At 34.5% G+C, this 72089-nt stretch overlaps 2 protein-coding genes across 3 annotated transcripts; both read left to right on the top strand.

The window, feature by feature from the left end:
• The first annotated feature begins 37385 nt into the window (after positions 1 to 37385).
• Positions 37386 to 52479, top strand: ABCB19 (ATP binding cassette subfamily B19). 2 transcript variants are annotated; one of them, XM_006827105.4, is made up of 12 exons: positions 37386 to 38072; positions 39631 to 39685; positions 40075 to 40250; positions 40351 to 40551; positions 40655 to 40914; positions 41009 to 41325; positions 41406 to 41629; positions 41965 to 42326; positions 43380 to 43840; positions 44587 to 44828; positions 49578 to 49880; positions 51325 to 52479. In XM_006827105.4, the coding sequence occupies exons 1-12, from the start codon at positions 37827 to 37829 to the stop codon at positions 52234 to 52236; spliced, it is 3759 nt and encodes a 1252-aa protein (XP_006827168.1). In that variant the 5' UTR covers positions 37386 to 37826; the 3' UTR covers positions 52237 to 52479. The 2 variants fall into 2 exon arrangements, with proteins under 2 accessions (XP_006827168.1, XP_088722116.1); XM_088865990.1 differs by lacking the exons at positions 49578 to 49880; positions 51325 to 52479 and adding an exon at positions 45770 to 46240.
• An 11411-nt stretch (positions 52480 to 63890) lies between these two features.
• LOC18422432 (transcription factor ILI6) lies at positions 63891 to 64890 on the top strand. Its single transcript, XM_006827104.3, has 2 exons — positions 63891 to 64328; positions 64491 to 64890. The coding sequence occupies exons 1-2, from the start codon at positions 64203 to 64205 to the stop codon at positions 64641 to 64643; spliced, it is 279 nt and encodes a 92-aa protein (XP_006827167.1). The 5' UTR covers positions 63891 to 64202; the 3' UTR covers positions 64644 to 64890.
• Positions 64891 to 72089: the final 7199 nt, after the last annotated feature.

The raw sequence follows: 72089 nt of genomic DNA, 5'->3' as shown, positions 1-72089 counted from the left end.
AAAATTGTGAATGAGACTCTACAAGAAGAGAGGTTGGTGTCAAGATTTATATATAACCATTCTAAAATTTTCTTTTTGTTCAGAGAACAGTCTAAGAAAAAAGAGATAATCAGACCTGCCATAACCCGCTTTGCGACAGATTACTTGGTTGTGGACTCCATTCGAGAATCTGAAGGTGCAATAAAGAGATTGTTTACCAGTAAAGAGTGGTTAAACGACCGCCTCTTGAAATCCAGTATCGAGCTAAAAGTGGACGACATAGTCTCAAATAGGAGGTTCTAGTCTCGACGTTCCAGTATCGTAGAGGCCATTGCCCTTTTGGTCACGGTATTAAGAATGGTGGATGCTGGTAAAAAAGCTACCATGGGTATCCTTTATGAAGGTATTGAAAGAACCAAATCAGCTATTGGGGAGAAGTATAGTTTTTCTATTAAAGTGATCGGGATTATAGAAAGAAGTTGGAACACTAAATTTGGATATCCAATTCATTATGCAGGTAAATATATATTCATATCATTATAATATTTCATTCTAAATTATTTTTTTATGAAATTTTAAATGACATTTCTCTAGCTATATATTTTCTAGGTTACTACTTCAACCCAAAATTTTCTTATTGGACACCTGAACATCCCCGTAAGATTATGGAAATGGTCAGATACATTATTGTCAGGTTGGAGAGAAGCCATCGAAACCAGGTAGGAGCAATACAAGATGTATTATTTAATATTTGGATAAGAACTTGATTGAGTTGTTATATTTGTGAGGAATAATGCACTAAAACGAAATATTTTGTTTTAGCTTGCTATGTGTAGGGATACTATAGGATCCTTCGGAATTAGACTTGCCAAGAATTCTCGAACTAAGATGGATCCAGGTTATCCCCTAATTAATATTTTGTTCATTTATATATTTAATCTTATGAATTGTTCTTGCCCTTACAATGCTTTTTACATTTTAATCCAGCTGAATGATGGGAGATATATGGTAGTAATGCACCTCACCTAAAGAGGATAGCAACTCTCCCAGACATGTTCTGCTACTGGCTATGAGCGAAACTGGAGTACGTTCCAATGGTTGCACACTACTAGGAGGAATCGACTTGCTTCGAAGAAGCTTCATGAACTAGTCTACGTTCATTACAACTTAAACCTCCTAGAGCGACAAATAAGAAAGAAGCTTGAAGACTATGGGCCGATAGACTTGGACACAATATTTGTCACATACACAGCAGAACAATGGATAGTAGAAGAAGATGAGCTAGTGTTGCATAAGAGAGCGTTCCTTGAGGCTATCGGTGAGAAAGATCTCGAAGAAGGTGATGAGCAGCATGAAAGAGGAAGCAGCCCGCCAACATATCCACAGTTCGTCGGAGATATCGGTGATATTGCACCTAATGAGGGAGAGTGGGAATGGGGTCTAAGGGAAAATAAGAGAGGTGATAATTCTGAGGCCACTCAATCCTAGCCAAATTATTCACATATCGAGCCCCAACAACAAGAGAGTAGGGATGAACACGATAGTGTAGGTGAGCATGAAGGATAGACAAGCTTCGGGGATTTTGGATTAGGACCACAACAAAACACTAACACTCAGGGATTTGGGTATAGTCAGGTACCCATTAATTTGGATGATTAGTTTTTAGAAATAGTCAATGAATTGTCACGCGAATTTAATCAATGGCACCAGCGTGACCAAGATGAAGAATGACGTCGTCTGTCATTTTATTTTTAGATCGTATGTTACGAATTGTATGCTTTGCTGTAGTCCATGTATGATGAAATACTTAATTCATGATAATTCTATGTTTATCCTTTTGTGTGATGTAAATTAAATGGTAAATAGTAGTTTATGCAGGGAAAAAACATATCAATATTCGCATATTCATGCAAAGAAATGAAAATTCTTAATGGAGTACCCTCATTTTTTATTGAATTCATAAAAAACAACATTTATAATGAATTTTAATAATTTTTTTGGATTTTTTTTAAGGTTTAATCCGACCGATTCAGCTGATTCCCGATCCGTATCGTCAATTCGCTGATCCGAATGGGTTTTTGAGATGCCCGATCCGAGTCACCAATCCACTTTTTAAACCACTGGTTTAAACATAGATTAAGGCGGAGGGTATCTCGCGTCACTCGACTCAAATTCAGCATCCAAATAAGTCAATTTTTTAAGGAAAAAGTTTATATAGAGCTGAAGCTCTAAACAATGAAATTGGAGCCCACTTTAAAAATTTCGTTGTTTTGATGTCTAAATGTCCTCAAATTGATCATCAAGATGCATGAACATGAGAAAAAAATAGATTTCAAGTTTTGAAAATAATGCTTCTTGTAATGTATATTTGGACCGTTAATTTTCAAGATTTCATAGATCTACTCGATCTATACTATTTTTTAAGCTTTAAAATTATAATTAGAGATGAAAATATGTTTTAAGGTTATCACAAAGATTTTCAGTATTAAAATCACAATTCTCAATGCAATTTGAAGGTGGGCTCTACTTTGATTGTTTAGAGCCTCGGCTCTGGCTCTATACAAACCGCACCCATTTTTCAAGAATGTATAACTAAAGATGTACCTCAAAAATCCATTATAAAAAATGGTTTGGATATTGGAAAACCTTTTAATTGATCATCTCGGCATCGAGATGTATGAATATGAAAAAAAAAAAGATTTCAAAACTGCGAAATAGTGTATCTTGCAACACAGTTTTTGGATCATCCATTTCCAAAATTTTCATTTGTTTATAGATCGACTTGATTTGAACCATTTTTAAAGTTTAAAATTTTATAATTAAATATGAAAATAGATTCTCAAGCCAACCTAAAAATCTTTTATGTCAAAATTACCTTTATGATAAAATTTAGAGCTGCGCCTTTATTGGATTGTTTAGGGTTGCAACCTTATGCAAACTTGCCTTAAAAGATCCAAATAAGCCTAAAAGGAAAGAAAGACGGTACTCTACTTCCTTTTTTACAAAGAAGATATACAATTTTTAAAATATTCAATAATTCTATAAAAAGAAGAGATAAATCATTATATATATATATATATATATATATATATATATATATATATATATATATATATATATAGAGTAGGTAGCACGTCGCATTGTGGCTTTGCCACCCTAACCATTTGGACTCAAGTCCAATCCTATTCATAAAAATATCCTAGAGCATAAAATATTTATAATGAAAATATATGAATTTCTCAACAATAATAAAAAAAATAATATAGGTTTCCCATTTTTGTGGTAATAATAATTAGTTTACTAAAAAAATCAATTTAATAATTAATCATTTAAAAATAGTTATAAGCATGTCTTAAAACATGGAAATTTATTATCTATCCAAAAAAATAGGAAATGATTACTAAAAATATAAAGTCACTTAAAAATTAAAAGAAACCAAAGTTTGTTGCCTTTTCCTAATAAATATGTCATATATACACATTTTAAGGAAAGTAGTAAATGGTTCCATAAAAAAAAAGAAAATTACTCATAAACAAATTTTTAAATATACATTTTATAACTAAGAAAACAAAAATCCTATTTTTAAAAAGAGAACATTTATGTAAAAATTACCAAGAAAATTGTTATCAAAATTCTAAACAAAAAAAGCCATTGGCAAGTTTTATAATCATGAAAAGGCATTAAAAAATTATTGAAGTTCTTAAAATAAAAATGAAACAAATCTGCTAATCAAAAATCTCCATCATTTTGGGTGGGAATGCCATTATTTTGTACAAAAGCAATAATTAAAAACCTTCAACATGTATAAAGAAAGATGATATCATATTTTTTATTTTTACAAAAATAAAAATAATTTTAAAAATATTTAATAAATTTGTATAAAAAAATTCACAACCCTTGCTCATAATAAATTATAAGCCACAATAATTGTGATTCAAAGCATATGGATTTCTTGAAAATAGAATAAAAAACAAAGGTGATTTCCGTTTCTATTAAAAAGTGACATTTTTGTAGAAAAAATAAAATATAATAATATATAAACTAAAGAGCTAATCATTAAATTAAAAAAGCCTAAGCAAGGGATTAATAACTAATAATATAGGTATGGTGTTAAAAGCTAAAAATAAAACAAAGGTTATTTCCCTTTGGGTGCGGTTTGTTTAGAGCCTGGGCTCTAAACAATCAAATTAGAGCCTACATTAGTGTCGAAAAATGTGGTTTAATCTTTGTGACAGCCTTAAAATATATTTTTATATTATTTATAAAGTTTAAATTTTAAAAAATAATGTAGATCGATAGATTTATGAAAACTTGAAAATCTTGAAAATTGACGGTCCAAAAATGCATTACAAAATACACTATTTTTAAAACTTGAAATCCATTTTTTTCTCGTGTTCATGCTTCTCGATGTCGAGATGACCAATTTGAAGATACTTGAACATCAAAACAACCTCTTCTAGTAAAATTTTTGATGTAGGCTCAAATTTGATTGTTTAGAGCCTCGGCTCTATATAAACGTTTCCCTTTCCTTTTTGTACTAAAGAAACATGTACAAAAGCCATAGTTAAAAACCTTCAACATGTATAACTAAAAATGATATCGTATTTTCTATTTTTACAAAATAAAATTTTTTTAGTAAATTCGTAACAATAAATTCACAACCCTTGCGCATAATAAATTTTAAATCATAATAGTTTGTGATTCAAAGCATATGAATTTCTTGAAAATGGAATAAGAAACAAAGGTGATTTCCCTTTCTTTTCAAAGGTGACATTTTTTTTTTAGAAAAAATAAACTATTATAATAAAAACTAAAGAGCTAATCATTTTAAAAAAGCTAGAGCAAAAGATTAATAACTAATAATATAGATATGGTGTTAAAAACTAAAAATAAAACAAAGGTAGATTCCCTTTTTGTACTAAAGAAACTTGTAAATTCACAATTAAGAACTGAAAACTAAACATAAATAAATTTATAATATTTATTTGTCGTTAAAATTATTTTTTTAAAAAATGGGTATCCTATTTTAGTGGTGACATAATTTTAAAAAAGTATATATTTGGAATTCCAATGCTAATAAAATAATAAATAATTTGCAGTTTCAAATCATCAAAAATCAATTAAAAGTTATAGTAGTCCTTAAAATCTTTTAAAAACAATCAGTTAGTGAAAATATCTTCCTAATTCGCTACTTTATGGTTGGAGAATTACTATTTTGTGCAACGATGCAGGTAAATATGTGTATATGTTATATTGGTAATAGAAGTATCTTACAAATTTGTAGTTATATAATGTCTTTAGTACTTTTTAATGCCCAAAATTAATTTTGCCAAATTTATTTTCTAAAAAATCTAAATCAGATTTATAGAGTAAGGAATCATATTTTAATATTTTTCTTGAAATAAAAAATTGATAAAATCAATAAATTAGAAACTGATTTTAGTGTAATTAGCTTGTCTAAAAAAGAATATGTAGAACAATACGACATTATAGTTTCGCACTATACCAGTGTTTTCGCACTATACCAGTGTTTTAAAAAACGCCGAGTCGAACCGGACTCGCTCGGTTCGACTCGAAAATCGTGAAAAGGGAACCGGATCGCTCAAAAAATCGAAAAATCGTCCGGTTCTAGAGAGAACTGGACGATTCTGTACAGTGAATCTCCGATTCACTGTACGGAATCGGCGAGTCCGAACAGTGAATCGGCGAGTCCGTACGGAATTTTTTTTTTTTGTTTGTAAATCCATGATAGATTTTTTTGTAATACTTGATCGATTTTTTTGTAATCCATGATCGAATTGTTTTTGTTTTTTTGTAATCCATGATCGAATTTTTTTGTTTTTTGTAACCCATAATAGAATTTTTTGTAATCCATGATCGAAATGTTTGTTTTCTTTTCTTGTAATCCATGATCGATTTTTTTTTTTTTTTTTTTTTTTTTGTAACCCATGATAGAATTTTTTGTAATCCATGATCGAATGTTTTGTAATACATGATCGAAATGTTTGTTTTTTGTTTGTAATCCATGATCGAAATGTTTGTTTTTTTTTTTGTAATCCATGATTGAATTTTTTGTTTTTTGCTTTTTTTGTAACCCATGATAGAGTTTTTTGTAATCCATGATTGAATTTTTTGTAATCCATGATCGAACTGTTTTTTTCTTTTTTTGTAATCCACGATTGAATTTTTTGTTTTTTTTTGTTTGTTTAATCCATGATCGAATTTTATGTAATCCATAATCGAATTTTATGTAATCCATGTTTGAATTTTTTGAAAATTTGTGATTTTTTTTTTTTAATCCATGATCAAATTTTTTTTTTGTAATCCATGATAGAATTTTTTGAAAATTTGTGATTTTTTTTTTAATCCATGATCGATTTTTTTGAAATTTTGTTATTTTTTTTTTTAATCCATATTATTCAAAGAGAAAATGAGAGAGATGATGATTATGAGGCCACCCTATCCCAGCCATATTATTCACATATCGAGTCCCAACAGCAACAGTGTAGGGATGAACACGAAATACTGTAAATTAAATGCTAAATGGCGGTTCATGCAGAGAAAGAACATATCAATATTCGCATATTCATTCAAAAACATGAAAGTTCTTAATGGAGTACCCTCATTTTTTATTGAATTCCTAAAAAACAATATTTATAATGAATTTTAATAGTTTTTTCGAATTTTTTTTAAGCTTTATTCTGACCGATTCACCCGATTCCCAATCCGAATCGCCGATTCGCCAATCCGGATCGGTTTTTTGGAAGCCTGATCCGGATCACCGATCCGTTTTTTAAACCATTGCACTATACTAAGAAAATGAACCATGATGTGGACATAGAGCAAAACCCGATAACTCAAATACAAAAGTCTTTCTATCCTATTTGTTCTAGTAAAATACTCAATCAAAAGTAATTCGAAAATCACAGTAAAACTAATAAAGTGTGTGGTATGCAGAAAACCCTAATAACTTATATGTAAAAATTCTTCTAACTTGCATGATATAATAAATCCTTCATTTTTTCTTAAAGAAGCCTAATAGAACCAACTTCTAATTAAAGAGATTCAACACATTTGACATAAAAGAAAAGGGACCAGTTCGCATACGGATGCATCCGTAGCTGTAGAGGTAAGATGCACCTTCAAATTTTGTCATGGTATATAATTTTGGTATAAAATGTTCTTAGGATTGTCTCATAATCTATTTTTATATCTAATTATAAAATTTAAAATTTAAAAAATGGTCAAAATCAAGGAGATCTATAAACATATGAAAATCTTGAAAATAGACTGTATAAATAATATGTTGTAAAATACACTATTTTTGAGAATTAAAATCTCTTTATTTTTCATGGTCATACATCTCAATGTCGAGACGATCAATCAAAAGATTTTTTAATATTAAAACTACCTTTTCTGATGGATTTTTGAGGTGCATCCATAGTTCTACGTTATAAGGTTGCATCCTTATATAAACTTTTTCCAAAAGAAAAAAGACATTGGAGTTTGATAAGAATGAACAACAGTAAAATGTTACACTTTACTTCCTCAAAAGCCCAAGGTAAGATACGCGATGGGCTTTTAAATTTATTAAACAAATAAAATAATAACTAAAATATGTAATATCTGAAAATTTGTAATAAATTCCTCTTTTTAATGTCAAAATAGATAAATCTAGTTTTATACAAACATATGTTCTAGACATAGGATTTACATAAAGCGGTTAGATAAGCGATGGGCTTTTAAATTTATTAAACAAATAAAATAATAACTAAAATATGTAATATCTGAAAATTTGTAATAAATTCCTCTTTTTAATGTCAAAATAGATAAATCTAGTTTTATACAAACATATGTTCTAGACATAGGATTTACATAAAGTGGGTTTTGTCCAAAAACCATGTAGCAATAGCTAACTAGGTTTTGGCATTTTTTAGTTATATTCAAAACCTCACTTTTTTTTTGGGTAATTCAACGGTGATGACGAGCTCCTACCCAGTTTTAAAAATTGCTAGTGGTTTTAGATATTCTAGACTTTAGCTGAGGTACAAGTGATGGTACCACCACAACTCTAATTATTACATAAATATAAAATTAGTAAGGTAATTTTTATCATTAAAAAATGTATAGCGATTTTTTTATTAACATATAACGGGTGCTTTTTTCATTATGAGGATATTTTTGAATTTTTGCTAAAAGATGGAAACATTTACATTAATAAAATAATGAGATTTTCATTCCCTGCTACTCTTGACTTTTAATAAAATTATAAAATATACGCTTTTGAATGACAAAAATACTCATGATTATTTTATAAGAAAAAGAGATAAAAAAAAAAAGAAAAGGAAAAATTGGGGGATAAAAATAGCAAAAAAGGAAAGGAAAAACACTAAGAAATGAGATTAAAACGAAACATATAGTTTTTATTAAAACAATATAGACTTCGATCATAATAAAAAAGCATGCTCACAATAAATTTAGAAAAATAACTTTTCAAAATTTGTTTTTATCTTAGAGCATAGATCCAAAATTAATTTTGATACCATGGACTAGTTGAAAAAAGAACAAAATCATGTTTTTTCTAGAGAAATAGATAAAAGAATAATAGAATTGAAAAAATCATGAAAAACTAGAAAATTAAAATCAACATTTATTTTGATATTTCTGGTTTGCTTTAAAAAATTGTTAGGGCTTTTGTAAGATAGGAATAATTGGGATAAATTTGATAGACTTGGTGAAACAATGAGAGAGAAATTGAAGATGTTTTAGTTGTAAAAAGCTTTCGAACTTTGAACTCTTAGTTTGTTCTTTTAGTTTTAGACTAAATAAAGTGGTTATATAGATAGGAAATTGGTGTTAAAAACTAACAATTTTTAACACTAGTTTTGTGTGATTTTTGGTGAAGAAATGAAGGAGAAAGATTGAAATTGTTGGATTGGAGGTCTTCATAAAAGAAAAGAGGACATTTTTTTTTTTTGGTAAAATCAAGCGGTTCTTATATGGCGAGGAAATTGGACCAGTAACCCACCATTGTTTATAATTATTAGTGGATTATACCTACAGTGAACACAATACGTTATGATGAACAAAATAATTAAATAATGCATTATGAGCAATCTCATACAATAAATATGTAATGGGCAACAATTGTATTAAATATAATGAAACAATCTTACAAAACTAAGTTAGGGCAATTGTTTGACCTAAAAAATTATACTCTCTAAATTCCAATGAATAATTACAAAAAAGACAAATTTGAAAACACGGTTTAAGAAGTATTTTTTTTTAGCTTAATTAACATGGGCCGTTTATTTCGGCGAGACACTTAGATCAAGGTCTTGAAAGGATTTATTCCCTTTCTACATATTTCAGATTTACTTTATTGTCATCAGATGAAGAATGCTAAAAAGAAAAGGTTGATTTTGAGTTTTTAAAGGCCAAGACTTTGAAATTCACCAAATGGATGGTCTAGATTCTTTGCCGGAAGGGGACTCATTTTGAGTATATCGTGGGTGCAAATCGAATTTTATTTTGTTTGAGAATTGATTATTAGGATGAAGAGGGAACATGTGCAATTTTTTTTTGTCATACAAATGCCACAAATAAGGTTTTTTAGAAGTGTAATTCATTATGTTACAATGACATGGTGACATGAAATCCCTCCCAATATGACATTGGTGACATGATATCATTGTTAATGTTATTTTCATGATGAACCCTTGAAAGAATAAAAATTATTATAAAAATAATGAATTTAAATTTAAATTAATAAATAAATATATTTTTTAGAAAAATTTGAAAACCGTAATTAAACATTATGAAAATTGGTAATAAAACAGTTAAAGTTCTTAAAAGATCAAAAGTAAAAAATGAAAAAAGAAAAAAGAAAAAAAAAGACAGAAGTGATCATTTCCTTTTCCACAAAAAGACATCAAACAAAGAGATATCTATAATTCAAAAGGAAAGCTAGAAAAAAGGGCAAAAAAAGTAATAATGGACACATCACAAATTTTTTTTTTTTTAAAATCATCATAGTCTTATAACTTTAATGGAAAAGGTGAATATTAAAGATATTTCTTATTGAAAAACTAATTATAAATACAATTTATCATAATAAATCATATAAAAAATAAAGTCAATTTAGAAGTTTTATGGAAGGAAGCAAACACCAAACGAAAAATAAAAATATTTAATCTTTTAGATATTTCAAATAAAAATATAAAAAATAGTTACAAACTTTTAAAGCTCAAACATCCTTGCCATAAGCTATAAATATCTTAAAGATTCATAAAAGAAACAATGTTTAGTTTTTATCTTATTAGTAAAGACAACACAATTGCTTTCAATTATTTTGTAATTAAAAATAAGCTATATTTAATTTTGGAAGCATAATGATTCATAAGAGTTTAAAATACTTGTAAGTTAGCTTTTTTACGGGTTGTGGTTTGTATAGAGCCAATGCTCTAAACAATCAAAGTAAAGCGCAACTTCAAATAGTATTAAGAAATGTGATTTTAATATTGAAAATCTTTGTGATAGCCTTAAAATACGTTTTCATATGTAATTATAAAATTTTAAAGCTTCAAAATTAGTGTAGATCAAGCAGATCTACGAGAACTTGAAAATCTTGAAAATTGACGATCCAAAGATGTATTGCAAGATGCACTATTTCCAAACCTTGAAATCCATTTTTTTTCTTATGTCTGTGCATCTTGAGGTGGAGATGATCAATTTAAGGATATTTGGGTGTCAAAACAACCTCTTCTAGTGAAATTTTTGAGGTGTGCTCTAATTCAATTGTTTAGAGCCTTGAACTTATATGAACGTTTTTCATTTTTTATCTATTAGTTGAAAGGAACAATTTTAAGAAGCATGAAAACTCGTAAATAAAATTATAAAAGTTTAAATCCCAAAAAAAGAAGGAATGCTATTTGTTTAAAATCTCATTTTGATTTTATTTTAAAAATTGATATATTTTTTTAGTACAACAACATATTTTTACAAAACATTTAGAAGCTTATTCCTGAAAGCTTTTAAAGATCGTTGGTCTTCAACATAGATGACTACCCAGTAAAGCAATGATCATATATCAATATTAAAAGTATAAATTATGAATTTATATGAACAAGGAGAGGTATAATGAGGACCATAATGCATGTGAATAACCTCAGCCAATACTATGTCCTTTTCGAAACTAACAAAGTATGATAACTAAGTACATGTGCAAGCATTATTATAATAATGAATTGATGCAACAATAGCTATGCAAATTTGAAAGCTAAGTTAAGTATAAAATCATACCTAGCAAAACAGAAAAATATAAAATCATAATGAGCCAAAAAAAAGAAAATAAAAATAAAAATTATGATACCTTCTAACCAAAAAAAAGCTATGATCGGTGTAGGGGCAGGGGAAGAGAGATTTTTTTTTTTTTGGGAGGGGGTGTTGGAAAAAAGTAACGAATTTTGAGACCCACCATGAATTTTTTTAATAAATCTTTGTATGTGTGGGCGCATGGGAGAGAGACAATAACCCACGCAGGAGATGTAGGAAAATGGAGGTTTGGATTGGGGGGGGGGAGAGAGAGACTTTCTATATTTATATTTCTTCCTATTGTTTTTAGATATATAAATTCTTTCTCTATCCCAGCAAAATGGAGTTTGCTTTATTTAAAAGGTGTGGTTTGTGTAAGGCCAAGGTCCCACACAATCAAAGTAAGGCGCACCTTTAAATAGTGCGGAAATATGTTGTTTCAGTATCTGAAATCTTTATGATTTATTTTCATATCTAATATAAAATTTAAAGTTAAAAAATAGTGTAGATCGAGCACATCAATGAATATTTGAAAATCTTAAAAATTGATGGTCTAGATTAGACATTACAAGATGTACTATTTCTAAAACTTGAAATCTATTTTTTCTCATGTTCATATCTTGAGGTCAAGACGATTGAATTTTAGGGCTTTTCGGCATCGAAACAAAGTTTTCTAATAAATTTTTGAGGTGTGCCTTAATTTGATTGTTTAGGTCCTCACCTTTATATAAATATTTTCCTTATTTAAATAAATAAGGGTGCGGGTTGTTGCAACCTTAAACAATCCAATTAAGGCACATCTCTAAATTTATCATAACATATAATTTTGTTGTAGAACATTTCTAGGATTATCTTAAAACCTATTTTCATATCTAATTAGAAAATTTTAAACTCTAAAAAAGGTTAAAATCAAGTAGATCTATAAACATATGAAATTCATGAAAATGGATGGTCTAGACGATGTGTTGCAAGATGCACTACTTTTGGGACTCAAAAACTTTTTTTTAAAAATATTCATACATTTCGATATTGAGATGATCAATTAGAGGGTTTTTCAACAATAAAACAACCTTTCCGGTAGATTTTTGAGATGCATATGTGATTCTACATTTTAAGGTTGCAATCTTGTATAAACTTTTCCCTTTAAATAATATAAGGGTGTGGTTTATATAAGGCTGATTTAAATAATATAAAAAAAGATTAAAGCTTAAATAATATCAATAAATATTTTCATATCTAATTATAAAATTTAAACCTTAAAAAATAATGTAGATCAATCAGATCTATAAACACTTGAAACTATTGAAACTTGACAGCTCAAAAAATGCATTTTAAGATGCACTATTTCCCCAACTTGAAATCCATATTTTGCATGTCTATATATCTTGATGTCGAGATGATCAATTTGAAGGTTTTTTGACATTGAAACAACATCTTCTAGTGAATTTTTGAGATGCAACTTACTTTAATTGTTTAGAGCCTCAACCATATTTAAACTTTTTCCATAATATTAAACCCTAAAATACTTTTAAGAGACTTATATCACATCGAGGATCTTCTTCTATCATTGCCTCACACATCGACCCTTTTATCTGTGGCTTAATGTTATTGTAGAAATTAGATAAAGCAAAAATAATTTTTCCCACGCAAGTTGGGTTTCAATACGTGGTCCCAAAAAAGTAGTGGTGATATTCACACACAAGTAGAGAAAGAGTAGCATAGAACCTACTTGCTGCTGCATTCAAATAGGCCAGTGCGGTTCATAGCGATCTGGATCTTCTACGGTGGAATGACTGCTATATGTGCATGTGCACATGCATCTTGCATCGCTGAACCGTCCATTCTCTTATATGGTCCAACACTACGATGTGACTCCCACCATTTCCAAAACATGGCCCTTACTCCATTCATTGCTTGATTTCTTCATCCACACTTATGAACGGTCCCGATGAGCCATGTGCCAAGGAACTGGAAATCCCTACTATGTGCCTTCCATAGAGACTATGGCCTCATTTCCTTTATCAATATCTCTCATGGAGCTCTTAAAATCAGGTTCCTCACATCTTTCTGTTTAGTAGCTAAATGATCGGAATTGAACTTGAGATTTAGTGATGCTAACATCAACTACTAACCAATCAAGCACAAACCCACTTCCTAAGATTCCCACGTCTTCTCCGAAATGCAAAAAAGTCTTTAATTTTTTAAAAATGAAAAATTATTTTCGGAAAATTTATCAGATGAATTTTCAACATTTTACCCAATGGTTTAAAAAACGGATCGGTGACCCGGATCTGGCTTCCAAAAAACCGATCCAGATCGGCGAATCGACGATCCGGATCGAGAATCGGGTGAATCGGTCAGAATAAAGCTTAAAAAAAATTCAAAAAAATTATTAAAATTCATTATAAATATTGTTTTTTAGGAATTCAATAAAAAATGAGGGTACTCCATTAAGAATTTTCATGTTTTTGAATGAATATGCGAATATTGATATGTTCTTTCCCTGCATGAACCGCCATTCAGCATTTAATTTACAGTATTTCGTGCTCATCCCTACATTGTTGCTGTTGGGACTCGATATGTGAATAATATGGCTGGGATAGGGTGGCCTCAGAATCATCATCTCTCTCGTTTTCTCTTTGAATAATATGGATTAAAAAAAAAAAAACAAATTTTCAAAAAAATCTATCATGGATTAAAAAAAAATCACAAATTTTCAAAAAATTCTATCATGGATTACAAAAAAAAATTCAATCATGGATTAAACAAAAAAAATCACAAATTTTCAAAAAATTCAATCATGGATTACATAAAATTCGATCATGGATTACATAAAATTCGATCATGGATTACAAAAAAAAACAAACAAAAAAAAACAAACAAAAAAAAACAAAAAATTCAATCGTGGATTACAAAAAAAGAAAAAAATAGTTCAATCATGGATTACAAAAAATTCAATCATGAATTACAAAAAACTCTATCATGGGTTACAAAAAAAGCAAAAAACAAAAAATTCAATCATGGATTACAAAAAAAAAACAAACATTTCGATCATGGATTACAAAAAAAAAACAAACATTTCGATCATGTATTACAAAACATTCGATCATGGATTACAAAAAATTCTATCATGGGTTACAAAAAAAAAAAAAAAAAAAAAAAAAATCGATCATGGATTACAAGAAAAGAAAACAAACATTTCAATCATGGATTACAAAAAATTCTATTATGGGTTACAAAAAACCAAAAAATTCGATCATGGATTACAAAAAAACAAAAAAAATTCGATCATGGATTACAAAAAAATCGATCAAGTATTACAAAAAAATCTATCATGGATTACAAAAAAAAAAAAATTCCGTACGGGACTCGCCGATTCACTGTTCGGACTCGGCGATTCCGTACAGTGAATCGCCGATTCACTGTACAGAATCGTCCCGTTCTCTCTAGAACCGGACGATTTCCGATTTTTTGGGCGATCCGGTCCCTTTTCACTATTTCCGAGTCGAACCGGGCGAGTCCGGTTCGACTCGACGTTTTTTAAAACGCTGATTTTACCTATTTACAATTATTTAAACTCATGGTCACATTACTTTTTATAATATTTAAAAATTAATAAAAGCTACAGATAAAAATGTTAAGTAGTTCCGATCTACTAGATATTTTGCTACATTTCCATATTTTAGTTTGCTCATTTATCCTCGAAATGGTAAATTGTACCCCTCAATAGCATGTCGATTAGAAAAAGGGCTCGGTCATGGTTGCTATCTAGTTAACAGTTTTCAATATTGTTGACACCACCCACCAACACTTTTAAAAACAAAAAAAACTAACTCCCTAATCTATCTGAAAAAATGAGTAGGGCTCTTCCCCATTAAATTATCAATATATATATATATATATATATATATATATATATATATATATATTTGTTATGTGTGCCACCACGTGTGACAAGTATTATACATATATTTGCCAAAAAAAAAAAAAAAAAAAGCGAACAAAGTCATAATCATTATATGTATCTTTAGACCTGCATCCTTTCCATAAAGCTGTAGACCCTCACACCTTTTCCCTTTCCTCTTTAGTCCCACGCTCTCTCAAATTTTTCTCAATAAGAATACACAAATCACGTAGCCCATTGGCCCATAATGTGGAGTGTACCTTTCTCTTTTTCATATATCAAGACATCACAAACTAACAAGATATCATTTTCAATTCAATGGATCCAAAAGGAAGAATATTGAGGGTTAGGATCAATGATGGTGATGCGTGGCCTTGTGTAACATGGGATGTCATGTCCTAAAAGCATGTTTGGAGAGTTGAGGAAAGCCATGTTAAAGTTGTTGGAAGATTCTTCTCCAGTGAGAAATACGAATTTGCCTCTTTCTCCAAGGTATAAAATAGAAGAAAAACAATAAAATAAAATTTGGACACCTCTTTTTTTGTGTGATTAATCTCCTCAATCCGTCTAAGGGAATAGGCAATTTACGTATCCTTGGTGTAGACAATATCTAGAAAATTGTCGGCCTGGTCCGGGGCTCGGCTAGCAGTGGCCTTGTCTGGGTCTGGAAAAAAAAAGTTCAAATTATATATTGCACATAATAAAAATTTCTCCTTACATTCATATAAGGCCCAAAATTTTCTGGGATCGAGCCTAGCTTGGGCCCTTCCATCATGAATTCGAGCATGGCCTGGCCTACCCTACCTTGCATAGTTTCGGGTGGGCCCTGGTCTAGGCTAGCCCGGCTCTACCAAAAGGCAAGTGGTTCGAGGCTTAAAAAAACACAATAATTGCATGTTTTTTTCGATTTTTAATTATATATTAATGCTTTTTTGAAGAACTATCAAATATACCTAACTTGTCCGGTATTTAACATTTCACCATTTCCAATTATGGATTTAATTATATATTAATGATTTTCATGATCATGTGTATTTTATGGGATTTTTATTATCTAATCAAAAGAAATAGGAAAGTGTGAAATAGTTTCTTTTGATATATTTTAATAAATTTCTCATATTTTTATTACAACACGTCCCGTTCTAACTTGGACAAGCCTAAGTCAGACCAAGGACTCAAGCAAGGGCATTTGGCGAGTCGGAACCGTGTCTAACTTAGTCAAACATTGGGTGTACCATACACCATACATCATTGGCGTATGGTGTGTGGCGTAACCTGAAATTGCTAACTAGTCCATGCACATCACAATCAACGAAATCAAATGAGCCACTGTTCTTTTTAGGCTGGTAAGGGAGCCAATATCGATATGATAGTTGAAAGCTAAGTCCATGCGCATGTACATACCTTTAATGTCCTTGAAAGTGGACACCCATGCTTAATGTGGTTTCGTTCCTAAACTGTTATGGTGGATTTGCTCTAGCGCATGTGCAAACTTGTGGCATACAATATTTTTTTTGTAGCTTAGTGCGATGGGTGCTTTATTCATAATAGGAATAAAATTCAAGACGTCATTTTATGACATTTCCCTAGTCGACCACCTAACCATGTGCTAATTCTTGCTAATGGGGCATGCACTAGTACAGTAGCATGTACATTCTTTTAATGTGCATGCAAATGGACCCTTGCTCAAGTACATCTACTCAATGCATTTATATGGTTACAATTATGTGAAATGCATAGGCACGTTTTTTTTTTATGTGTAGGCATGTAAGGCACACCCTTAACGTACATGCATTCCCATGTGTAGTATATATGTGGTGAATATAAATGATGAGCCAAAAGATTATATGGTCTTGCAAAAGCATATCTTACATTTACTTCCCTCGGATAAAATCATGAGTGTTTTTAGGACCCTAAAGTTTGGGATGTCACCTCTCAACCCAGTGACCAACCTAAAAAAATGCATTTTATGTGTTAGGGAAAAAATTTGCTAAGATTGAACAAAGAAGATCCAATTTTTCGGTTAGTTTAAATTTAGGATCTTGATTGTCTCATACTTACAATATGCAAATGATATGTTAATGTTTTGTGATGTGGAAGTTAATTAGATCATTAACATTAGGAGATTGTTACTATGTTGTGAAATAGCGTTAGCATTAAAGGTTAATTTTGATAAAACGTTGATTGTTAGGGTGGGTTGTAAAGAAGGGCAACAAAGCTTGCATTTAATTTGGGATGCGTAATAGAATAATTCCCAATTAAATATATTGGATTGCGAATTTCGAATTTGAGATATCCTAAGTTTGTGTCGGACCCAGTGTTGAAAAGGGTACATATAAAAATTGGATTTATGAAGTCAAAGTATCTTTCTTTGAAAGGAAAGGCTACATATGTTAAAGCTTCACTTTCGAACCTGCCTATTTATCAAATGTCTCTACTTGTCATGCCTACTTCCATTTCTAAGCGTATTGAGCAGTTAATGCGCAATTTTCTTTACGATTCTGGTGATTTTGGGAAGAAATATCATTTCGTGAGTTAGAAAAAGGTTTGTATACCTAAAAGAGAAGGAGGTCGGGGAATTAAGAAGCTAAGGTATGCCAATCAAGCAATTCTTACAAAGTAGTGGTAGAGAATAATGAGTGATGATGGGATCCTATGGAAAGATATATTGATTGAGAAATATGGGGTGGAACTATTGGTAGTTTGGAAAGGAATTTTACAAGGCAAAGACTTCGTGATGAGATATTCTAGATGGATTGTGGGAAGACGGAATAAAGTCTCTTTTTGGCACAACAAATGGCTGGGGGAATCTCTATTGAGAGTAGTTTATCCTTTGGTATACAGTGTAGCTGTCCAGCCCATTGATAATAGTGTCTCAAACATTTGATAAGAAAATGCTAGTTTAGAGTGTGAACTGTAAATATAATATAGTAACAAATAGTATTACTCCTTCCGTCACTGGGTCCGGGGATGTTTTCTCAGAATTGAAAATCTCTGTTTAGACTCAAGCCGATGAGGGAGTGGAGGTAGGCATGTTTTTTCCCGAAAGGCGTGGCGTTCTTCATGACTCCCATCTGAGAGAGAGACGGCTTTTCTTGAATATTCTTCTATTTCCGAGGCGAACACCTTCCTCTCCTTTCAGTCGAATACCTGAACAAGTTCAAAACTAATGGCACTGGCATCTCATCTGGTGGCAATACACGGAGTTACGTAAGGAACTTCAATGCTTGAGACATGTTCAAGGAAAGTTTGGAGTGTGAGTAGTCACATGAATGTAGTTAACCATCTAATCCTTGGTGGTTTGCCAAAGGTTGGAAGTGTGATTTGGCAAATAGCCAGGGCAGCAGTGTTATGAGAAATTTGGTTAAGAGAGACCATTTATGCAGTGAACCCTCGATGTAATAAGAGACCTTGGGCTTTTCCAAATTTCTTAGGGTGCTATGTACTTCTACACCATATTTCTCCCATAAAGAATGTTCTGACAACCACGGATCAGCCCAAAAGTGGATCCATTTTCCATCGGATAGTCACATTATTTTGAAATCTATTTAACCCCAAGGTTACCCCTCTCCATGCATGATAGAAACTTCGGGGCTCGGTGAACTAAACTTAAGAATGTCGAAAGTATCTATGCTTGAAAATTCTGAACAATAGGGAGGAGGGTTTGAGGCAATTCTCCATGCTAGCTTCATCATTCCAGCCATGTTGAAGTCGTGAATATGACGAATGCCAATCACTCCTTCTCCATCCTTCTGGCATACAATACCCCAATTTACTAGGTGCAGTCCCTTGTTATCTGAACTCCTTGCCCAAAGAAAATTCTGCTGGAGTCGTTCGAGAATATTGCATGTGTGGCTCACAAGAGAGAATGAAAGCATCCAATATATTGCAGAACCATTGAGGACCGATTTTAAAAGTTGTAGCCGCCCTGCAAAATATAGAGAAAGACCTTGCCAATAGCCAATCCGAGATATGGTCTTTCCAATTAGGCTATGACTAGGTGAGTACCTCAGGGTTCCATGAAAAAGAGATAGCCCAAGATATTTAGAAGGAAGGTCACCTATCCCAAACTGGAGGATATGAAGCACCTGAACTCTCAAACTGGTGCTGAGCCCAAAAAATATAGCTTTGCTTTTGTTGTAATTTAGTTGTTGCCCCATCACCATACAAAAGACATCAATTATGTATTTGATAATCGTTGCTGCCATAAAAGAGGACTCACAGAAAATAAGGACATCGTCTGCATAGAGAAGATGATTTACCCTGTAGTTACATCTCGACAAGAAAGCAGGAGGGAGGTGCTTATTTGCAATAGTCACATCAAGCATCCTTCTGAGATAGTCTATGACAAGGAGGAAGAGGTATGGGGATAGAGGATCACTCTATCTAAGGCCCCTTTTTCTTTTAAAAAATCCCACTGGAAATCCGTTGTGCAGGATAGAGAATGAGGGGGTAGAGATGCAATGTTGAACCCATGTTATAAACATATCTGAAAAGCCCATGGCATATAGTCTGGCTAATATGAATTTCCATGAGACCCTATCATATGCACTGCTAAGTTCCAATTGAAGGCACATTTTTGGTCTGACTGAGTTCTTTTGGCATAAAGAAATTAACTCATTGGCCATGAGAATATTATCCGTAATTGGCCTTCCCCTCAGAAATGCTGCTTGGCATGGATGAATTAGCCCATCAAGAACCATCCTTAGTTTATTGGCCACTATCTTGCTGATAATCTTGTAAAAGACATTGCACAGGCCCATGGGTCTAAAATCCTTCATTGTGGTAGGGCAGTGCACTTTAGGAATTAGGCATATGAAAGTTGAGTTTACCTCCTTCAAGAACTTGCCTTTCCCAAAGAAGTCCAGGATAGCATTGAAGAGATCCCCTTTGATGACATGCTAACAGAACTCATAGAATTCCACCCCAAAACCATCAAGATCCGGAGCACTCTCTGACCTCATATCCACACACACATTTCTTCATTTCTTCCAAAGAGATGTTTTTTGTCAATTCAGCTGGTCCGGTGTACGCCACCCTTTTGGTAGGAAATCCTCAACAGTTGGCCCCATTAAGGACCCGACTTTTGGCTCTGAGGTTATGAGATCCTCAAAAAAGGGAATCATATGACTTTCAATAGCCTTGGAGTCTAAAATTGGATTACCTGTCGAGTCCTTTAGATGAAGGATTTTGTCATTTCACCTTCTAATTATGGTGGACATATGGAAGAATTTCGTATTGAAGTCCCCCTCTTTTAACCAAGCCTTACGTGATTTCTACCTCCACATGTTCTCTTCCTAGGCGAAAAAGTTCTGCAATTTGGATGTGAGTTGGGCTTCTTCTGATATCAGGGATAGGTCACTAGGGTTGATATTTATCATATCATGTAGCACTGAAAGTATTTTTCTTACTTCCGTTATCCTTGCACCAATTAGACCAAAAGACATTTTGTTCCATCTACATATATCTCTACATAGTCTTTTGAGTTTAGAAATGAACCTATACATTGAAGTGCCCCCAATCTTCCCCTGCTATGATCGTTAAATAAGCTCCATGAAGTCTGGGCCATCATGCCACATGGTGAAATATTTGAAAGGCTTGGGGCCTGATGCTGTGGTAGGAGAAGGAGACACCAGTAAAGGAGAATGATCTAAGGTAACTTTTGGCAGTAATTCCACTTTGATATCAGACATAACCAACATCCCCTCTATATTAGCCAAGACTCTGTCAAGTCATTCACGAATGCACCGATGCCCAATACTATTATTCGACCTTCAGAACCAACCTCTCAAGGAGCCTAAATCAACCAGAGCACAGCTAATTAATATCTTAGCAAAACTCTATGTATCTGCAATGATTTCATTCTTGCCGACATACTTTTCAGTTCAGTTCAATATAGAATTGAAGTCTCCTAACACCAGCCATGCCATGGTCCTAGGCACCTTATCCGGATGTTTGTGAAGATGGTCCCATAGCATCTCTCTCTAACACCGAGTTTCAACCATAAACACCTGTTATAACAAAAGACACCCCTATACTGGGTTGAGAGACCTCTGCAGTAATAGCTTGATCTTGAATGTCAATAAAATTGAGAGAATATACATTTGGGTTCCAAAGTAGCATAATTCTGGATTTGCCATCTAATTCATTGATTATAAATGAATTGTAAAACCTCAACCTATTAGACCATTTTCGAGCTAATTGTACTTTCATTTTTGTTTCAAGAAAGAAACACAATCCGATGTCATGATTAAGAATCAAGTTCCTAATATCGGATGCCCTTTCAGCAGTATTAATTCCCCTAATATTCCATGATAAAATAGACATGATAAGATTAAGAAGAAAATGAGGACGTACCTGGGTATTGAGCAACCCCATTCCTTTGAACAGTAATAGATTTGTTTTTTCGAGTTCGTTGTGGCCTCGATGTTTCGATCGCTTGCAGCTGTTGTTCCTTGGTTTCGCCTAATTTAAATGTAGCCGTCAGCATATGGTTTGCACGTACAACCTCACATGGACAAGCCGATGCTTTAAGTGGTTGGCGATAGTCATCTTTATCCGTCTGTTGGGTTTCTCCTAATGTTGGGGTTACTATGTTATGACCATCAATGTCAATATTGAGTTTGCCACCTTTAGTGACCAAAATGTCTTTATTCCCATCTTTTCTACCCACCGTAGTGATTTCAAAGTCATCTTTGCAACCATGCACAGGTGGATGCTGAAATTTTATCCCTGTGGCTTGAGGAGGTGTATTGCCATAAAAAAATTCATTTGTTTTTGGTGGAATCATCTGTATTGAGGTTTTCGACCAATGTTTCATGGCCCTCATGAATGGTTTCCATAGGAAGACCACCGACTACAGATTTTGTCTCGCAAGAGGCAACCGGCCGCAGTACGCTATTCCCCAACCGGTTCGTTCTCCTCCAATAGTAGCATCTCACGTACGTTTCAGTAGTGGCAATGGTACCTTCACCCAAGGAAATAGGCCCCCTGACCAACATTGTCACCTCCTTTAAGCTATTCAACAATTCAAGATTCTCAGGAACCGTAACACCCTCACTAGCAGTCTCTATGGTGGCATCATTGTCACCCTTCCTTCATCTGAGGGCTTGGCGAGCGTTATGCCATCATCGTTTGGGAAAATGATCAACACTTTAGGATCTGACTAGACACTCAGTTCTTCAGCATCGCATCCATGCAACGGTCTAGGCGAGCTTATGTTAGCCACATCAACAACCATTCTCTGGGGTCTCGGCACACCCTGAACATTCGACGCATCCATCCTATCTAGTAGGAGCTCTGCTTCTCCATCGTCCATGCCTGCAAGAGCCTCAAACGTACCTCCAACTACTATGTGATTCTCTCTACGAAATGTTACATTTTCACACTAGTCCTTGGGATCTCCATATTGGCCAACATCATATTTTCATCATCCTCCAGGCCCGCTTGACCTCTAGAAACTGCTCCATTCCCTTGGGCGGATTTCTTGCGATGCTCATTCCCCCCCTTCTTAACTTTCCATACCTCCTCACCCTTAGGGCGTGTTTGATATCAAGAAGTTGCTTACCAGAAGTTGAAACTTACCTCTTACTCGTGTTGGATAAGAAAATGTAAGATTTTAAAAAAACTTATTTGTATTGTAGTTCTTCCCTCTTTTACACGTGGAACTTTTTTTTAAAAAAAGGAAGTTTGTAATGGACGTTCGTGCGATAAAAACGCTTCACCTCAAAAAAACATTTCCTCACGTTGCCCACCTCTCTTCTTCGCAACTCAGCTAGGCTCTCACCAAGGCTCTACCGGCCTCTCTTCTTGGCACCTTAGCCTCTCTGCAGCTCAGCTAGGCGCTCACCAAGGCTCTAGAACCCTCTGCAAGAGAGGTACATATTCTTCACAATCAAAGCTCTGGAATCCTCTGCAACTTTCAGCGTAAGATTTGAAGTCCTCAATTCCATGTCCGTCTCTTTGGGCAATCCAATGATGAAGTTCCTAAAGATCACCTACTTGTTCTGAACCTCTTCCATGGCTTCCAAAACTCTAATTTACAAAAATTGGGGAAAACCTACTAAATCAACCCTAGTTATAGAGGGGCAAAAACACTGAGCAAAAGCTAGGTTTTGTAAGGCCTTATGGTTTTATGGTTTTTTGAAATTCTTTGACAAGCTTGTGGGAAGTGGCCATGAAGAAGCTTTTGCTCATTTCAATCACTTGCCTCCTAGGTATTTCTGTTCATTTTTTGACTCCATGAATATTTCAGTTTCTGAATCTTCAAAGACAGATCTATTTTTTGCTTTTTTTTCTCTGAGATTTTGAGATTGATAGTGTTGCTGAAGATTGCTCAAATTTTTGGTTCGTTGTTCTTGTTTGGTTTATGTTGAATTTGGGACTTTCTTGTGCTTTTGAAACATAAAAGAAGAGGAAAAACCAATTCAAAGGAAAAAGAATTAAAAAAAAATTCCTTGGTAAAATCTCCACTTAGTTGAGCTTGTGGCTTATTGAACAGTGTATTGGAAGTATTGCACAATGTTATTGTGTGTTTGCCAGATTGAGAATGTATATGGGAAATTATGTGAGAAATGAACTACTTGCTTAAGATGGCATTGCCATAAATACATTGGAATAAAACACGATGTCTAAGCATTTCTAGAGCTAAGGGTAACCCAGTATTTCTGCAAATATTTGATAATTTTTTTTTTAGATTGGCATTCTCCTTTTAGATATATATATATATATATATATATATATATATATATATATATATATATATATATATATATATAAATTTTCTTGGTCCCTGTTTGTAGTAAATTTATTCATCGTCTTATTCATATTGTTGTTCATTATGCCATCATTGAGTTGATTTTGTTGTTGCGCGTGGAACTTACTGAGAATGCAATACAATTACAAACAATCCTCGAGAAGGTAGTACAAGAAATTGCTTTGTTTAAGAGCAACTAGGAATCATCATCCGAGTGCACAAATTTTATGTATACTCACATTTTCTGATACCAATGTTGCTGCCTATTTTCTTATTATTTAGGGATTATTAAAATGATTTAGAAACTAAAAGGTGATGGTACACTTACTGATAAGAAAAGAAAAACGATCTTATGCTTTGAAACACACATTTACGTACTAAATGGAAATGTTAGATAAGTGTCCACTTGTATTGGTAGAATATTGGTAGAGACTGTCTTATCAAGTATCATAACACTATCCTGAATTTGATTGACTTTGGGCTTGAAGAAATTGGATTTGAAAAATTGACCCTAGTATTATTAATTTATTATTTAGATGGGTAATGCATTTTGAAATAGAAATGAAAGATATGTCGGCATGTTGCCTAGTGCAAACCCTAGGAGGTTATCAAAAACAAAAACCACAAACTCTTTAACTTCTCAGGAGGTTATCAAACACAAAACCAGAAACTTCTTTAACTTTACAGGAGATTATCAAACAAAGAAACCAAGAACTTCTTACAGTAACTTCTATCTTCCCAGCAAGGAGTAAGTTTCAATTTACAGTTCATGAACTTGCTTCCAGTTATCAAACAGGCCCTTAAGGTTTCTTGGTTTTGAGGCTTCCTCGAAAGAAGAACGGTCTCTTGGGTAGCTCTTGGTAAGGGTTCTCGAGTGCTTTCTGCATAGTTCATTACTATGCCTCATCATCCTACAATTCGGACAAAAAACATGAATGAACTCATACGCGACCTTTTGGGACATTAGACTCCCATCCAGGTTGATTAGTAACTCGTTTGGGCATTCACCATTGATTTTCATCTCAATGCACACTCTAGCTTCAGTCCGTGTTTTAAGATGTGTGGGCTTGTCCATGAAGATAGGCTTGCCTATCAGAGTCGCCACTTTGAAAAGGATTTCTGGCTTCCAACGGGGTAATGGGAGGCTAGGAAATTTGATCCAAACAGGGACAATACGGAGAACCTTCCTCGATGGCAATCCATTCGGGATCCATTTTTGAAGAACGAGACATTTTTTGTTGATGAACCATGGGCCTCCAGTCATTGCGACTTCCATTTCCTAAGCCGATTTGAATCTAAATAATAAGAAACCATCGTTAAATGAAACCACCTCCAAATCGAACACTATACGCCACATCTTTACTAACATGTATGTCATATAAGTCCATTGAGGCCTACTCCCAAGAAATACCTGAGCAGTGTGTGGCTCCATCTTGTCGCACATTGCTTGTAGAGTTTGTTGTCACATCTCTGCCCTTCGACATCTTGTGGGGACTCCATGGACATATTGTCGAAATATACAAACCCGTTTTGCACTCCATGTTGTCAGAGCAGGAATATCGCAGATGAAGAATTTGTGAGCCAAGCATGGCTCATGTTGCCCTGGCCTAGAGAGGAGGGATCATCATTCACCGCATCTCCCTTCATAATATCATGTGTAGCAAGGCCCTTAGGTTTGTGCGTGGGAGGAGCAATAACATATTGCTGTTTGGGAGGGTAGATGGCAGTCATCCCGGAAGTGCTGGTTGCACCAATATCGTTAGCAGGAAGAGGTGGCAAGTTGCTTGGGGCCAGTAATGAGGGACAAGATATGTCAGCAGTGTAGTCGGGTTTGCAGCCATTGAAAGAGGGTGATTGCTAGAGCACAACCGTCTCAGCCTCAGCCATAACCAATATCTTGCTTTCAAGAGAGGAAGAGACAAAAGAGAGGGAAGGGATCCAGAGGCTTAGGGTCAGCTTTCAAAGTCGGAAGCATCCTACTGCTACATTCTCTTCGTGCGCGCGCACGGTTGATTTCGAGTTCTATTCATCCTCGTCCACTGTATCACTATTATATATATATATATTGAAAGAACCACCACAATGTTTATGTAGGGCACAATTATTTTCTCAAAAAATTCCTCTCTCTCTCTCAAATTATTTACAAGTAGTGTAGCCTTAGAGTGGTTATTTATAAAATCCTTCATATATCTGAGTCGATAGATATGTCTTCTATGTATAGCCATAGAGGAAGTATATGGGGGAGGCAGATAAACAGGCCAGAGACACTAGACCGGATCTTCATTGAGAAGATATCACGGTATAGCCATAGAGGAAGTAAATGGGGGAGGCAGATAAACAGGCCAGAGACACTAGACAGGATCTTCATTGAGAAGATATCACGGTGATGAACTGCTAATTTTTTGTTGGCTACATGGTAGACTTTGGTCATTTAAAATTGATAATATTAAGCAACTTTAAATAAAAAACAAGAAGAAATGAAAATCTATAATAGTGTGCTCACCTGAGAATATGTTGTACACCCTTGCTAAATGTTTAAAAATGTATGTGAAAAGTTTGTACAATGACATATTGGTCGATTGCAATAACAAAGAGATGTTTGTTCTCGGATGAGCTTAAATGTTTGGAATTTCTTTGAAAGAAACCCATGTAATTCCATTACTTCAAATTTGAAAAATTCGGGAGATTTTTGCTCTGGGTATACACCATGAGGACATCTACCATCCATTCCCAGTGAGGGAGGGTGGAGATCTATTGAGGTTCTTAATAACAAATATTTATTCAAGAAATAAATATAAAAATAAAATTAAAGAGGGAGAAAGAGAGAATGTGTATTTAAAACTTTTTTGCTAATCAATAGATTTTACGTGCACAAATATTGGGAATGGGGTTGAGGTTGAGGTGGTAGCACCACTTGGCCCCTACTATCGGTTTAGATTTCCATTCCTACTGACACATTTGAAAGCCACATAAATTTTACTTATCGAAAAAATTTTGTATGGACCCCTAAAAATTTTTTAATTCATAATAACCTATTCCTTATATCTAGAATTAATTTTTATTTTATCATCCCACCCCTTCCTCACATCTCTCATATTCCTTCCTAATTTTTACCCCACTAACTACCCCAAGGAAAGACTTTTACCTCAATAACTCCTTTTTGCTTTTTCGTTGGATGAAAGAGAGAGTGGAAGAGTTATTGGGGCAAATATAACAAAGGAAGTGAGGAGGGGGTCAAATGATATATATTTATTAAAAAGGGGTCTAGGTACTCGCACTATAGAGTATTTTATAATTGTACTCAATAAATTTTAGACATTTATATGCTATTGTTTTGTTATATAATATTTATTAATAGAGGTATTTTTAATCATTAGGAAGGGTGTGACATTATTCACATGAAATATGACATTACCCATATGAAGCATTAAACTTTTTCTTTAGATAAATCACATACATTTATTACTCCTCTAAACAAGTAGACTTCGAATGCCCCTGTGCTATAAAATAAACTATATAAGGTTGAAACCCTTCGCCAAAATGGGCACATGTATGATAGTGAGAGAAAAATGTACATTTGTTTTCTCAAGAAACTAGGAGGACCTATTTGATCTGAAATTTTGGGAATTTCTTTAGAATATTATATTGGTGAATGAATTTTGTTCAAGAATTTTCAAAGTTCATAGTTAACTCTTTAATCCCCAGGTTGATAGTTGGGTTGAGAAAGTTACATCCTAAAATTTGAGATTAACAAAGTAGGATTAACTAGGTTTTTGCGAGAGGAAATGAGTGTACAATTTTGCTCATGTGAGAACCTGTGATCTTTTTACCCCAAAAAATTTCAGCCTTCATGATTCTCAGGAGGTTACAATAGTAATGCACTAATTTCTTGTGGAAATCTTATTCATCAGTTTGGGAAAATTTTACAAATCTCCAATTAAACCGCGAAGGACACAACAAGTAGGCAAGTACACAATATAAAAGTCACATATTGCTAAGCTGTAAATTCAAATGCGCTTTCATCAAAACGAAAAGGGAACAATGTCAATTAAGGGGGTTAAATAATAAAACCCATGCAATGTCACGAAAGGTGTCAATGATCACAATTTAAATTTAAAGGTTTTTTTTAAAATTATTATTTCAACCAAATACCTCTTAAAAAATAACTTTAAAATTTTTCACATGGCTCTCATTCGGGGTGAGAAAGCACTAAAATTTAGTGGCATTTTGATAGTTTTACCCCCCAAATAGGTCCTCAATAGAATGACAGAAGTGCCCCTTTATATGTAGATTTACCAAGAAGCCCCCAATGATTAGGACTTCCCAGCCTGACCATGGGTAATTTTGAGATTTTTCAATGTTCTTTATGATGTACCTGATAGACATAGAATTTTTAAAGTAAACCTTTAAATAGTGTTGGCAACCGTTCGGGCCAGCCCTAGTCCACATAGGGCGGGGCCAGGCCTGACTCGGCCCAATCCTAGCCCTAGCTTGGCCTTGGTCCACATATAGAAGGGCCAGGCCTGCCTCGGCCCACCCAAATAGGGTAAAAAAGGCCCAGGTCCCGCCTTGGCCCTATCAAGGCCAGGGTAGGCTAGGCTTGGCCAAATAAAATAGAAAAAAAAACAAAAAAAAAAAAAAAGAGAAAAGAGGGCCAAATCAAGCTCAAATGGGCTGGCCCTACTGTGGCCCTCGCGCAATCCTAACCTGGCCTTACCCTCTAGTCGTGGTGTCCTTGCCCTAGCTTGACCCTTAGGCCACATGTTATGGCTCAAGCCCTAGTTTTTTAGGGCCAGGCCGCCCGACCCATTGCTCATAAAGTTCGAAAAAATTTCTTGCAAACTTTAAGCTTGATCAATGAAAAAAATGGAGCCACCCAATTTCACATCTAATAATCAAAATTAATTGTGACCACTTTATATAAAAAAATAAATGGTCTCATTTTATATTTTCGTAATATTTTATCTCTACTTTGATAAATTCCGATGATGTTAGGAAGATTTAAAATTTGAAAGTGAAGGGAGAAAGAGTAGAAAGGAAATAAAAGAAGTAAAAAGTTTATATAGAGCCGAGCCTCTAAACAATCAAATTAGAGCCCACCTAAAAATTTTCACTAGAATAGGTTGTTTTAATGCCCAAATATCTTAAAATTGATCATCTCGACATCAAGATGAATGGACATGAGAAAATATTGATTTCAAGTTTTGAAAATAGTTCATCTTGTAATGCATTTTTGGACCGTCAATTTTCAATATTTTTAAATTTTCATAGATCTGCTCGATCTACATTATTTTTGAAGATTTAAATTTTATAATTGAAGATGAAAATATATTTCAAACCTATGACAATGATTTTCACTATTGAAACCATATTTCAAGTATTAGAAAGTAAACCGCACAAACAAAGAAGATTTTTCTAAATGAAAAATACGTTTTTTTTTTGGGTAGAAGATTCGCCATGTGAGTATAGCAGTGATGAATAATGGACAAATGGAGCCTAGTCAAAGGCCTAGTGCCCCACAAGCCTAGCTGCACCCTGACAGTAGGGTCGTCACCAGAATAGATGCTCCTGCCTTTCTCAGCTGTACCAATCGTGTCAGTGAATTGTCCATTTCTAAACGATTGCGTCTGACACGTGTAGAGAACACTTAATCGTCGCCGCTGATCAATGTCACGGGCGGTACCTCTTTATCATCCGTCGCGTGCGACCGATCCCTTGGAATAATAATTCCGATATTAATGGGGAAAAAATGCGAAGCGAAACTCCCGAAATTATCATAGAATGAATGATGTTTCATGGAATATACTGTAGCTTTGTTAACTTGGTTTACGAAGCCTCGTTATATGTGGAGATTCGGTCCATTGATCAGTTAATGATTTGGAGTGGAGGATTCTCAAGGATGTATAAATATGGCTAATTGTATGCTATGATACATGTACCACAGCAACTTAATATCGCATTGATCCACACATGTTAACGATTGATGGTTCAGATGAATCGTTTTCGGTGTTCATCTTTTTAGTCGATTTTTTAAAAACATAGCATATTATTTGACATTATTTGTTTTCCCCATAGGCCTAAGGGCCATGTAACATGAACATGTCGAGTCTCTGACTTTTGGTGTTTGTTGGTATATTAAAGACATCGTGCTTGTGTCCGATACTTAAAAAATTTATATACTTTTTGCTAATATTTATGGTTAAGTTTCACTATAAAAGTGCTACTTGTGACCTAAAACTCTACATTTTCTTTTATTTGAATGATATATGAATGTATCATACCTAAAAGATCAATTTTATAGTTGGGGTTTCACACTCATATCTATGTCATATACTAGCACATATATCCTAATCTTTATAACATATCATAAGAATAATAAAGGGCACACCATTTCCATGGGGAGAAACTTGGAGTTTGATTCCATGAACAATCCAAGATCATCATCATCATCATAGTCTTTTTCTAACTATTTGAGATCGGTTACACTAATCTTCGTCATTTTGCTCTATTAACGGTCATCTCTCCGTGATGAACAAACCAAAGATGAACTCAAGATGTAGTTTTTGTTTTTGGGTAATTCTGTGAGGAAGACAAATCCCTACCTGTTTTTTCAATAGATTGGGGAGTTACATTTTGAAAGTGTTTAATTGAGAGTGTTAGCGGTAGGAATAAATACCAGTAAATAGGTGTAGGGATGCTACCACCACGACCCCACCCCTTTCCTAAGGTGTAGTTTGTGAGTAAAGAGTGCTTTTGCCTTTCTGGTATGAATAGAGTCGTATCTTTTGATGCGGTTTTAGTTACTTTTACTTTTTGAGCGTTATTGTTCTTGATTGTTTTGGGGTCCTTTCTATTCGAGCCATCTTCATGTTATATTTGGGTTTTATGAGCTCTCTCTATTAATAAAAAAATTTGACATTTCAAGAAAGCGTGTCATTGAGAAATACCTACTAATGAGATCATCTCCTACATCAACTAATGGTGTGGTGGTGTTCGCTGTTGTTTATATTTAAGGGGTCTAATTCAACCTTAAAATCAAACACCCCTATAGGTAATTGTAGGTGAAATTTTTTCAGATTAGCTCAAATTGCAATTTGCCCTGAAATCAAATGGTGCCTTAAAGTCTCACCCCTCCTAATGAATAATTGATGTTTTGATATTGTTCTTTTTGTTAAGGTGATTAATGCAAAACTATATGCTACAAGACTATTTTCTTATGCTACAAGAAAAGTTACCCTATCATATATGAAATCCGGGAACTCTAAGTGTGTCACAATGCTCAAAAAAATTTATTTTAGACTTTATGCGTGATTAACGACATAGCCCTAGTCATCTAATTTCACATTCAAGGGCTGCCCAATTTCACATTAAGGGACAATAACGATTGTGACTAGGTTTTACTAAAAATAAGTAGTTTTACAATATACATTTTGGATCGATATTTATTATATGAAAAGGTACACAAAGAGACTTTTTACTTTTGATGCAAGGAGATCATATTTATTCGTGACAGACAAATTTCACATCAGGTTGTTGTAATAATATCATCTACTATACTCAAAGTTCAAAATAAAAAATTTTGAACTTTATGACACACGTCAAACCATCCAATTTGACATCTAAAGATTAAAAATAACTGTGACATCTTTATACCAAAGATATAATAGTCCATTCCTTCCAACATAATCTTGTTTGCCATCAAACCCTAGGGGAGAAATTATTGAGCTTTTGCTAGAAGTTAATAGTTCCTCATTTGTCTTGTTGCAAGAGCATCCCGCATAATTACTTGTGGCCTAAGAGGGTGGTTACAAAGCCCCAAAAGTAAGTTTGGACCGATTAGGACTTTTCGGAAAAAGATGTTGTTCCATCTATTCAAACAATAGAGTCGAGGCACAATCAACGTGGAATGCTTTTCATAGTGTTGTTTGATACGATGTCTGCTCCTCATTAATTCTTATTGTGAAATTAATGGCAAAGCATGTGTATGACTGAAAATAAAGAGTCAAATAATACTTATTGGGGATTTATACTATATAATATTATGGTTGGGAGTTTCGCTCTCTTAGATTTGACCCCAAGTCTATTACATTCTTTAACCCTTAGAGGTCATTTTCAAGGGTTAGTTTTGATTTGACCTTAAAACCATCAAATTGCACCCTTGGTGCCCTAACGGTTAAGCAAATTACTAGATTACAGAAGCATATGTACTCTTCGTGGGAGAATAATGTACACTTGCTACCTTAAGAAAAAAGCAAGCATGAGAGGAATTCATTGCTCTCAAATTGTTGGGATCCACTTTAGAATCATCATATGGTATTTCGTAATAAATAAATAAGAAAAAAAAAAAAAAAGGGAATTCTGAATTCTTGAACTTAGATCCTTGAACTATGTTATATGCTTGCACAAAGGCAAGGCAGAGCATGATTTGCATAGCCGACCCCAAATAATTGGGGTACAGCTTGCAATTATGATGATGAAACTTAGATCCGGCCATCTAGAAATCAGATAGTCGGTGATAAATCCGATGACAATTTTCTTTTAGAAAGATATATAGAGAGTATTACTTCCTCTTTTTTTGCCTTGATCAGTGGGCTGAGGAGGTTACGGCCCAAAATTTGAAGCCCTAAAATACTTCTAGCTAATATTTTATTGAAGGAGTGAACACACACTTTGCTCCCAAGGGAGCACAAAATCTTTTTGGCTAGTCCTTTGAGGCATGAGAGAGAGCCGGAAGATGGCCATGGCGCTTGTAGGTGAAGCGGGTAACTGGAATTGATAGGAAGTCATGTCATTACGGTTTTTGCCTCTTGTTTGCATGCATTCTATGAGAAATGATGGTTTATGCCTCCTTTTTCCACAATAATGCTATGGTTAAGCATGTGTCACAAAGCAATGATCGTGGCTATGTTGGGTTTGAGCTTTCGTTTCATGTAGTCGTGTCTCTTTCTTTGCCCGTTTCAGAGATATTGGAAGATATATTGTACCTAATTGATATTGTTAAAAATAGTGAGAAAAGACATAAGAATTTATAGTTTTACCAGGTATGATTTTTAATAAAAAGCACAATAGCAAACAAGGATTTGCATAACGGATTCCAATTAATTGAGAAAATGCTATGATAATTGATTTAGCATTGATTGGATGATATTAATATTTGAACTTTAAAATATAGACAGACTAACTAGGATCTTGCCCGAGTCATATGGCAATTTTGGGCTGGAAAAGCCCTAGAATCAGCCTAGTTGCCCACTTTTCACTAGTTTTAGGTTTTTCTTATTAAAAATTGCCCGTCTGACCAGGACTTAACCCAATTCGGATAGAGTGGTGCTTAACCGGGGGTCTCTAGTTAATTGGAGCCCAAGTCCAACTTTTAAAACACTGGATGATATGAAGCCAGGAAATGAATGAGACACTTGTTTCACGGAGGAGCTCCTGACCTAGTTGGAGCCCAAGTCCAACTTTTCAACATCTTATGGCTAAGGGTGTTTCATTCCAAAAGTAAACTTAGACCCTCCCCTAAATAGTGCCTAATGTTTGTTCCTTACCATCACCTCAAGGAGATTGAGTCCCTAAACCCCTAAAACAAAAGTAATAAAGGATGGCAGACTTTTGAGTCCAGCATTCTACGCACTAATGTGGTATTGCACATACTCCACCACAAAGATATCGATCGTTTGTTCTCACCTCTCACAATGGATTGTGTAGATATATATCATTTGGACGGTCTATCATGGGACCACGGTTCAGTTATGCAATTTCGTGGTTTTCCGGTAAAATTTTATTGTTAAATGTAAGTTGGTATAGCTCATACTTGCCAAAGTTGGACATGAGAAATCTGGATCACACCCTGTAGAGCCGGTCTATGATTTCGAGCTTTGAACTGCTATTGGCATCATATTTACCAAGTTTCTTAATTATATCTTCTTAAATACCCATTATTATTTTATTTTATTTGACAATGTTATGTTATTTTATTAATAAGGGATTGTCTACAAAGACATCATTTATCTTTTGTGCATGGAAGTTATGATCACATTTCACTCATTAGATGTCAAATTGGATGGCTTGAGGTGAGTCACGAAATCCAAGAATTTATTTTTGAAACTTTGTGATATTCAATGACACTCTTACAACCACCCATTTTGAAATTTAAAGGACAAAAACAGTTGTGACCTCTATTTACAAAAGATAAATAATCTTTTTGTAGACAATCCCTATTAATAAATGATTACAAAAAAATTATACATTAATCATCAGAAACTAAAAGTACTTCTAGATTCGTGCCAAACTTGGCCAAACTATAGTGAAGGCTGCTGCCTAGTACTTATAAAGATGGTTTTAAAATTGATTCCCATCCTTAATTATGAAATGTAAAACTTTAAAAATTTGTGCAAATCAAGCAAATCCGTAAACATTTAAAAACCTTAAAAATGAACGGTCTGGATAATGTGTTACAATATTTATTTTTTTTAAGATTTAATTTAATTTTTTATTTTTATATTCATACATCCCAAGGATGTTCAAATGTAAGGTATTTCAGTATCGAAACATCATGGATAATTAAGGTGTAGTATAAAGTTTTAGCCAATAGGAGCGACTTTACCAATAACATGGTACAAGAACCATCCCTAAGAATCATTTACAATGGGAAAAAGTTTATATGAGGTTGCTACCTTTTACTAAAAGTAAGGTGCACTTAAAAATTTTAATAAAAAAGCCTTTCAATTGATCATTTTGACTCTGATATATATGAATATAAAAAAAAAAAAAAAAATTAATACTAAAAAATAGTGCATATTGTAACAATTTATCGGCCCATATATTTTCAATAATTTCAACCGTTTACCTATCCACTCAACCTGCACTAAGATTTTCATGCCAATGTAAGGTTTTGGACTCCATAATTGTTAGAAGTGAGCCTTAGGTATACAATATATCTCATTCAACCAAAAAAATCCTTATACAAACATCACCCTTTAGGGATAAGTTATGTCCGAATTCCGGCGATTTTTGCTCACATCGGAAATTTCGGCCCGAGAAACGAGAAATTACTTAGGTGCACGGTGTAGCCGTATATCACGCGGGGACATACGAGGCGGTTGCAGGGACACTCTCCAAGGCTTTGACCCATCTATTTCTCTACATTTATTTAATAAATCGCATCTCACCTAGACATGGCTTCGTCTCTTTTTTAGTTATTGCAAAGCCCAACATAGGGAAAAGTAAGTATAAAATTCATAGTTAAACGTTAAAAAAGCAACGATTTAATCGATAAAATCGAGACATTCGGCGTTAGGGCCATTAAGTTGGATCCTTAGTTGAAAAGAAATCTTTAATATTTGGTTGTATACTTTTTAAAATCTTTAATATTTGGTTGTGTTACTTTTCTTAATAGATGGTTTTAAGAAATTTATTGACAAAACCTGAACGATGAAAGCCGAGTTTTTAAATAGATTATAGTAAGGATGTATTCTTACTAAGTTATATAGATATATAATGTATAAGGCGGTAATCGTACTAGTAAAAGTAAGTTGCGGTGTTATTCATGTTTATTTTAGTTTGTTGTTATGTGTGTTCAATTTGACAAAACAGATTAGACATGTCTTTTAAGATAATACTTAATAAAAAAAGTTTATATAAAGTTACAACCTTAAAATGTAAAATCACATATGCACTTGAAAATTCCATCGAAAAAAGTTTTTTTAATGTTGAAAAACTCTCTAATTGACCATCTCGACATCGAGATGTATGAATATGAAAAAAAAAATGATTTTGAGTCCCAAAAATAGTGCATCTTGCAACACATTATCTAGACCGTTCATTTTCAAGATTTTCATATTTTTATAGACCTACTTGATTTTGACCATTTTTAGAGTTGATGTAAAAATAGGTTTTCAGATAATCCTAAGATTTTTTTATACCAAAATCACACGTTATGTAATATTTGGAGGTTCGCCTTAATTGGATTGTTTAAAGTTGCAACCTTATAGAAATTGCACCCATATTTAGTTTACACTCTTCAATTAAAATGAACAACACAATTATTGCAATCTTGCTTCTGCAAAAAAGTTGTCACCTCATATAAATTTGTTCCATATTTAGATTGAGTAATTGCACTTTGAGAATGATGATGTTTTCAAAAAAAAATATGTGGTTTTACAACATCAATAATGCAATTTAATAACCACAAAATTAATGTTTGATTGGTTTTGTCCAGTCAGACAGACCAATTTTGACAATAATATTGGTAAACAAAATTACTTTTTTTTTTTTGGTGATATATTTTAAATTTTTTAAATAGTATTTTATTTTTAAAATTTTTAAAGGGTGTAGTTCGCATATGGTTGCAACCTTAAACAATCAAAATAAGGTGCACCTTCAACATTTATCATAAGATGTAATGTTAGTGTCGAAAATTTTTACGATGACAAGAGAATCGATGTTTATCTAGAATTATAAAATTTCAAACTCCAAAAATGTTTTAGATCAAGTTGATCTATATATGTATGAAAATTTTGAAAATAGATTTTCCATATAATGTGTTGCAAGATGTACTACTTTTGAGACTTGAAGGTTTTTTTTTTCCTTTTCCATATCTATACATATCAATGTCGAGATGATCAATTGATAGTTTTCGAACATCAAAACAATATTTTTCGATAGAGTTTTGAGGTGCACTTTAATTTTACAATTTAAAACTTCTAACCATATATAAAATTTTATTTTTTTAAAATGTGATCCTACGATTTCTACTTGCTATTAAATCAGTTTTTAAGTACCCTAAATCAGTAAAATGATGCAAAATCTTCCACTGCATATAGGCCTACAAAAACTTTGTCCTATTTTTCAAGGATACGGCACCGCTCTAAATTAGCTATCCTCTCATATAACTTTTTATTTTTTCTCTAAATTCTATTCCATGGTTTATAAAAACTTTTTCATTTTAATTTTTTTGTTTGATTGGGAAAGGCAGAGTAATTGCACTCCTTTCACATTACTGACCCGAAAATAGAGGAAAGCCGAACCAAACCAGAGGAACCCATCTACAACCAGATTCCAGTTAACCCGGGTTAATATCTGAACCCCTTGGGTTAATCAGTTTATTATATATACCCGCCTATTTGCTAGAAAGGGTTCGGTTTGACCCCTTGGCCCCATCTCGCCAACTCCTTTCTCAAGACTCTTCTTGGACTGATAACCAACAGTGTCAGTGTAGAGAGAGAAACTCCATCTGTCAATCAAGTTTCTAGAGAGAGAAACTTCCGTCAGAGGGGGGAACTTGGGAGAGAGAAAGGCAGCGATGGGTTTCTTAGAGAGAGAGAAAGAGATGAACTAGAGCGAGAAAGGAAGCGTGGGTTTTTTAGAGAGAGAAAAAGCTTCGACGCCCTGCGCTTTCTAATGGCGTACGCACCGGGCACGAGAGGCGTGGAGAGTGCGCTGGTTTTGGACTGATGTAATGCTGTGTCAGATGTCTCTGGAGGGCTGAGGTGAAGCTTTTAAGTCCTCTTTCATGGCGGGTGATCTCTGCGAGTGTGGTGTAGAATTTCTGCATTGAGTTAATGGCGGTTGATTTCTCGCTTGTTTGTCTGTGAAGAGAGCTAGGGGCTCAACTTTAATGGTGAAAGTTGTGTTCACAGAGGGAACTGGCGGTCTTATACCTTCAAGCTCGACTTTAATAGCTGACATTGCAAAAACATATCCCTATAAGTGAAAAAGGTGCCTGCTCCTTTTTCCTGGTTTCAGTTAATGAAGCATTTGGTGGACTTGAACCGGTGGTAAAGTCCTTGGAGAAAGAAAGACTCATGAACTGAGACTCAGATAGTAGAAAGTATCAGATCTCCTGTCACTTCAAAGGAAGCATTTAACTCAGCTTTAATGGCGGACGCAACAGAAGCTAAATCCATGGCTGATGCGGAGAAGAAGAAGGAGCTGAGTCTCCCTTTCTATAAGCTTTTTTCTTTTTCAGATAGTTATGACTGGTTTGTTATGACAATAGGAACCGTAGGAGCAGTTGTTCATGGATCCTCCATGCCTGTGTTCTTCTTGTTCTTTGGTGATTTGGTGAATGGTTTTGGAAAGAACCAGATGGATCTGAGGAAGATGACAGAAGAAGTCTCAAAGGTTTGTGATCCATTCGAGTTGTTTGTTTGATTCAAAACTTTCAGACAGATACCCCATTAATGGTTCAGTGCTCTTAGATACCTCTCAGAAGTTATTCTTAACTCCATTTTAGCTTTTTCTAAACGTTAGATAGAGAAAATGGAGGTAATTCTGGGATAACCGTTGATACTTATACAATTATTAACCGTTTCAAAAAAAACAAACCGTTAATACTTTCACAGTGGTGAAGCTTGAGAATAGCCATTTTTTCCTTTTGAAGAATTCAAAGTTCCTTGCTGCCTTCAACTTTACTCTTTAATAACTCTGACAAAAATTTTGTAGAGAGACAGAGAGAGAGCCTTGAACTTTACTCTTAAATTAACTCTTTGACAAAAAATTTAGAGAGAGAGAGATGGTCAGGCCATCTTACATAGTCCTTTCCAATCACATTTTAGATATCCGCTGGGGCGAGTTACTCGACTCGGCAACTTGGGAGTATTGAATAAACAAGAAACATAAAAAATTATCAATGTATGAAGATTATACATTTAATTTGGATGTTTTTTACAATGATACGTGAGTTTTTCTTGTCATATGACTATTTCTTATATTCTTCTGAAATTTCTCTAACTCTGAATCAATTTTTTTTAAATCCTTGTTTTATATATTTTTCAGTTTATTTGGAGTTTCTATGTTGTTTTTTGTTTTGTTTCACTTTTAAAAATGTATTTTATTTTTTGAGTATTCTTTTTTTTTTTAGGCCAAGGTACTCGGCTCGGGCCAGGGCTGAGTTCAAGGTTCGAGCTAGTTTAAAAACATGAGCAATGATTTTATGCAACGGTTGCATCATACTATAATGTAACGACAATTCTAAAAAATTATGTTTGCGTTTTTTGTATGACACAAAATTAGGCACACACGCTCTCTTCATCTCAATTATCAATAAAAAAAAAAAGTTCAATTTGAAACCCTCAAAATGAGTCCATTTCAAAAACGAATCTAGACCATTCATTTGGTGAATTTCAAGATCTTAGCTTTTATAAACTCAAAATCATTTTTTCCTTTTTAACATTATTCATCTAATAATAATAAAGTCATAAAAAAAGATTGAAAATGAAAAAATCCTTCTAAGACCTAGATCTAAACATCTCACTAAAATAAATGGCTTATGTTAATTGGGCTAAAAAGAATACCGTATTATTATTATTATTATTTTTTATTGTTCATTAGAATGAAAAAAGTGTATATTTTAAAATTTAGATCAAACAAATGGCCATAACATGATTTTCTAGAATTGTCGTTGCATTATATTATGATGCAACTGTTGCATGGAATCATTGCTCTAAAAACATTGTTTCATATAGATAAAGCATATGGGAAAATCTTGGAGGATATCGCAAGGTCCTTTTATACTATTGGGAGTTTCCAAGCTTTAAAGAGAGAACCTTAATGGTGCTCGGCTTCTAATACATTACGGGAAATTCAAATGAAAGAAACATTTAAAATGTCCTCCTTTTTTTAAGAGATAAAAGAGAAGATTGAATGAATTCTGAGATCTGTGCAATTTTTTGCTATGCAGTATGCATTATACTTTGTCTACCTTGGGCTGATTGTTTGCGCCTCCTCATATGCAGGTACATATTTCCTTCTCTCCTGATTTTTTTTTTTTTTGATAAAATTTAAGTTTAAAGTGTCTATTTCACTTAAAATATAATTTAGAAACAAAATTGAATGAAGATTCTCTTAAGAAACGAAATTTAATGAAGATTATTATGCAAATACCCTCCGTCTGTTTACTTTTCAAAGCAGAAGATTATTATATGTTTATAATTTTCCATGTTTACAGTTGTTTATATACTTTTTTCCAATATTAAAGTTTTATTCCCCGCTCTAAATCATTTCCAATCTTATTAGTATGAATCACTTGGGGCTGCTTAAGGTGAAAAATGAGATCTTTTTAACATAATTTCTTATTTCACCATTTCGCTTTTTGTCTTTTGATTTTCCCATTTTCACATTGCAGAGATTGCATGCTGGATGTATACTGGAGAGAGGCAAGTGAGTGCTCTAAGAAAGAAATATCTGGAAGCTGTATTGAAACAGGACGTGGGGTTCTTTGACACTGATGCAAGAACCGGAGACATAGTGTTCAGTGTTTCTACAGATACACTTCTTGTGCAGGATGCCATTAGTGAGAAGGTAAAAGGGCTTGATAAATGCAATATATTCTTTTCCCCATACTCTGGTTGTTAACTTAACCATCAAGTTTGCCAAACAATCTGAAGTTTTTCTCTTTCAGGTAGGGAATTTCATACATTATATGTCCACTTTCCTTGCTGGTTTAGTGGTTGGGTTTGTCTCAGCATGGAGATTAGCACTTCTGAGTATTGCAGTTATACCTGGGATTGCATTTGCTGGTGGTTTATATGCTTATACTCTCACGGGCCTCACTTCCAAGAGCCAACAGTCATATGCTAGTGCTGGAATTATTGCTGAAGAGGTAAATATTTTTTCTAAATCTTTCATTGGCTGAATTCAATTTAGCTATTTCTAAAATGGTAATTCATTAGGAGATCAAAAGCAATTAATTCTGTGGTTTCCAGGCTATTGCACAAATTCGGACTGTATACTCTTATGTGGGAGAGAGCAAGGCGCTTGGTTCTTATTCTGAAGCCATCCAGAATACATTGAAGCTTGGCTACAAGGCTGGCATGGCAAAGGGATTAGGCATTGGATGTACTTATGGTATTGCTTGTATGTCATGGGCTCTGGTTTTCTGGTATGCTGGAGTTTTCATCAGAAATGGCCAAACAGATGGTGGAAAGGCATTCACTGCCATATTCTCTGCCATTGTTGGTGGAATGTAAGAAGCAACATGGATGATTTCTCAATTAGGTTTACTCTGTATTTGTAGATTTGCACATTTTTGCTGATGACATTATTGAATTATTGTGCAGGAGCTTAGGCCAATCTTTCTCAAATCTTGGAGCATTCAGCAAAGGAAAAGTTGCAGGTTATAAACTAATGGAGATTATCCAACAAAAGCCTTCTATTATTCAGGATCAGGCAGAAGGAAATATCTTGGAACAGGTCCAAGGCAACATAGAATTCAAAGATGTCACCTTCAGTTATCCTTCACGACCTGATGTTGTTATATTTCGCAGTTTATCCATTCTCTTTCCTGCTGGTAAAACAGTTGCAGTGGTTGGGGGGAGTGGATCTGGTAAAAGCACAGTTGTGGCTTTGATAGAACGATTTTATGATCCAAACCAAGGTAATTTGAACTCTCAATTTTTGTTTGGTGATGGCTTTTCAGTGATGGGTTTCTCTTCTAATTCATTTTTCTCTTTTCAGGACATGTGTTACTTGATAATGTGGATATCAGAACCCTGCAACTAAGGTGGCTAAGGGACCAGATTGGTCTGGTAAATCAAGAACCTGCACTATTTGCAACAACCATACGAGAAAACATTCTTTATGGAAAGCCAGATGCTACTAATGATGAAGTGGAAGCTGCAGCAGCTGCTGCAAATGCTCACAGTTTCATAGCGCTTCTTCCTAATGGCTATGATACACAGGTGAATAACAGAGACCATTTCATCTTCTTCATTAACTTTCATCCACATAATTCATTGTAGGTTCCATTTTCATTTATTTGACTCATTTTCTCTTTCAAAACTAGAGTATCAACCTGCTGCACTAGTAACATATACATCTCACAACTAGTTTGTGTTAATCATGTAGCTTAAAAGCTACAGATATGTATATGATCACTTATCTTTTAGTCCAGTACTACTCTCGTTTGCTAAAAATTAATGCAAGTTTTGTTCCTAATGTCCCCAATATTGAACTCTTGAAGTCTATCCTGGGAGCAACCTCTAATTTTCTTCCTTAATCTCTCATCCGTGTACAGGTAGGAGAACGTGGTGTCCAGCTTTCTGGTGGCCAAAAGCAACGAGTAGCCATAGCCCGAGCAATGCTAAAGAACCCCAAGATCCTCCTCCTTGATGAGGCTACCAGTGCCTTAGATGCTGGGTCTGAAAGCATTGTTCAGGAAGCTTTAGACCGCCTTATGGTGGGCCGAACCACTGTGGTAGTTGCTCACAGGCTCTCGACCATTAGAAATGTTGATACCATTGCTGTAATTCAAAATGGCAGGGTTGCTGAGTTAGGCAACCATGACGAGCTCCTTGCTAAGGCCCCTTCGGGGGCCTATGCAAATCTGATCAGGTTCCAAGAGATTGCCAGGAACCGAGAGGGCCTTTCCTCTACAAGGTGAGATTATGGTAATCTCTAGTTTGGGATTCTCTTTTCTTGTCCTTCAGGTATTTATCACTAGTTTGTTCTCACAGTTTCAGAGGGCAAAAAGAACTTGATGACATGTTATTAGATAGTTTGTGTTTGAGTTGAATCTTTCTCTGGAAGTTGAAATGGGTACTTTTATTTCTAATTATCTGATATTTTAGATTAATTTCCTTGTTTGGTTCCTTTTTAGTTGGGTAAACTGCATTAGGCGAGATACCTATCTATCTGTTAATTAGTATGAAGGAGTACATGCTTGTTATTCCAAGAGCAGAAATACTTTTGTGAACTCCTAAAATACCCTGCTATCTTACATGTCAAACCCTAGTTGGTTTGGGCTGAATCACTAGGCGTTCAAGTCCTTATAACAAAATACAGAAATAACCTGGGTGGTTCACTGATTTAATAAGGCTGCATATCTTACCATTCTGAATTAGTTAAGTGAATGCTTCCATTCCTTACACGATTAACATATGTTTTTTAGGGCTTGTTTGGATGACAATTGATTTATCTGGAACATACTATCTTATTTAAAATTAAGTATACATTGGATAATGTTATTTTGTTAGCTGTTGGTACGCATCTTGTATTATGTGTAATATTATTTAAAATTTAATTTTTCAGTGATTTCTGCTATTTTTAGCTATTTCTGGCCAAGAACATATGATGTTCAACAAACTACTTTGAATGAAGTAAAAATAGCTTTTCAAAAAGATAAACTTATATATGAAACTGTTTTTAAGTTTGTCTCAAATAACTTTTATGATGGACCCAACCAAACAACAGACAACTCGTTCTCACAATTCACTTTATTGAAACAATGAATTATCAATAATAACAAGTACATCTAAACATGCCCTAAACATACTAACCAACTTGGGATTTCATCTTATCAATTTTGTTGTAATCCACTTTGAATAATAGAGATCCCGAATTTGTTTTAAAAGTTGATTGTTTCTGTTTATTCTTCCTACATAAGCTTGGTCATACTAATTGAATATTTGTTCCAATCATCCTCAACACCAGGCGCTCTCGCTCCTCCCGACTCAGCCACTCACTCTCTACCAAGTCCCTAAGCCTCCGTTCTGGCAGCCTGCGAAATCTAAGCTACCAATACAGCACGGGAGCGGATGGGCGCATTGAAATGATCTCTAATGCTGATTCAGGAAAGAGGAACCCAGTGCCCAAAGGCTATTTCATCAGGCTCCTTAAGCTTAACATGCCCGAGTGGCCATATGCTCTTCTTGGTGCAGTGGGTTCTGTTCTCTCAGGGTTTATTGGACCCACTTTTGCCATTATAATGAGCAACATGATTGAGGTTTTCTATTACAGAGACCCTGCTGCTATGGAGTCCAAGACTAGAGAGTTTGTGTTCATGTATATAGGGGCTGGGCTCTACGCTGTGATAGCCTATTTAGTTCAGCACTATTTCTTCAGCATTATGGGGGAGAATCTCACTACTAGGGTTCGAAGAATGATGCTTGCAGGTATATGTTTCTTCTTTCTTTAAAAAAGAAAAGCGAAGAGAAATTGACTCCTGATTTTCCGTCTTTAATCTAATGAGCAGGACTCCTGCCTATTAGATCATCAGATCCCAATTCTTTCCCTGTTCTCTTTCTATTTTATTTTTTGGGTAAGAGAGCTACATGAATTTGCATGAGGCATAGAATTAATGATACTTAGCTTGAAGAGTAGAACATCAAAAATTTAAGCTTTTGTCCTTTTAATTTAGTACTATATATTTCTTACCCAACACTTGTGTTATTGTTTTCTTGTGATCATCTCTATCGCTGCTAATTTATGGCAAATATATTACACATTGTATATTATGTGTTTTTTGGTGGATCATCCTCATGACTTACATTTGAATTGAGAAAAAGCCAAATATTTGTTAACCACAAATTTAGTTTGTGACGTTTATTTGAATTTAGTGAGCTGCCTTCTGATTGTTGGCCATTGTAACCACTCAAAACCCATCCCCTTACTCTTCTGTCTCTGCTAATTTTTAACCCCTAATAACCTAAATGTTAGTTATTTATTCTGAGTTTCAGTCTTATTTCTCTATTTCTTAACATGGATCGGCTGAAATAAGAAACGGATTTAGCTGTCCAGCTTTGCGAACTTTTCCTGTCTAAAGTATCTAAATATTTTCATTATCAGGTGTACTAACTGGGTGCTAAAATTTTCTTTTGAGCCACTTCTATTGATTTCTTTTGATTAATATCTTTGTCAGCTATTCTGAGGAATGAAGTGGGCTGGTTCGATGAGGAGGAGAACAACTCAAGCCAAGTTGCCTCTCGTCTAGCTACTGATGCCACTACTGTAAAATCTGCCATAGCCGAGAGAATGTCTGTGATTCTCCAAAATATGACTTCCCTTCTCACTTCATTCATTGTGGCTTTCATTATCGAATGGCGAGTCTCACTCCTCATTTTGGCCACTTTCCCCCTCCTTGTGTTTGCCAACTTCGCTCAGGTGATTCTAAAGATCTCTCTCTCTCTCATCTATCTATCTATTATGCTAAGCAATTCTTTGACCTCTTTTCAATCTTTTCATGGCTTTCTACTTTTGGGAAAGCATACCGTAGTGTCAAACCATGTGGTGGCCAGAAGGCCAATCCACCTTCTATTTTCAGTGTCAGAGTTTGGTGATCAAAAGCCTCAATTAGTCTCCACCCAATTAATCTTCAACAAGGGATATTCAAGCTTCTAACTGTAATTGGAGGCCTTAGGAAAGCTACAAATATGACTTCTCAGAACACTAAACTTCTAAATAATTGTAAAATTATATTTTCCGATTGCTTTAAAAATCAGTTGATTTATATTTTCTTCTAAAACGAGAAAACAAAAATATTACTGCATGAATCTAGACTCAATATGGAAAAACTGTTTTATTTTGCTCCATCATTCTATTGGTTCTACCAAATTTTCAAGAAAATGGTGATAGTGATTAAAAAATTGGAATCCCCTTGGAGCACCCGGGGTCCGTTTTCAATTTACCCGATCAGATTTGGGCGGTTCTCAAGCCTGATCCCCTTATAATTCACAAAGCAAAAAAGGAAAACGCAAAAGAAAATAAAGGAAAAAGGGGGGAATAAACCTCATTGGAATGGACTCGATGATTATTGACTCGATCGAGTCAGATCCTCGATTTTTTTAAAAGTTCAAACCCTGTTGATACCGTGCACGATGCTGGAAAGATAAGTCTCCAAAGTTAAAAGACAAAATCATACAGCTGCTCGAGCATACGGCCAACGAATTCTTCTTATTGATTATTGATGTGTTAAAAAATTTGTCATCTTTATTTGATATGAAAGCTCTACTTTTTTTTTTGTCGAGTTATTTCATTCTTTTTTTTTTATTTTTATTTTCTTTTTGTTATCCCGGAACTGTAAGTATGTATCCCTGACTGTATAGGCGGGCGGGTTTAGAGTGGGCTGATATGCCGACGTGGTGTGGCTTGCGATTTTCGAGATTCACGTTTCGGTGGGGCCACCTAATTGTTCGGGGTTTGACCGGGGCCCACGAGCTGACACGTGGCATTCCATCGTGGCATCCATTTTATCTAGGCATTGAACTTTTGTCGTAGATGCCTTGGATAATTTGGGATATACCCCTTTCAGTGCCTGAGAGTTCCAAGTTGACGTTGAACTTTCAATTAAGACAAGCTCGCACGAGAGTTTTAGATTTAGCAAATTATCATCCTGTGTTTCAAAACCCTCGGTCCGGATTAAGAATCGGTGATCCAATCTGAATATTAGTGGTGACCAAGCAAATTCCCCAAATATATCAAAACAGGGCTCGATTCTGCATTTTTTTTTGCCTGGTCTATGGTTTTCAACACTGAATCTAACATATTTAAGCTTTAAAGGCCTTTTCCATTCAGCATATCTAGTCGATCCAGCCAATCCAGATTACAATCAATGGATGGGCGATTCACCTCACTTATCCATGTTCTAGAACTTTGTTGACTACCATCTATAGAGATGCCCCTGCTGAACTTTGTTAATTAACCTTCTCTGTTCTAGAAATAATCGAGACAACCCTTATGAAGTACCAAAAATAATTGAGATGACCCTGCTGAAGTACCAACGCTGCCTGCAGTGGACTCTCGGGCTCTTAGGTATCATTCGAAATCGTGCTTGGGTAGTTTTGATGAACTGTAAGCGAGTTTGGGAGCTATTCTTTTTCAAGTTTTAACCATTGCCACTCTTTCTACAGTAACCAGTCACTTCCTGGTCTTTTCTAAGGAAAATATGAAGCTGTCCAAATTATTGTCCTCCTTTCCTCCTGTGTCTAATGATTCACGTATTAATATAGAAAGAGAAAGCTCGACAGTATCGATGTCTGTGGCTTTCATCGTTAATTTATTTGTTGTGAGGGTCCACATTAATACTAGAAAGAGGAAGCGGACATTATCGACCTCTATGGCACCCTTGTTATTATACGCAGTTTTAGAGAGAGAAAGTTGGGCTAACCCCCTCCTCTATTTCTCTGAGGAGTTAAAAATGCACTACAGCATGTGGTCTTTCTAGATGCTCAGTGCTCTATAGCCCGTGACCCACTGGCTTGTCGGGATCTGCTCTGGTCTTTCATTCCAATGGCTCTCTTTGCCTTGTTCCTTTTTTTTAAATGTTGTACTTTATAGCTTTCCACCTTTCAGGTCTTTCAAGTTCGAATCTTTACAGACATAGCTGACCAGCTAGCGAGCCCTCCTTGTCTTAGCTTTTCTTGTAGCTCTAATTTTATAATAGGCTCTTTTCTATCCTAATCTCACTCTAACTCTCCTGATTTTTATGATATGCCCTTTTGAGATAGAGATAGGTTATTATATTACTCGCGAGGAGAGAGATCGATGAGATTGTTAGTAAAATAATCCTAGTTGTCTGGGTCTTGTCTTCTGGGTGCTGCCTTTCCTAGAGGCTTCTCAGGGTGGGAGGGAAATATTTCAAGGACATGGTTTTTATGAGTCCCGGACTCATATGTGGGAGGTTAAATATTTCAAGGGTATTGTTTTTATGAGTCCCGGGACTCATATGTTGATATGCCTCCCCTCTTCATCATCTATCTTTGAGATGAAATTTTGGACTTCATTTTCAGTTATATATAGCCTCTAACATAGAGTTCATTAATATGTAAAAAAATAAGTTTTTAAAACTAAAAATGTTATATTTTTTGAAAAAAAATTTGGACCATTAATTTTTATCTTCTTCACAGGGACCACCTCTCTAAAGAAAAATGTTGGGAAAATATAATTGAAAATTGTTAAACTACAATAAGAAAATCATTAAGGCGGCCTGATCAATTATTTCATCAACAAAGTAACTACTTTAGAAAGATATTTTTATTTGGAGTAAGCCTTACTATAGTTGGGTAGGTGTAATGACTAGTAATATAGGTGGAATCTCAGCCGTCAAATCTTCATCGAGTAGTTCAAAATGTATATCACTATTTTAATTTTAATTCTTTTATATAAATCTAAATAAGATGAAATTTTGGGTGTATATACCCAATACTATTGTATAAAAAAATTATTTTCAATAATTTAAAATGACCAAATTACCCCCATAATTTTTTAGGTGTATTTCGATTGTTTTATATTTTGGGAAATATTTTTTAATTGTACGCCCTATTTTTTACTACACAAGTCTAAAATTTGATTATGATTAGATTTCTAGAAAAAAAATATTAAAATTCATATAGTGATATACATTCTGAACCACATGATGAAGATCTGATGACTGAGATTCTACCTATATTATTATTCATTATAACTGCCGAGCTATTGTTAGCTTTTTTTCCTTTTATTTGACCTCAACTTTTTTGTGATATTACTTGTGTTATGTGCCAAGTTGTCAAATTAGAATAAGGGTATTTTGGCTATTTTAATGAAATACTTGATGAGGTACTTGATCTTTATAAAGTTACCACTTATGTTGTCAAATTCGTCGAAATGAATAAGAAAGGGGAAATGAATATGAATCTATATTCATTTCCCTTTTCTTATTCATTAAACTTTATAGTATTGAAAGCAGGCTAGCCATTGTTGGGGGATGAGAAAAACTACGACTTGGGCCACAAAATATGGCTCGAGGGCTGGGCCATCATGGAAGGTCGGATTGAGCTAGGCTGAAGCTATGATTGGGCTGGCCCAATCCAGTACTTTTTCTTATACTTTTTATTTTTATTTTTTTAAATCTATTTGGCCTAGCCCACACTGGGCTGGTGTGGGTTAGGACCAGGGTCCCTTGGCCATGTCCAGGATGGGCTGGCCCATGCCAACCCAATGGGGACCTTAACAGGGCTTGCGCCCATCCGGGCCCTGCCCAAATTTAGATATCACTAGGATATATTAGACGCTAATTCTCTTGACCACAGTGGCTATGCAATCTTTTTTTATTTATTTGAATAAACCAAGAATATGTGGTCATGGAGATTATCACAATCCAAATAATGCGTTAGAAGGTAGGTATTATTCTTGCGGGTTCCATTTGGTGTCCAACCCATTTTTTTTAACAGTGATTACATTCCTTAGTACTAATTCTCATTTGAACCTCATTACACGCTACTTTCCCGGACACTAATTTATGTAACCATTGAAATATATGGTCATAATTGGCAATATGTCATCAATGTCCAACCAATGGAATGCTCGGTGGAGAGAAAGTTGGATCAGCCAATAAAATACCAGCGTTAAGTTCCCTTAATCACCATTCATCCATTGATTTGATGGCCGTGATGGCAGTTTTTCCATGGTCCTATGCAGTGTTCGAGAAAAGAATCGGTTGGACAGATCGGCCCCTTGAAAACTGGTATGGATCGACAGTCCAGATTGGTGATCGAGCCAAGTAAATTGGCCAATAAAAAAATATAGAACAATATAAAATTTTTTAAAAGTAATTGAAAATAAAAGGTGGGGCTGGGTCGGATGGTTCCTGACACAACCAGCTGGTTTTGTCAAAGAACTGGCTGGTTCCTAGTAGGGATTGCCGGTTTCTAGTATATGGTGGGAACCAGATCGGTCCCACTGATTCCCTATCCGGATTGGCATTTTTTAAAACCCTCATTACATGGATCACAATGTACTTCCCGTAAGATTGCAACGAATTGATCCTTTTCTGGTAGTTCAAAGATTTTTTAAAGTGTTTCTTTCTGTTAGGGAGAGAGTTTGTCGATTAATCATTGAATCCTTATCTGCATGCTGGTTTCTTTCCATCCTCTACAGCAATTGTCACTAAAAGGGTTTGCGGGGGACACAGCCAAGGCCCACGCAAAGGCAAGTATGGTTGCCGGAGAGGGTGTGAGCAACATTCGCACTGTCGCTGCCTTCAATGCCCAATCCAAACTCCTAGCCCTCTTTCGACGCGAGCTCCGCCCTCCTGCCCATCGCGCTCTACGACGCAGCCAAATTGCCGGCCTCCTCTTTGGTGTCTCTCAGCTTGCCCTCTATGCTTCCGAGGCTCTCATTCTCTGGTACGGTGCTCGCCTTGTTCAACATGGCACCTCCACCTTTTCTCGCGTGATTAAGGTTAGTTGAAATTAAACCTTGTGCTGTTACGTTTAGTATTTTATTTATTAATTATTATTAATTAAATTGAGTTAGTTTTATGCAAAGGGATATTATCTTTGGGAATGTGTCTTGGTTTTCCTGGTTGTGAATTTAGGTGTTAAGTTTTAGCAAAGAACTCTATATGTTGGAAATGATAAAAATCCTAGTGAAAAATAAAAGTTGTGTTATTGTTTTTCTATGATAGACTACTTTGAAAGAAAAGCGGATACCTCGATTATCGTTCACCCAATAAAGGTTCCCCTTGTATCAATCATCCAAAATACAACCACTGCATCAACCATTTCTTGTAATCCTAAGAATTGGATTAGTGCCAGTCTGAACTCTTGGAACTTGTGCAATGCACGAGTGCAACCAATCAAATTATCTAGTAGCTTTTTAGATTTCAAGTTTTAAACTGATACAAAAATTTTTAGAACCGTCTCAAAAGATATTTTAAAATAATACATTTTCATAATTAATGCATAAAAAAATTATATTCCTTAATTTTATCAAAGGTAGAAAAATTAAGGAAATAGAGTTGAATTTGGAATTTATCAAACCTTATTTATTTGTGAAATTTATTGTTTAAAGATAAATTAATTTCACATCATTGTTGAAATGAAACTTTGTCAGCAATAAATTTCAAAAAAAAAAAAAAAAAGAAAGTGCTATTTTCTTACTTTTCAAGAATACATTAATTTCACATCATTGTTGAAATGAAACTTTGTCAGCAAAAAAATCAAGAATACATTATATAAATTAAAATTTTAATTTACACAAAATTTTAAATTTATTTTAATCCTATATATGTAGGGAAATCTTTTTTATAAAGACTCTATAAAGAGGTATTCCTACTTGGATAGTTTTCAAATGGCAAACTTTTGTAATTAAATTATTAAAAAAGTGTCACAATTCATAATTTCTTTTGTTTTGGGTAAATCAATTCTTAATTTATTTGAACTCTAAAAATAACTAATTTTAAATAATCAAAAAATTAATTTAAGTTTGGGAGCCTTTTTTGTTCTTTACATTCCTTCTCGGAGTGTGATACTATATACCCCAAATCTCAATGCTCTTTATTGATTAAAGTTCTCAAACAAAATAAGATATAATTGAACCCAATATATGTAGCATAAGTAAATATTTTATTATATTACAGGACATGATCCTGTGAAACCCTTGTGTACATGAAACATGTATGACCTCAATTTGCAAATTTGGGGGCCTAATTCACATGGTGGAGAGGATGTGTAACTCTGTCAAGATCCACCATTATTTGTCAAGCAAGAGTTACTTATCATCTCCATCTTTAGTCACCATCTGTTGAAATCAACAGGTCTTGTATGGTCATTTTCCTATGTCATATAACTTTATTTGTTCTCAATATTCAAAAATAAAAATCCTATTAAATTTGCACCACCAGGTCTTCGTGGTGCTCGTCATTACTGCCAACTCTGTTGCCGAGACTGTTAGTCTCACCCCTGAGATTATCCGGGGCAGTGAGGCCTTAAGCTCGGTCTTCTCCATCCTTGACCGCCCCACGGCCATTGACCCTGATGACAAGGATGCCGACCCTATTGAGTCAATACGTGGTGAGATTGAGTTCCGACATGTCGATTTCTCATATCCCTCCCGCCCTGAGGTCCAGGTTCTGAAGGCCCTCAACTTACGCATTCGAGCTGGTCAAAGCCTAGCCCTCGTAGGTGCAAGTGGCTCTGGCAAAAGTTCAATCCTCGCTTTGATCGAGCGCTTTTATGACCCCAGTGCGGGTCGAGTAACCATCGATGGACGTGATATTCGTCGCCTAAACCTTCGTGATTTACGCAAACGCATCGGGCTTGTGCAACAAGAGCCTATCCTCTTTGCGGCTACCATACACGATAACATAAGCTATGGTCGAGAGGGGGCAACTGAAGCCGAGGTGATAGAGGCAGCTAAGGCGGCGAATGCACACGGGTTCATAAGTGCCTTGCCCGATGGTTATAAAACCGCTGTTGGAGAGAGGGGTGTTCAACTTTCAGGGGGTCAGAGGCAGAGGATAGCGATCGCAAGGGCAGTGCTCAAGGACCCGGCTGTGTTGCTCCTGGACGAGGCCACGAGTGCTTTGGATGCAGAGTCAGAGCACGTTTTGCAAGAGGCCTTGGAGAGGTTGATGAAGGGGAGGACCACGGTGGTGGTAGCGCATAGGTTGTCCACCATTAGGGGAGTGGATAGTATTGGGGTTGTGCAGGATGGGAGGGTGGTGGAGCAAGGGAGCCATGGGGAGCTTGCCTCTAGGCCCGAGGGTGCATACACACGCTTGCTGCACCTCCAACACTACCACCACCACAGCTGAAGTAATTGGCCTCTCATTCTCTCTCACTCTAAAGTTCGTCTCTCTCTAAAGTGCCTTTCATGTGTTATGCATGTGTTGCTGATGCCGTTTGTTTTTTCTTTCTATTGGCTTGGTATTTCTCCCATTTCTTTTTGCTTTTGAGTAGGTTGTCTATGTTTTGTAGATATGCCGAGGTACGTGTGCTTAGACTTTCATCTTGAATCTTGGCTCCAAATCTTCTTATATATAGATATATTTTATACATATCTTTCTCACAGTTCATTTTATTTTTGATTTCGATATTTAAGTTCGACTTAAGAGTTGTGGAGAGAGAGAATAAGAGGTTGGTTTAGTTTCAGGACCAGTTTGATGACAGTGATAAGTGGGCAAAAAGCCTTCAATTTTCTTGTACTGAAGCTTTGTTTGAGTGGGGGGGTAAGCTCCAGTGTGAAATATGCTCTGCTTTGCCCTGCCAGTGATTCATTTTCTCTATTTGCTCTACCTCAAAAGGTGCAATTAGTCGACATGGGCTTGGACTCGGACTCAGGCCCTGCACAAGCTAACTCTGGTGAGTCGACTCGCTCAAGTAGAGCATACAACTCCAAAAAAAGGGCTCAAAACTTCAAAAATAAAAATGCTAAAATAAAAACATTAATGATTAAATAACAAACAGAACTAAGTAGCACACAACCCTAAAAAAGGGCTAAAAATTCAAAAGTAAAAATGCAAAAATAAAAACATTAATGATTAAATAACAAACAAAACTATAAAGTCTCAGAAAAATGGAAAAATATTTATGCAGGATAGAATTTGAAAAAAATGATTTATAGCTAGAAATAATTCACAGACAGAAATCCTGAAAAAGAGAGTAGAAAACTATAGCATATGATGGGATAAAAACGGATGGGCAATTTGCGTGCCCCTTGTGAGCGTAACACGGCATATAAACTTGTGTTCAATGACCATAGACAGGGCACAAAGGAAGAGAGACATCTTTCATCAACTTTTTCCTCAAAACTCAATAACATAGAGAGTCATCGTATGTCCAAGCACTTTTCAAACACGATACAGTGAATATAATCACGATTATCTTCTTCATCAGGCCCAAGCCCATCAGGTCGAGGCCCAAGCCCATCAGGTCGAGGCCCATAAATATCATGTCGGTTTTGTCGTCGCCACTGAGGGCCAAGAGTACAATGTCATCCACCCCTATGGACACCTTCTACTGTAACTTGGCCCGAATGGAGCACAAGTGCATGATGTTATTGGCGTAACATGTGGAGAACCGGACTGTATTCCTGCCCTACTCTTTCTACGAGAGCTCTCGCTTCTTTAAATCTGTAACTCCATTGCCGTTGTTGCTTCTCATCTATGGGACTCCACAAAATATACGAAGAAATCTGAAATCTGATATGACCAACTCCTCCCTCTTCCTCTTAATGACCTATGATGGGGCCAAAAACAAAAAAAAAAAAAAAAGGGGTCGAGTAGGGCCAAATCAGGCCACTTGCCCGGTCCTTAGGCGCAAAATCAAATTAGAACAGTTAACCGGGCACAAAATCAAACCAGAATAGTTAATTGGATATGGGTCTGGAAGCGATTTAACCGGCTTAACCGGTAAACTAGCCGATTCAACCGCTCTAACCGGGCAAATCCCGGGTGGTCAAAAAAGTGTTGAAAAAAAAAAAAAAATTACAAAAAGAAATCCATTAAAATGTGAAAAGAATATAAAGAATAATTAAAACAAAACACATTCAAATGAAGTTGAAAATTAATGAAAAAAATGGATTTTAACCCATTTTATATTTTTCAAGGCTATTTTTTAAATTTTCTAAAACAGATGGGAAAACATATAAAAGTAAGTATTAATGAACAAAATTAATCTTTACCATAATGCAAAGAATATTTAAAAATACATTACAAATCAAATTCTTTATTTTTGAGAATTTATATACATTTTTTAAAAAAAATTTAAATACCGGTTGATCACCCTAACAGCCGAAAAGGCTGGCTCCGATCTAACCGGGAGGTTAGCGGTTAGATCGGACGATTTTGCGAACAATGATGTGAACAACTTTGAAAATCTAATCCAAGGGCCTCCTCTTTGTTCTTCTAAAGCCATTAAGGTGAGGGAGCTTGCCTTTTTTATATACTCTAATTTGGTTAACAAACAGTGTGACCCAAAGAATTTAAAAGAGTAAAAGTTAAATTGAAAAAGCAAAAGTTAATCGAAAACAGAGAATACTAACGAATTTAGGTGAATTCAATTTAAGAAAGAATTGAATTAAAAAGCATCTTACATTTTGCAATGGATATAAGAGTTATATTACGATGAGTATCAAGAAAGTATACGGAGACAAATCGTTGAATTTAAATACGTGACATGATAGGGAACTCTAAAAAGAAAGCCGGAGTTTAGAAAATGAACAGATATATTTATTTATTTTCTCCAACAAGAGTGCGAGATTTTATTAATAAGCTGGAGAGTACAAGTAATTCCACTTTACATCGGAAACAACCAAATTATCCAAAAGAGCACCTCACTTTGCTCTCATTAATTCAAAATCTTCAACTATAAACTTCTTAAAGGTAAAAGATAAAAACCGCAGAGTAATTCAAAATCTTAAACTATAAACTTCTTAAAGGCCCAGGAGGAGCAGACACCTTATTGCAGAAGGCGAAAAAGTCACCAATTTGACAATCCCTTATGATTTTAATTCCTTGGAGCAGCGCACAATTCATCATGGTTTGCCGAAGTATTACCACATGACCCTGCAAAGCTAAAATAGTTTTCCCCAAACTGTCTCAACAGATATAACTTGGTTTGTTTTAGTTGGAGATTTGCTATTATTAAGAGATATTCTAAAAACTGCTATATTATTAATTAAAGGAAGAAGTTTATGTAAGGTGTCGACCTAAAAAAGTCCCCTAAAAAGGAGTGTTTTAACGTTAGAAAATCCTTCATTTGATCATCTCGAACTTGAGATATATGACGAATCTTATATGAACTGTCAATTTTCAAGATTATGAAATATTTATAACTCTGACCGATCTGGACCATAATAAAAAATTTATTTACATAAGAAGGAACATATATAAATTTTCAAGCCATCATAAGGTTTCTGACACCAAAACTACATCTTCGCCTTACTTCTACTACACAAGGAAGGCGCCTTGTGTAATCCGCACCCCTTTAACGTTTGGTGTATGAAAAATGAGATGAGTAGGTATGGCATACTTTAGTAGGTGCACATTATAGATCTACTCTCATGAGCAAATGAGAGGCATAGAAGGATTTTCTCATTTTGAAATCTTGGAATCACTTTACAATCGGTGTATAAATATTAAGAAAAATCTGGATATTGAGTTTCTAATCTAACCATGATAGTCTTTGCTCAATCTTAGGACACTATTTTTTTCATAAACATGAGTGTGCAGTCTTTGCATTTCTCTCTCTCACTCAAAAAGGAAATAAACTATTCTCTAAGCTTTTCTTCAGAGTTTTCTCATAGGATTGTTCGCCTTGGTCAAGAAAATATATATGCCTATTTGTGCAAATCAAATGCCCCTAATGCTATGAGAATATGGATATTGTTGCCGTCCACCTTGGATGGATCACATGTTTCCCCTCATCTCTCTCTCTTTTATATAAATTCCATAAAACGAGTATCATTTTCTCCAAACCATTAGCCCAAGGTTTAAGATTTGAAGCTCCTGCATTTTGTTGATTCAAAATTTGAACTAATAAAATGCAAGAACTTGAATGGTCAAGTGGATATCAAATTAATAGAAGCCCCTTTTGATAATAAATAGGTTTCGACAGTACAAAATAAAAAGGAACATCGTTAGCTCTTGAGCCGTTACTTTACCTAGGATTTATTTCCGGTGAAGTAGATTTTACGTCATGCAAGCAATGTTATTAGGATTGGGCCAGCAATTAAATTAGTGAGATGTCTGGTCTAGTCAAAGCCATAGTTAGCAATTCAGAAACTAATAATATATTGGTGAACTAAAACATTAGTAATAAATCGGTTTTATTGAAAAAAAATCGAAAAAAAATAATCCAAAAACATAAATCGACAAAAAATAATTAGCATTTACTCATATAAGGAAAAGTAATATGTGCAGGGGATACACTTCTACAATAGCATCCCTTGACGCATGTCACACCAATTTTGAAGATGGATGTTAGAAAATGGTAGCCCCATAAAAAAGTGAAATCGATGGTATTAAAACTATGCTAAAAATATTTATTTTTATTTGTTATTTTTATTTTTTCGAAGTTCTTATTTTTTGTGGTTGAGATTTTTCATTCCCCAAAATTTTGAATCCAAAATCCATCCCTAAAATAGAATTTAGAAAGAAGTCTCATTTAAATAGGTGAGTCGGCCGACTCAACTCATAGAAACCTTGTCCCTCAAATAAATCATGTATCTAAAGATAAGAGCATGCCTTGTTTGCAAACACTTCTCTCTCCACATGAAAATAAACAAAAATATTTTTCAGAGGAATTTATCATAATACACCTAAACTATAAACTATTTAATATTTCCCCCACTTATGCAAATACTCCTAAAATACCAACTCTTCTATCTCATGATTTGAGTCATTTGATGGATTTCTTGAAACTATATCAAAAGATATAAGTCAAATATTAAATGATTCATCTCTTGTTTTTTAATATTTTTTTATCATTAATATTAAATTTCATTGGATAAAAGAGCAAAGGTCCAAAGTTATAATAGCAAAACTAGAGAAAGAAATAGAAGAAAACAAATAGAACTCCCTGCTAGGGATGAACCGACTCAACAGTGAAAACGCACCCTAAATGTTTTCATTTAATAAATTTCTTTTTTCTCTAGAACAAAAATTCGTGTGCTTCGGTGACTGTGTTTTCAAGAATATCACTTAAAAATTAATTATACATTTATTTTATACAAACAATAAATCACTTTACATGGGGTTTGGGAAGTCACACGGATTCCCTTTGAATTCATTGAAATAAGGGTCACATTGCTCATTACAATGCAGCCAAAAAAAATATTATCCATCGCACGTGATGTATTATTGCACACACTCCACGGAGACGGACCTCTTGAACACTGTGCTAATAAAACCAACGGTTAATATTTTTTTGAATGGTACATGATAAATGGTTAGTTTATTGTGTTTCTCATAAATGAGCGCCTAAGATTGAGTCGGTGGGTGGTGTAGGGCTAATCTAGACCGTCAACTGTTGATGTTTATTCCCGATTGAGATAGTAGCGAGGGAGGGTGAGGAGAACACAACTTTGGAGTTTGAGCCCAAATTATTATTTAGTTATTATATACTGTAACCTTGAAGAGTTTCTACATTTTTCACATTCTATTTCCTTAGTAAGCATAGAATTTGGGCTCCAAACCAGAATCAGGCCGATCTAGTTTTGGTCTGTTCCGGTGGTCCGGCAGGGTATTGATTTTTTTTTAAAAAAAACTATGATCCCAAAAAATAAGGGATTTGTTTGCAATGTGGTTTTCAATGTTTGATATAATTTTGGCAAAAATAGAAAAGTGTTTTGGCCATGAATAATTATTTTTACACTTTATCTTCTTTTTTGGATTATTTCTGAAATTTCTTTGTGCATTTGAATTTTTTAAAATCCAGTTTTTCACTACTTTTCAACTTAATTTGGATTTTTTTTGTCTAATTATGTTTTAAATACACTTTTTCATATTGTTTTGGATTTTTTTGTGTTTTTTTATTTTTTTTAACACTTTTTGGACAGGACGGGACCTACATGGTTAGGTCGGGTGAACCAACCAGTTTACCGATTACTCAGACATGGCCCTGGTTGGTTTATGAGTCTGGTTCGATTTTTTGAACATTGATGCATGATATATATAATAAATTTATATAATGGAAAAAACTTATATAAGGTTGCAACCTTAAAATGCATAACTAAGGTGCACCAAAAAAATCAACCGTAAAAGGTTGTTTTGAAGGTGGAAAACACTCAAATTGATCATTAATTGATCATCTCGACATTAAGATGTATGAAAATGAAAAAAAACAAAAAAAATTGTCGAATGTCAAAAATAATGCGTCTTGCAACAAATTATCTGGACCATCCATTTTCAAGATTTTCATATGCTTCTAGCTCTACTTGATTTGAACCATTTTTTGAGTCTAAAACAGTATAATTAAAAATGAAAATAGATTCTCTGGCCATCTTAAGAATTTTTAACATCAAAGATACATCCAATAATAACTTTTGGTGGTGCACCTCACTTTGATGGTTTAAGGTTGAACCTGATGCAATCCACACCCTCGCATAATATATGCTTGAATATATGAGTTTATATCATTAAAAATAGTTTTGATCCCGTCCCAAATAAAATTATATCTAGTCGGGCTGGGATTGAGCTTGATTTGGGCTGGAGCTGGGCCAACGATTGTCGTTTCGGGCTCAAGCTAGACAAATTAATGGGGCCATATACCGGTAGCAGGTGACCCGGTCCGTTGCCAGCCCGATTTACATTTCAACTTGATTTTTGCCACACAATTTGCACCGAATTCGAACGAAATGCGATGCACATTGAAAATCCAGAGTGAAGCCACCCACAATCTCCCTTAGAAGCATGAATTAAATGCCCAAGCATTAAAGATGTATATATTCTAAGTAGTCGGTGTCATTACTTAATGAGCCGTACTAGAAGCTCTGCACTCCATGGTGTTCACCGACTAATTAATCTATTTTATTGAGGTCATCTTTTCATAATTAAGTAAAGATGAAATCCAGTTCAACGCAATTTTGAACTCTTAAAAATAATAAAAAATGGTAAATGTTAAAAACTAGATACTTTATGACCACTGTGGTAAAAGAAATTCATTCTATATTAAAAAATAATTACTAATAAAATAATAAAATTTTTTATATGAGGTTGCAATTTTGTGTAGAAATGAGGTTGTGTTAATCTATGCTATCGATTTTATTTGAACGATCTAAATTGTACACTATTTTAAAAAGTGTGTCACGTATCAATATTGTTTCACAAATGTGTCAAATCTACATTGTCTAAATAAAATAGACGGTGTAGAATAACGCAATCTTGTTTCTACAAATAAAGTTGCAACTTTATACAAACCATACCATATTTCTACAAATAAAGTTGTAACCTTATTATTTTATTATTCTTAGTAATTTAATTCTATTTTGCATGAAGGGGAAAAAAAATATTAAGGGGGTGCATTTAAAATTGATAAATATAAATAGGAATGTATATACTATTTACTTTTAGTACAAGGAAGTCACAATCAACTATTGGATGTGATATTTAATAGATTAAAGTGTGTCACAACATTCGAAAAATTTTATTTTGAACAATGACACATCCACAACCACCCGATTTTTATATCTAATGGTCAATAATACTTGTAAACTCTTTTTACCAAAATAGTCTTATTGTATACATTTCTAATATAGATAACTTTGATAAAGACGTTAACTAAAAAATGGGTAATTTAATTTAGATGGCAAAATAAGTTGTATTTTTTAAAACCGAAAAATGAAAAACTAGTGGCAAGTGGCATTGAGAAAGAAGAAGGCACCGTAGCTTTAAACAAGGAGAAAGACACTGTTATTTAATACTGAGAGAGGCAAAAAAAATGTGAAAAACATTTTAAAAAAAGAAAAGGAATATACAAGTGAAACATGGAAAAATATCGAAAAAAGGGTTGTTCATATTCCATGCTAGAGAATGAAAAAATGGGTTTGTTAATAGATCGGTGAAATTAAACAGGTAAAAGAAGGGAATAATAGGATGTTTTTATAGAAATGCATGTTAGAAGAGTATGCCAAAGCAGGTAATACTGTTGTTGCAAAAATAAAATGGAAAATTTCATCTAATTAATATAAGAACACAAAATAGAAAACAAATTAATGTTGAGTAATTTTTTACTGGACTAGATCCATCATCGTTTTAGTAGTTGGTTTGATGTTGACAACACTAGTAAAAAACACCCTAAGACGTCATACATAAAAATTTGACAATTGGACTCTAAATTTTTTCCAATTAAAGTCCAAATTTTTTTTTCAAACTTTGAGTACGACGTGAATGACACACTAAAAAATTGTCGAACTTTGAGTACAACGCGAGTGACACACCCCCAGCCATCCAATTCCACATCTACATCTATTTGCCATGGGCGATTGTGAATTTTTTCTAACGAACAAAATCAAACCGATTGTAAATGGGTTTCTAGGGTTTGAAAGGGAAGAAGCAAAGGGGCGTGAGCGGCCACAGGGTGTGATATTAAAAATGGGGACAACTCGTGACTCGGGTACAGTCTACGCTGTCCACTAGATCTACCTCATGTGCCTTGTGATCACACTCCCTCATCGCCGATTATTTGGCTCATAACTCCTCATTTTTAATCTCAGCTCTCTTCATTTGTTTAGCGTCTTTTCCTCATTTTTAATCTCAGCTCTCTTCATTTGTTTAGGGTTTTTTTAGGATCTTTTTGTCATGAAGATTTCACCAAGGTGTCTTGAGTTTATTAACTCAAGATTTTGTTTCCTCCTTTTGATTAAATATAGTAAATCCAAGGATTCCCAATCCTCTACTAATGTTATTGATGTGTATTTTATTTTCGAATAGTAAATTAGGGGTGTATCTCTTTTACATTTTTCTTTTTAAAAGTCTTTGGTGGGTGAGATTGATTCCAACAATTGATTAATTAAATTGATCCAAATTTGTATCAATAAATAACTTATAGAATGATGAGAGAGATATATATATATATATATATATACCTTTGAGTAAGTCTTGGGACGATCCTAGGATATGCAAAACCAGGTTTTGTGTATCCAAGTTTTGAACGGTATAAGGTGGATCCTTCGAGTATATATTGGGGATATTATTAAGTTTAAAATATATATTGTAGCTTTTTAAGTGAATTTATTCAAAATTTTAGAGAGCTGATTATTTATTATACACAAGGTAACCAGCATGCCTGATGATTGACATAATAAAGGAACAATTTTATTGAGCAATCAGATGATAAACTGAAAGAGTCTTCTCAATGAAAAAGAACCAAATCTATTCATGATTTCATATCACTTTGAGTTGATGGAGAATTATCAAATCTTCGAGATGATCTATTTTACATATACTCTTTTATCTAATTTCAAATAATTCGTTTTTTTTTTTTTTTTATCAAATTTCAAATGGTTTTAAACTTTATCAAATTACATAGATGATAAAATATTAAATATTACAGCTCTAAGATGTGATTTGATAAAGGGTGTAGTTTCTATGAGGTATCAACTTTAAACAATCGAAGTCAGACATACCTCTAAATCTTGCAAAATGCGGTTCTCATATGAAAATCAATATTCACCCCTAATATATGAAATTTAAAGTTTCAAAAATAGTTTAAATCTCACATATCTACAAATACTTAAAATAAAAATAGTTGTTCTAGATAATTTATTACAAGATCACTATTTCTAGGATTTGAAATTTTTTTCTTTTTTTATTTTTATACATCTCGAAGTCGAGATGATCAAATGTAGGGTTTTCACTTTTCAAAATTAGAACAACCTTTATAAGTGGATTTGTAAAGTGCATCATACTTCTACGTAATCAAATTGACACCTTATTTTTCTTTGATATATTTTCGAAAAAAAAAAAAATTACAAAATTACCTCTAGAATATTCTTGAAATACATAAAGATCTGTTGTTTTTTTCTTTTTGGACCAAAATCATTAATATTATTAGAAGTTACTCAAAAGAAATTGCATCATGAGAAACACGAAGTGAAGAAAAAAAAAGTACCCCTTAATTTCCACGAAGTAAAGATATCTTGTATTAATTTCCACGAAAGGATCTCCCTAAGGATGACATTTGATTCTTCTACTTCTCATATTATTTAACTCTTTTAGCACTGCTCTCTCCACTCGAGAAGAAACTAAAGAAATTAAATCTATACCCATGAACGAGGATAAACATTGCCCAAAAAATCCCTAAAAATTCGTAAACAAAAACTCTTTAATAAAGGACTCCAATACGCACAAAATTCGACAAGAAGTCAAGAGATTTGGAACCCAAGGCAAAAGTCTTTATCTTTATTGATGGAGGCGTCCTAAAATTCTTAAAAGTATAGAAAAATTCGCCTAACAATGAGAAAAAATTAATTTTTATCTTTCTTGATAGAGGCGTCCTAAAATTCTTAGAAGTATATTCGCTTAATAATGAGTAAAAATTAACGATTCTTGCAATAAAATTTTCACTAGTGAATGATAGACGACAACATTATTGAATTAAGGGTGGCACTGGGCCGGATGCACGGCTAATCTCGGGCTTAGGTAGGCATTTTTTGGCAATCTGTAGGGAATATTGGATAGGTCACAACCCATCTCAGTCCAGTACGGCCTGACCTAACCTAGCCCATTGCTTAATCCTAGTCTTGCTCATTGCCACCTCTAGTACGTTAAAACCATTAAAAAAAAAGCCAAAATATTTAGTAAGAGTATGTTGTCTAGTTGTTTCTTCAAGTAAAATTCAACCTAGGAGTAATTGTAAGGCGTTAAATTTAGAGATATAGCCTGTTCAACCCATGGACTCGCATCAATAAAGGAAATTACCTTACCTCACACTCTATGTATACATGAAGAAACGAAAATAAAATAAAAAATTCTTAAGATTGATTAGAGAACCGAAATATTTGAGGTGAGATCTAATTCTTAGAGAACTTAAAATTCAAATTTCAACTTTTAAAAGCAATAATCTAATGATTTTTTTAGGTGGTTGCCAAAATTTGAGAGTGAAAAAAATAAAATAAAATAAAATAAAATAAAATCAACAGGTCATCTGCCCGAGGGAGTGGGATGTATAGTACATTGTTGACGCTCCATACAAAAGAAGAAGGGGGGAGGGGGTGCTGTATAGAGCTGAAGCTCTAAACAATCAAATTAGAGTCCACCTTCAAATAGTATCAAGAAATGTGTTTTCAATATTAAAATTTTTTTTGATAGCCTTAAAATATATTTTTATCATTAATTACAAATTTTAAAGCTTCAAAAATAGTGTAGATCAAGCAGATCTATGAAAACTTGAAAATCTTGAAAAATGAGAGTCCAAAAATGTATCACAAGATGCACTATTTCCAAATCTTAAAATCCATTTTTTTCTCATGTCGATTGATCTTGATACGGAGATGATCAGTTTGAAGATATTTGTACATCAAAATAACCTCTTATAGTGAAATTTTTGTGGTGGGTTCTAATTTGCTTGTTTAGAGCCTCGGCGCTATATAAAAATTTCCCAAAATAAGAGTCTTTCACAGTGGAGCTTCCACCGCGTCCGAAGCCGAGTAATTGGCGACTAATCGGGCCGTTTCAATGCGTCGCACCGCAAGTTGACACGTGTCCGAGAAGGTGCAAAGATCCACTGATGAGTTGGAATGGAGCCTGGGGCTTGAGGTTTGACCAAGGGACCAACAATGTGTTGCACCCTCTCTCTCTCTCTAACAATTTTATTACACTCTCTCTCATCTTTCTCTCTCTAACAATGTTATTGCACCCTCTCACTTCTTTCTCTCTCCAGCCTAAGATGATGAGTACATGGCCTGCGTGTTCCCCTGACACGCTCCCGCCTCATTGGCTCCAAACCCATGAGAAAAAAATCAACCCCAAGTTGGGGACACAGAAAGAGAGGCCAGCATGGCGTATCTCTACAAACTGATTCTCCTCTCTCTCTCTCTCTCTCTCTCTCTATTTAATGCCCCTAACCCCACCCATCTCCTCTCTCTCGTTACATTGTTAATTTGGTGCATTTGACTGTCTATTTCTTGTGTTTGGAGCATAAAGCCCATTTTCCTGTGTGTGGTAACTATTAAGGCACAAGCCCCCCCCCCCCCCCCCCCTCTCTCTTGAGCTCTTGTGATACAAGCACCACCTCTCTCTCTCTCTCTCTCTCAGCTTTTGTGGCATAGTCAGCATTGAAGATGTCTAGCAGAAGATCACGATCGAGGCAATCGGGTTCCTCGAGGATCACAGATGATCAAATTATAGATCTTGTGTCGAAGTTGCAATCACTTTTACCAGAGATCCGAAATCGGAGCTCGGACAAGGTAACCAAACATTCCTTTATGAACTTTTGTTTTTTATTTTTTTTTGTGTAATTTATAAGTGTATAGTTAACTAGATATTGTTCTATGAACTTACATTTTCATGGAAATGTGCAACTTTTTTTCTTATTAATATTGGTTTTTGGTTTGTTTTTTTTTGCCTAGGTATCGGCATCAAAGGTTCTTCAAGAGACATGCAACTACATTAAGAGCTTGCACAGAGAAGTTGATGATTTGAGTGAGAAACTCTCAGAGTTGCTTGAAACTACAGAAACTAGTAGTGCCCAAGCTGCAATAATTAGAAGTTTACTAATGTAATTGCTCTCTCTCTCTCTCTAGTTTGAGTTGTAGGTTTGGTAGTAGAGCAGCATGGGTTGATAGATATCCCATAACTCCAAAAGAAGTTGTCACTGCTTTTAAAGCTCTCTCTCTCTCTCTCTCTCTAGAAAGTTATGAGTCTTATGTCACTTTTGCTCAAATATAAAGAAAGCTAAGGCCTTGTTTGAGGCAGGTGCGGTTTATGTATAACCCTGACACACCTGTAATGCATGAAAGCTATGATTGAGTAGTAGTGTCGCTCTCTCTTATTTCTTCTTCCTCTCTCTCACACACACATCTTGAATGAATGTTTTGCTTGAGCACTAGAAGCCCTTTTACTTTTTTGCTGTTCTATTTTTGTCTCTATTTCAAAAGGCGGTCGTGCAAGCCCTCTCTCTCTCATTTTTAATTCAAAAGGAACAGGTGCTAGCTCTCTCTCTCTCTCTCTTCTCTAATTCAAAAGAAACGGGTGCTAGCTCTCTTTCTCTCTTCTCTAATTCAAAAGGGACTGGTGCAATCTCTCTCTCTTTCTCAAAAGGGACTGGTGCAAACTCTCTCTCTCTCACAAAAGGGACTGGTGCAAACTCTCTCTCTCTCAAAAGGGACTGGTGCAAACTCACTCTCTCTCAAAAGGGACTGGTGCAAACTCTCTCTCTCTCTCTATTTCAAAAGGGACTGGTGCAAACTCACTCTCTTTCTCTCCCTCTCTCTCTATTTCAAAAGGGACTGGTGCAAACTCTCTCTCTCTCTCTTATTTGTTGTGGGAAACAAACTAGGACTTTGGACGCGGTTCTTGTCAGACTAATTAACTATTAGCAATCATATTCAAGCAAACATTTATTTAAATGCTATGGTGGATTCGTAGAATAGTTGCTTGGAATCAATGGCTTAGATTCGGGTAGGCTTTTTTTTTCATGTTGAAAAGGTTAACCTTTATTCAAGTATCAAAAGATTACAAAGATCTAAGCAACAAGTACAGTTTCAAGTTTCAACAGTAATTAAAGAATGGAACTCCACACCTCTCCTAGCCAAAGAATCAGCATCCCAATTTGCCTCTCTAAACACATACATCCTGAAAAGTGGCATTTTGTGACAAGCGCCGATCTATAGCCATAGCCGGAGCCGGAGCCGGAGCCGGAGCCGGAGCGGGAACCGGAGTCGGAGTTCACTAGAAGACTTCAGCCTCCAAACAAAGATTGCTTTGCTCTTCCCTACGTCATTTCATTTCATAGCATTAAGTGAATCTCTTTCAACAATAGTATGCCCGATAACACATACAAAGTATTGTTATAAAGATCTTAATTCGGCTTGATTAGCTGTCATGGAGCCACACAAACCCGCATAACTGAAACTAATCATGCCTTGTGAATCCTTTAAGAGTCCACTAATACCAGCTAGTCTAGGATTACCTACAGAACTCCTATCAAATTTCAAATGTAAATATCCCTTAGTAGGTGGTAGCCATCTACCCACAGGCCAAAACATATGATACTGCTGATTGATGATATTTGAGACCTTAACAGTAAAGTCTACAAAGGAAATCCCCCCATCCCTCTTTAGTTATAGAAAGTCACCTCTAAAGCAAGGCTCTCCTTTTCAACTCTTCTACGCACCATAATCATACCGTCAAAAGTTATTCTATTTTTTTCCTTCCATACCCTCAAAAGTTATTTTGTTTCTTTCCTTTTGTAATTCCCAAAGAATTGCTACTCTTAAGGATTTCCCAAATCACCAAACCTGATCTTGGCATCCGAAAGTATTGCATTATATCCACATAAATCCCCAGTAACTCCAAGATATAACCCATTTTTTGAATAATTCACACCCAAATCTGATAAGCAAAAGAACAACGCAAAAATAGATGGACACTGTTTTTTCATCCTGTTTGCACATTAAACAAATATTCACCAATATTTTATCCCTTTTTCCTTAAATTATCAACGGTCAGCACCTTACCTCGTGTGGCCATCCAAAGCAAAGCTTGAATTTTGTGCGGTACTAGCCATTTGCAAACTTCTTTAAGCCCATCTATGTTGTCATTGGTGTGCGTGGAAGCTCTAAACCCGATGGGTTGATTTTTTAAAAATAAAGTACGAGAAAAATGGAACAATTAACAAGTAAGAAAAATAAAGCAGGAAAGAAATAACAAAAAAAACAACATGAGAATCTACGTGGTTACTCACATATGTGACTACATCTATAGACACAACAAACTGAAACTCATTATACCAATGAAAGTTACATCATAGATTTTGAGACATATATTTATGTATCTAACGCTCTATAAAACCCAATCAAATAATCTCCACTGCTTGAGAGAACCTTGAGAGCAATCAAGACTTTCTCTAAGTAAAAAAGGAAACCACCCAAAATCTCCATGGGAAATTGGCCTCTCCATCTATATAAGGCACTTCGCGATGTTTCCCTCTATAAAAAGCTATCTTCTCTCTAAAGAGAGGTATTAGAGAGGTGTTGCCTCTCATGCACAGGTGGCCCCTACCTCTCTCTTTAAAAGAAGCCACATTTCCCCATATGATGATCCAAATTGGGTACACCTGTTGCTTCCTCTTTCACCCCGTATATATAAAGTTAGGAATCTAAATTAAATAGGAAACTTCCCATGGATATTACATATATCTTAAAACCAACAGATATACCTAGAGTTCTAATCGTTTTAGATTTTTATTTTCTTTAAGAACCTTATCCATATCAATTCCAATCCCACATAATATGAGATTTGCTTATGTGGGTGATTTTGGATATCAACATATGCAACAACCACCTCACACAATCATAGAAAAACAATCTATACATAGACTTGGACCATGAACATTCCATCATCCTCCAAATCCCACATAACCTCAATTGAGTAGGAAAGTTTAGTCAGAATCTGGAGTATCAATTATCAAACTGAAATATTCTTTGGAATTGTATACTATGAAGCTTTTTACAATTGTTACAATCAAGTCACAATTGCTCCTTACTAGATGTCAAATTGGATGACTTAGGCTATGTTAGAAAGTTGGAGATTTTTTTTTCAAACTTTTGAGTCCAGTCAATTGCACATTCAGATTTTTTTTTTCAAACTTTGAGTCTAGTTAATTACACACTCAAAATCAACCGATTTGAAATCTAACAAACAAGAACAAATGTGATCTCCTTGAATTAAAAAGAACAATTGTTTCATGCGGGGCTTGACCGCATATCTACAATATGCGGTCTAGAGGTATAAAGCAACCATCTTAAAGATGCATGCAAATAGGTTGTCTATCTAAAAACAATGGCAATTAATGGTCCAAATGTTTTTTTAAAATAAATATTATTTCTAATTTTTTATATTTAATTTTTTTAAAAAAATATATTTATTGCCAAGCCCGTATTTCTACATGTGTGGGCTTGGGTGCATGCTAACCGCATCCTTAAAAGTAAATGCTCTCTTTGTATATTTTTCCTTATAAAAAAATTAACACGTAGTTGAGCCATTTTAAGTTTAAATCTCTTAAGGGAATTGAAGAAGGAATTCTCATTTTCAATTCTACTAAGTGGCGTGAGGATTAATAATCTCACTCAACCGTCTAGAGCCCTTTTTTTAAGCTATTGAAATTGGAAAGAGATTACCAAGAAATAGTTTCCAAGGATATTGTCCATTTCAACCATTTGGAATTAAAGTATGAGTGGGATATTTTTTTACTAGCTATCGTTTTCTCTATTTTGAGCCTAAAACACATTGTTGTTCTTAACAAGCTAAAAATTAGTCAGATTTCCTTATAAAGCCCGGACAAAAAAAATTAAAACAAGTGCACAACTTGTCGGGGCCCAAAAATTAAAGGGGAATCTCTTCCCATCTCTCTCTTCCTTGTGCTTCTTATTCTCAAAATCCTTTTATCTTTGTTTCTCATCTCTCTTTCTGTCTCTCCATTCATAAAAATCTCTTTCTATTTCTTGCTCTAGACATTTCCTTCTCTCTCTATCTCTACCATATTTTCCTCTCTGAGATTCCTTGCATATAATCTCTTTTCCAAGTAGAAATATATCTTCTAGGTTGCATCCATACCATATTTTCCTCTCTGAGATTCCTTGCATATAATCTCTTTTCCAAGTGGAAATGTATCTTCCAGGTTGCATCCATACCATGTTTTTTTCTATGAGATTCCTTTCATATAATATATTTTTCAAGTAGAAATGTATCTTCCAGGTTGCATCCAGATGTTATCCAAACAACAAAAATCCATTTTACAGAATTTTCACAAGAAACGTATTTTAGAGGAAATAATTTGTTAGTAAGAATTTCTTTTCCAAGGATCCAAATGGGGGCTAAATGGTCTGTTCGGTTCATGAGGAGAGAGATTTCCCGCTAGATAACCGCCTTCCCAGATTTGTTTTATTAGAAAGAAGCATGAATAAGAGCAAAAAAGTCACACCCCCTACAAAAAAGGATTGTGTTGTGGGAAATATGTTAATCCCAATAAAGAAAATAAATAAATAAATAAAATCGATAAACAACTTACTCGGATCTGTCCTTAAATCACACGAGGGACTTAAGGTTTCATACCAAAACCTATAGACTAAGCCATCCGCTGACAAGCTACCTTGAGAGTTCTCTTGGTGAATCTCCTTCACTTTCTATCTCTATTTTTCTATCATTTTCTCTATCTTTTCTAGAGGGGTTAACCTCGAGAACACATTTATTTTGTAACTCTCACATTCATGGTCTATAGGAGTTGAAATTCAAGTGTAGCTTCTACCTTAATTCTTTTAAGTGCAACTAATTAAGATTAACAAGTTGTTACCAAACGGTTAATCCTATTTAATGAGCTAAGTCTGTCATTAGTCCACTAATGACTTATATAATAGGATATTATCCAAGCATTCCCACAATTTACAAAGAATCCAAACACACCACTGGGTTTTCCCTTCAGTGATACTGGGTTTTTCCCTCCTGTGATACATCCTATTAAAGCTAAAAAATGGATCTATGTATATGGCATTACCTCATGTTAGCCACATGGGATTTCACATATATTTCAATGTGGTTTTTGTACCATTATTGAATAAATGAATTTTCAGGAGAAAAAATCCTGATAGGCCACATTTCCAACAAAATCAGCTTCATGCCTTGAGAGATGAAGCTCTCATGAGAAATCTCCCTTCAGGAGAGATATTTCAGGAGATGTTTTTCATTTGTAAGGTCTGGCCATGTGAAAGTCACTTTGTACCATAATAGAATGAATTTGTTTCACATATTTTTATATTGAGATTGTCTCAAAGAAACCATTTATCTTTTGTACATAGAGATCACAATCATTCTCACTTCTTAGATGTCAAATTGGATGGCTTGGAGTAAGTCATAAATTCGAAGGATTTTTTTTTAGAATTTTGTGTCTATTCTATGTCACTCTTACAACCACACATTTTGAAATATAAGGGAGAAGAATGATTGTGATCTCCATGTATAAAAGATAAATAATCAATTTGTAGACGATCCTAGAAATTTTGGGGGATACTATGCCGGAGAGCACTTTCTCAGGGGTGGTCTAGGTTTTTTTTTTGGGTAAAGGGGTGGTCTAGTTTCCCATGAGGTAAACATGAGAAAGATCCCGATGGGAGATTTAGGAGAGAGATTTCTCATGAACTAAATGTAAATAACTGCTATTTGTGCATGATAACGTACACTCAATGGAAAATTCACTAGAAATCTTGGTGGTAATTAGATCCAATATATTGAGTTTATCTTTGTTTTTATGACGATAAGTTCTATTGTTGATCATAACTCTAATAGTACTCTAGTAATATGAATTTATCACGTTATTTGAAGGCTTCCCTTTATCATATCAGAAACCTTTCCTGATAATAGTGTATATGTATGTATTATCATATCAGAAACCTTTCCTGATAATGGTGTGTACGTAATCTAATAGTTTGTATGTAACCTGAAAGCAAAATCAATATTTTGAATTCAAAAAGAAACACGTCATTTGCCTATAAGTGTCTCTGGCATTCTCAAAAATGGCAAACATGGAACAATTTGTAAAGAATGTATAAAGGATATGTAAGTAAAAACTATCAAGTGAGATAATAATTTTTTATATTTTAATTTTCATGTACAAGTTGCTGTCAATTTGTCACTTGTACAATTAGTAATGCTTTTCTATAGCATACAATTTGAAATTTTGAATTATTCAAATATCGCTTTGACTTGTTTCTGGTCTAAACCGAGTTAAGTTCTGGCTGATGGCAGCCGAGCACTAGCAACCACCGGCCATGCAAAACTGACGTATGTTGGCCACGTGCGGCCAATGGCTGCCGCAACCAGCGAATTAAGAGCCGGATGCGACGGCCTACCGGCCGCACCATTCGGGGTGTCTGGATTGTCCTAATCCATGTTAATGCTTTTCCAGGGAATCTGTGGACTGCCATAAGGATGTTTCAGGTTGGGTACTTCGTTGACCTGGTCGGTTTTGCTAGGAAATCATCAGTACAGTTTGGGCATCGACAGTTCTTGTAAAATGGTGATCTTATGGTTTTTGGTAAAGCCTCTATGCATTTATAAAGTCTCTATATGTGGTATGGGATAGGAAAAGTCTTTCTAGTTGATTATGTCAGATCAGGTTTATTCTACATGTTCTAGACAGGAAAAATTTGAAAATCAGACCAAAAATTCCTAGTATGAAAATCTAACTTCCAAGCAATTTTTTTCCAAATATTTTCATAATTTTGAAATTAGATATCTCTCAAACTCATGGGCGAGTTTGGCACTTTGGGTAGTATGCACACTTATTTCCCATCATGGTTTCTTAAGGAGTTAAGAAAAGCAGTTACTTCCCATCATGGTGGGGGCTCGAGACCCAACTTAAAAAAATAGGAGTTTGAAAATTTCCCATTAGGGTGGGGTTCGAGATCCCTCAACAAACATCATCCTCATTTTACTCATGAATCCTTGTTTTTAAGGAGTAAAAAAACAAGATGTACAAAAAAAAAAAGTGAGCATGAGGATCAAACTCAATACCTCTCATAAACTGGCTTCCCAAGTGCTGCCTACCCAACCAGCATGCCATTTAACATTTGATATAAGAGAAGGGGAAGGCCATGTAAAATATATTATCCTTTTTCTTTATTTTTATTTTTCTTTTAACGAGTCTGAGTAATTTGGCAGCCCGAGTGCCTTGGCTTAGTCGATGTTTTGTACACTGGTAATTTGATAATACCAATCTCAATTATTCGTGACATATTTTGATATGTTCAATTGAAGACTATTTGTAAACTTTTAAGTTTTGGAAATTGACGGTAATTTAAAATTAGGATAAGTATAAAAAGATATCATTTATTTTTTATACAAGGAGGTCAAATCATTATTGACCGGTAGATTTAAAATTGGGTGGTCGACGACGATGTGTCATTATTTAGACACAAAATTCGAAATGAAATTTCTTGAATGTTGCAATACAC

The sequence above is a fragment of the Amborella trichopoda genome, chromosome 4 (assembly GCF_054954075.1).
Source record: "Amborella trichopoda isolate Santa Cruz 75 chromosome 4, AtrichopodaSantaCruz75HAP2 v2.0, whole genome shotgun sequence".
NCBI classification, from domain to species: Eukaryota; Viridiplantae; Streptophyta; class Magnoliopsida; order Amborellales; family Amborellaceae; genus Amborella; species Amborella trichopoda.
The sequence above is the reverse complement of the archived record's forward strand: the minus strand, read 5'-3'. Positions and strand labels throughout refer to the sequence as shown.

What these genes read in the sequence shown, in the direction of transcription:
- ABCB19 (XM_006827105.4), top strand. Translation starts at nt 37,827, where the DNA reads ATGGCGGACGCAACAGAAGCTAAATCCATGGCTGATGCGGAGAAGAAG. An exon ending in AGGATGCCATTAGTGAGAAG is followed by an intron (nt 40,251 to 40,350) that starts GTAAAAGGGCTT and finishes TTTCTCTTTCAG; the next exon opens with GTAGGGAATTTCATACATTA. An exon ending in CTAATGGCTATGATACACAG is followed by an intron (nt 41,630 to 41,964) that starts GTGAATAACAGA and finishes ATCCGTGTACAG; the next exon opens with GTAGGAGAACGTGGTGTCCA.
- LOC18422432 (XM_006827104.3), top strand. Translation starts at nt 64,203, where the DNA reads ATGTCTAGCAGAAGATCACGATCGAGGCAATCGGGTTCCTCGAGGATC. An exon ending in GAAATCGGAGCTCGGACAAG is followed by an intron (nt 64,329 to 64,490) that starts GTAACCAAACAT and finishes TTTTTTGCCTAG; the next exon opens with GTATCGGCATCAAAGGTTCT.